General features: G+C 34.1%; 3 non-coding genes across 3 annotated transcripts; 2 read left to right on the top strand and 1 right to left on the bottom strand.

Moving 5' to 3' along the window:
- The first annotated feature begins 31,027 nt into the window (after positions 1 to 31,027).
- On the top strand, positions 31,028 to 31,119 carry Trnay-gua. The gene is given in 2 exon segments: positions 31,028 to 31,064; positions 31,084 to 31,119. It is a non-coding gene; the product is annotated as a tRNA-Tyr (tRNA).
- Positions 31,120 to 45,740: 14,621 nt separating this feature from the next.
- Trnah-gug lies at positions 45,741 to 45,812 on the top strand. The gene has a single exon. It is a non-coding gene; the product is annotated as a tRNA-His (tRNA).
- Positions 45,813 to 60,060: 14,248 nt separating this feature from the next.
- Positions 60,061 to 60,167, bottom strand: LOC115455999. The gene has a single exon (XR_003939842.1). It is a non-coding gene; the product is annotated as a U6 spliceosomal RNA (small nuclear RNA).
- Between the last annotated feature and the right edge of the window lie 11,922 nt (positions 60,168 to 72,089).

The following is a 72,089-nucleotide window of genomic DNA, read 5'->3' as shown; positions in this document are numbered from 1 at the left end:
TACGTTTCCGGGACGTACGTACAGTTAAATAAATAAAGTGGAAAAATCCAATAAAAGTATATGGCCTAATCTCTATCCAATATTTTCTTAGAGTTTCGATGGAGGTTTTCCTTTTGAATAAACTTGGAATATGGAGGATAAGATTAGGGTAAAGAATCAAAAATTTCGTCTTAAATATTGACATTTGTTTCCAGCTCTGTTAGCCTTTTTGATAACCAGTCTACAGGAACTGTTATTATGATTTTAATGATATTACAGCTGGTGTAGTTATCAGGCATTGTAATAAATGACATCTATTATCATAGGATGACAAGAAAGGTAAAACTTTAGCGGTATAATTTTAAATGTCTGTGTGGTGTTCGCACTGTTTATAGCATTCGTAATACTTTCCATATTAAGATGTATAAATCGCTCGGATTGGTTTTGCTACTGTTTGTAGATAGTCGCGAATCGTCACACCAAATAAGCAATATACTTATATTTTCAGTTGTATGAAAATATACTCCATTCCACTCTATTCTAGCGCTCACAAGCGTTTCTACCTAGCGCTTTTATCGCTTCCACGAGCGTTATTGTTAGTGATACCGCGCGGTTATCTCCACATTATTTAGGAGACGTTCTGTTCCCAATGAAATAAACACTCGCCACGAAATGTTTTCATCGTTTCAATATTTTCGTGAGTTTATTATTAGAGACGTATAAGATATGAAAGGTACGAAAATAAGTGAATTTTGCAGATCTTGTTTTAGTAAATTATTTTCTGAGTGAATTTCTAGGTTTCAGTTAAGGAAAGTGCGTTTGAAAATATTTTCTGTTAAATTTGTTACATTAGATAGCATTACAATTGTTTGATGACGCGTGGTGATACAATCCTGGCTAACACCTCTATAAAGTATCTCCTTTAACTTTATACTACAAAAAATTCATGATTACCCAGTTGTGCATTACCCCAAATTTTATTGTACAATAGGAATCTCGACTGTACCTTAGACAATCGTTTAATTGAGTGCATTGTAAATTGAAAAAAAATATAAAAATACTAAATATATAAAGAGCATTTGTACGTTACCCCAATATTGATGTAAATGGAAGCCGGGCCGTAACTTCAGAAATTTTATAGTGATGTGCACCATTATAATTGAAAATAAATATATAAATACTAAGAATATTTGTACATTACCCCAATATTAATTTAAATGGAAGCTGAACCGCGACTTCAGGAAGTTTATAATAATGTACACCATATTTCTGAAAGGAATTATATAAATACTAAAATATGATGATAATTTGTACAATACCCGAATACTGATAAAAAAAAACCGGAGGCTAGATCGCGACTTCAGAAAGTTTATTTTGATGTACACCATAATATTTGAAAAGAATTATATCATCGTTTTAAAACGAAATATATAAATACCAAAATATGCTGATGATTTGTCCATTACCCCAACATTGATACACAACGGAAGCTCGACCGCGGCCGTGGCGATCTTGTAGTGATGTGTGTCGTAAAATTTTACGATAACGCGGCACGCACGTGTAACGTCACTCGTCCCCCGTGATGGCACATCATATTTATGTTGTCCGAATATTTATTGCCTCTGTCCTATTCAGTTGTAAGTGAAGGACGGAGTTATTGCTTATCGATGTTTCGCGTTCTTTTTTTGAAATAGTATAAATGCCCAATACTTTAATAGCGATGAATGAAACTATTGCATAATAAAAATCTATATTCTTGAGATTTCCTGAGTCTGTCATTAAGTAGGAGTATGAACTTGAAAAGTGTGCTATATCTTATTATTTTTTTGTATTAATTTCTTTATTATAATTATTTTACCACATTAAACTTTTGTTTGAATGTTACAACTTCGATGAATTTTTGAATTTCGTATTCATATCGATAAATATCTACATCACTATGGCAAAAGTGACGAGACCCGATCACAATGAGGTTGTAAACGCGTACTTATTGTTTATTGCTAATAAATTGTGCAGTTTCTCCACCACGAATTAATTCATACATGTGCCCCTAATGAATGCCTGACTTTTATCACTCTTTCCGCTTATATCCATAATAAGAACCAATGGAGTCAAAATTACAAATTGTATTTGTAAAATATTACTTCACATTGTTCGACGGTCCTTACCCCATGAAATTTTAGATTATTATTTGGTATTCGTAGGATTTTAAATTTACATTAAATTGTGTGAAATATCGCTTGAAATTAAAAAATTTAGATTATGAATAGCATTTGTACGATTTAAATTTTGCATTACGTATACAAAATCAGTGATGAACATAAAATAGTAAAAAAAAAAAACATTTTTTGGGGTAAACGAAATAATTTAAGACTTCTTTTGGTTTGTATTATTTTTATCTAGATATATTCAGGCAGTAATTCCCTCAGCATAAGTAACTCCTATTCTTTTTCGACCTCTTGGCATAAACACTCCCTTTCCCATAACTATAGCCCGTCAAACGACATAATCCAATTTGGCAGTGAGTGTGGCAAATTGAACACCCTGTACACCATCTAATGGGTTAAGCTCGTAGTACCGGACCTTATAATTTGATTATCGCGACGTCTCTACCGTGAAATGTGTGGATAGTTATTATTGTAATTCTGAGTAGGTAGTTGTGGCTAGATACTTGTATGTGAGAATCGATCTAAATAAATTATGTAGCTATTAGTTCATCATCGGGCAATAATGATACTTATTACCAGGTATACCAGGATTAGGTTTGGCTTTGACTTGTACAAAAACTTTGAAGACGCTTTAAAATAAAACGCAATGAAATAATATTTATAATCTTTAAATTTTTCGTACAGTTTGAAACTAGGATAAAATAAAACGCGTTTGATTTTCTCACTAAGTATGAAAAGGCTGCTTTCGTACATCTTATGAACAAAAATATTATGATAAAAACCACACCTATGTTTTTATCATAATTTCTATTAGTTATCAAGTTCAAGTTTTAATACCTAACTTCGATACCGTCAATTAACTCTACGCTAAGCCGATTTTTGTCTAATTTCCGTTTAGTGAAAAGTTATTATTATTTTATCTTCTAAGCTTTCAAAATCTCTTTTATTCCATAAAATGAAGAGTTTTTGAATTCAACAAAATACTCATATTTTTCTCTTAAAACCTCTCTACTGTAAAGTTGACATTGTCGAGTTGGCGTAGTGTAAATGCTGGTATTGACTTATACTACTAACAGTGTTTTTACGACCAAAACTAATTTATCATAATTTTACACCATTGACAGGGAAACATATGCGCTTTACATTATCAGGTTCGATACAAATTAAGTGTTACACACGGCGCGATTTGTCACGAAATTATCTCTTAATTGCAGGGTTACGTGGCCATTTGCCGGGTCGGTAACCTCGTGGGTTATTTTCACATAAATTTACTAAAAATAATTATAAAAATTTCTAAAGATTTTATATCTTGAGGGCACATTAAAAATTTTATTCTCTTTGTAATTTCAAATAATATTATTTAACTATGAAGTGTAGAGTATTTCAATAATATGTTTCATCCGATGCATTAATTTTATGATTTCCTAATATTTATAATCAAAGCATAATATTCTTATTAAAAATAACACAGAAATCGACGCAATAAAAATTACCATATTTTTCTCTTTATTTAGTGAACAACCTTATTAGTAAATTAGGCTTTTGACTCTTAAAGTTTTGTATTTTGGTTTCTAAAATATATAATCACTAATGTGAAATAAGTATGGAGACAGACCATAGAACAAAATACATTATTAATAAAGGCACACAATTTGAACAAAAACGTTATAGACAAGGTTAAAAAAAAAACATATTTAAAGTAACCAAACCCATCATTACCTTCAATATTAAAATATTGGCACAAAATAAAATTAAACAAATTAAAAAGTAACGAAATCCATTCTCTTCCACTGAGGGTTGGGGTAATTGACATAATTGCGATTTCCTCAAGTTGATTGGCGGGATAAAAAAAAACACCCAATTTTTGGGGCCCTCTTATCTTTCACATCAAACGGGGGCGCCAATGTGTTTCGGTGACAAATATCTAATTAATTTATATTTTTTTTCTATTTTGCCCCATTTTTTTAGGTTATAATTAGGTGTCAATCAAGATCTTTTGTTGTAATATTTTTATATTTCATATAAAAATGGTATTTGATTCGTTTCAAATACGAGTTTATTTGATACGATACATCTTAATAACATCTCCGATATGAATATACAAAATTGCGTTGCGCCTGACATTACTTCACATTACACATCAATTGAAATAAGACTAATAGATTAAGTCCTATAACTTTACGAAGGTTAAATCAGTACAAAAAACACCATCAATATATATGTACTACTAATATATATGACTGGCAATATATATGACTCAACTGTACTACAATCCGTACAGCTGACTTTAGTATGATTTAAACATTGACAGCATGTGGTTATGTACGGAGTGACGCTCATAATATAAGAACTCGAGTCTAAGTGTAAATCTGGATGTGACTAAAAAATATTAGTGAAATAAATAAAATTATTTTTGTTCAAATGAATAAATAGGTTATAACAGTGATGTTTTGGTTCAGATTTTGAACAAATACTTTATATGGACGTTCATATCTATAGAATATTTTAATGGAAAACACCCTTTCAATAAAATAGGACAGAAACATTGAACAAAACAAATACCATCTCTATTAAGAGAAAGCGAGATACAATGAATTTAACCCGCAAACGCAGGCCACTTGTCCCCGCACTGACACCCCGTCATTACCCCACCCTTAATTGTGATCCCCAAGATGTTGTGGATAATCAAGCCAGATACCCTCGGTAAAAATACCGACGTCACGATATAATTCCACGTTAATCTTCTTTTTGTATTTGCACGGAATTCTTTTCGGGTCTTTCTGAACTCTTATTGTTTTCTCTAATTAGATTATTTGATTTAAAGTATGTTCTACGGTTTCTGATTATACTATGAGTTTAAGAAGTGATTAATTTATATTTTTTACACTAAAAGGGCATATAATATGCATCGGTATATATATACGAACTATGACGTTGACATATATTTTTATAGAAAGGTACTGTTAAAACTTAGGTACATTTTAAAGCTTTGCAACCATTAAATTACTTTTAAAACACAATAAAAACAATTCGAGACGCCAAATGCTATATTTGCCACAACATAAAGGAAATATAATGAAACATTAAATAAATAAAAACTTATATACAACAAGCCAACAAAGGGGTATGCGCAATGCAATTTTGATTTAACAATGCAACGGCGTGAAATTTTAAAGGGTTCGCAACATTTTAAGATAACCCTATCGACATATTGTCGAACTCTGATGCACAAAAGGATAGACGTTAATTTGACATACCATTAAAAATTATTGCATTCGAAGTTAGAGCAAGTCGCGTGGAAACTCGCAAATGTACTACTACCCCAATCAGTCAGTTGCGATAAAACTTAATATTTTACGATAGAATTTACGATCGAATTCCTAAAATAACTTTTAGCCAACCCTAATGAATTAATTAAGTTGGGGTATTTGCATGCATTTGCGCTAATGTACCCCATCGATCAGGAATATAAATTGTCATAATTTTTTCTAGGAAGGTGACACGCGTTTTTATTGATAATATGCTAATGTTGGTAAACATTAATTTGTAACGGTTGATTTGCTGATATACAATATGAATTTGCATAATCATCGCATGAAAGGAAAAGAGTTTGTGCCGTTAATGACGGGGATGACTTTTACTAGTATTTTGATGTATCGATCATAAAACTAAATGTCTGTCATAAAACGGGACAATGTCATTATGCGATGACTAAGATTGAAATGCATCTGCCTAAATTATTCAGTGTAACTTTAATCTGTACATATAAAATGAAAAAACCACAATGATTTAAAAATGGAATCTATTCCCACGATAATGGCAAAGGGCTAGTGTTCAAAGGGTTTAGTTTGACATGACAGTTTTAAAATCACGTCTTAATTGGTCACGGTAGGTAGCGGAAAGCATCCACTTTCAAATTGCGTCAAACGAATGACATTTGACGTCTGTGGAGAATTGAAACTCGTGCGAAAATGTTACAATTTTTAAACTTGTTTTTTTGCTTTGTTACCAACTTTTCCAGTCATTTGTTTATTCAACTTTAAATCTATTTAATTACAAAACAATTATTAAAATCACTAGTTAATATATTTTTAATCCAGTAAGTCGTGACTGTTAAATGGACGTGCAAAATTTTGAATACAATAATTAAATTGAGTTGTAATATTTTCTCGGTACAATTATATTGTTGCCAGTAATAAAGCAGGCAAAAGTCGTAAAAAATACAGCTGACTCTGGTTTCGTCGAAATGTCTACTAAAGAAAGGGTTTTATTGTTGTTTTGTGTAGAAATATTGCGTTGTAATTGGGGTATAATTTAATTATATTTTATTTCTTTGAGTATAAAATTTATATTACTTGCAAGTTTTTATCTACTGATTACACGGATACTAAGTATTTAGTCGTAAAAGAGCAAAAGATATTTAGCGACAAGGTATTTGCTACCTAGCATCAAGATTACACATATAAATGATTATTACAGGCATCAAAACGATAAAAAAACTACCATGGTAACGCATTTCCTTAAATCACACGTTTTATATCCAGCCAATATACATTGAATTCTGTGATCTAGATGGCCTTTCCATTTCATTTTCTGAAATTGGCGCGCTAATACTTTTATATACCAGCACTGGGCTAAGTCGATTTTTATAGGAAGCTAGATTACTCTTATGTGCTATACGCTTCTTTTATTCTGGAAAAATATTTATCTCTGAAAACGCTTTTCGGCAAAAAGTATCTAAAAAAATATTATTTCTTAAAAAAATATGTCATCCAAATCAGTAGTTCTGTAACCTTTCAAGCAACTTCGCTATACAGAGAAATCTGAGAAAATACACCAAAACTCATGTAAATATAGTTACAACTTCACCCCACATAGTCTATAAGAATTAACGGCACAACAGTGTCCTGCAGGATAGTAACTCCTTTTTATTTTGTTTTATTTGCCAAACATCGTCTGTGCAGGGAATTAAAGTTTATTTGCGAAACCGATGTTTTATTATTGATGTTTTAGTAATTAGGCCAGCATGTTGTTTTTGTCTTTCCGGTGTTTAACAAGATTCATGTCTTTATACTTATAGTTGTTTTAATAAAATTTCATCTTTCATTTGGTTTTAAATAAAATTTAATCTGGGTAATTGTCGTGGTTGTTTAAACCGTCAAGAAACAATATCCGAGAATATTGATATTCTTAATAGAAGATAATCGTTATATTATCTTATACTCTATTTTATGTTCGAATTTTAATCTACATTTAAATATCATAAGTGAAATTTCGTTTTCACACAATATTAGCCTTAATGATTTAAAACAAATTACTGCTTAAATTCTTAACCCAAGACGCTATCAGCTTTGAGTTTAACAGTGCCTTAATATACATAGAATATTGCATAAAAGTTAAGCATAATCTATATATATAAAAATGAATCTCTATTTCCCTTGGTCACGCCATCACGCGTGAACGGCTGGACCGATTTCACATTTTTTTTTTTGTTATGATTGTTATTGTCAGGAAGGTTCTTATGAAAGAAAAAAATAAGGCAGTTGAGCGGAACATTTGAAAATTTAAGAAAAGTTAATTTCAGCGATTGACAAAATGCGCGCTGCAAATTCATAGGTAAGACGAGACAACGTCTGTCAGGTAAACTAGTTAATTTATAAAAGAATTAAAACGTGGACCAAAAATTCCAACATGTCAGCATTTTCTCAACATTTCTAACAAAGTAATAACAAATACCAACTCATTCTTATATAAATAATAAAGCATATTATAACAGATACATCTCGCAAATAGTGTAAACACTCCGCACGTATGAGAGACAAACATTGGAGATGAAACCCAAATAACTAAGCAATGATGTTATTGATACAAGGAAAGAGGTTTTCCGGAAAAGCGCAACACTTGTAAGAGAATTTGTTTTATAATAATTATATTGTATTGTTTGAAAGGTACATGAAACGGTTTGTTGTTTATCTTTAGAATTATGTTAAGGAACATTTTATATTGTTAATTTTCGTAGGTTTTAAAAGTCTTGTACAAGATTATTTTTATATTTTTTTTTAACCAAATCTTTAGTCTTATTTTCCCATATGTCATTAAACTTTAATATTAATTTTGTAGACCAAAATGTTCAGTAATAATTTAACATTAATATATAATTTGCTGGTAAACATTCTTCAATTTTTTGAACTCTGACTTAGATACTCTAAATCTTAAACCCAACCCATATCTCTTAAACACCTTTTAGCAGCTAAAATTACAAAAATATGCAAATAGGCTCTTGGGTTACAAATGACCCGCATACTCACCGTCTCTCCACATCTTAGACTATGCAAATCGTGTCGAGTGACGCTTGAGTGCGCGCTCTCATACGGGATTCACGCACTTGACTGTTTCGGATATTATGGGTTAGAAAAATTGATCTTTGTTTACATCGCAAATATGGAATATCATTACTTTAATGTATTTTTAATGGTAAGATTTGTGTTTATTTTATATTTGCCTGCAGCTTCGCACGCATGATACAGTATTTTTTGGATAAATATTTTTTTGGGTTAAAAAGTAGCTTGTAGCACTCAAAAGTAGTGAAGCTTCCTATTGGTGAGAAAATCAACATGGTTTAATATTTACTCAGATTAGCGCGTTCAAACAAACTCGTCAGCTTTATATATTAGTATAGATTACAGCATGAATTAACCGGCTTGATTAGGGTACAATCACCATCTTACAAGAAATCAACCAGAGAAGAAAATTTCTGTTTAGTTTTCTTAGAAGACTGACAGGGCATCCATAAATGGAATTCTTATCAAAGCAGACGTATGTGACGTAATCGTCAGCATACGACAAAGCACATTAGATCATGAATTATAATAATATTTACTCACCACTTACCAGCAAGTAACTCGACTGATAATTTGAGTAATTTATAATAAAAAAATAGTAACGACGATGACTTGATAAAGACCTAGGAACACGTTGGATGTTGACCACTTTCGGTAGGTCCGTCTGAAAATATTTGGGGGAGGCCAATGTTTAGCAATAGGCTTTATGATGATGATGATGATTATAAAAAAAAATGCAGGTCGCATTTGCGAATTTCCATTAATAAAGAACTGATTAAATATTTTGCATGCGATGTCATTATGCATCATCATAATATGACCCACTTTAAAAAAGCTTCGGTAAGAAAAACAAGCTATTTTCAAGAAAGAATTGTAACTTCACGGCTCATCTTAATTCTTAGCATACAGCGAACTGTCGACGCTAAAACAAACGCAGAATTCAAACACATTATAAATTCCAATCGTTTCAATACACACTTCAAATATAACCGCCTTGAGATCAATATACTTTCAAAAATCGAGGGGACAGAATCAATCTACAGATTGTATGGGGGATATTTGACCTTAAAACATGAAGGTATATACAAAAGGGACCATTGATTCTTACTATACTTGACGTTTATTGAGTGTTTGGGGATTTGAATCTTTTAATAGAGAATTCGCGAAGACAAATTTATACTATTGTGCAGGTAATTGGTTTTGTCAATAGTATTTAATAGATTTTGCTCGCTGATCTGCGTGAAAATCTTCCTGGAGAATAAAATACTGTGAACATTTACAAGCTTTAGCTCGCTGATCTGCGTGAAAATTCTGTCAGAGAATAAAATTGTTACTATGAACTTTTCGAAAAAAGTTAGCTCCGATATTCAAGACGTAGTGTGTTATGGTAAAATCCGTTAATTAGTTCATGCATTCACTTATACAAAACATATTTACAAACCTACATTTTCCACATTGAAACAATAGTACTTTTTGAAAACATTCCCTATAGAAAGAATTTGGATACTGACAGATCAACTTAAAATTCCAAAACACGTGAAAGTGAGAATCGAGGTTCCAGCTGAAATTCTGTAAATCAAAGCCATAGAATTGAAAAATACAATTGAACAGACACGTCAATGGTACTGACTGCAAAACAAACGTACCCACTTATGCATACATTACAGATTCACAAAGCTTTGCACCCATGTCAGCTTGTCGCGACCTTTTACATATTCGGTTACTCTGGTTTTGGACAAAGATTATATAATAGATGAGACATTTTAGGATAGTGATTTAATTTTAGCGTATTTAAGTTTTTTTTCTTGCACCTCTATACCAGGTGGTTAATGGAGTGGGGTCCAGAGACAAAGGGTCCATATAACCCGATTCGTACCGGCTTCCCTTTGTGTGGAATTTGTGTAGAATCTAACTATCAATAGAACGATTTGAAGACCGTATTTATGCACAGTACCTATATGTTGTGTCGGGTCACCTTTCATAAAATTTCACGTTTCGTCACTGGTGGGGTCTTGATAGAATATTGACTGACGAGAGCCGTTTAAGTCTCGCCAATCGGCACCATTATGCCGGCTTGTTTTAAACCTGATATACATAGACTGATACGATGTTTATTTTTATGCTGATAATAATAGCTGATAATATTAGCTGATAATACGTGCAGTATAGACCAAACATTATGATTTCTTACGACACGATGTATCCGGCGATCATTATGAGAATTATGTCGGCCTCTTTTGTAACTGTTTCTTATAAGAGTCTGGCTGGGATCATCTGGTAGGTCAGATGATCCTAACGACCTGCTAGAACGGGCTATGACGGATTCTTCATATGTTTGGTGTACGTTATCCAGGCGAGAATATAATATTACCTTATGCCTGCAGCTTTATCCGCATGAAAAATATTACCGGGATAAATATTTTCCCGGGATAAAAAGAAGCAGGAATAATGTAGTTTCCTATTAGTGAAAAAAATACCAAAATCGGTTTAGTAGTTCCTGAGCTAGTGCGTTCAAGCAAACAAACTCTTCGGCTTTATATATTAGTATTGATTATATGTATACAGACGAAAAATGAACGTTCATAACGTAAACCACCAAATAGTAGAGATAAAAGCCAATACGTTAATTTAAGGTTTAATATACTGAGTGCCAAATTTCATTTAACGACAGGTTTCCATAAACGATCCCAATCTTAATCTACAATCGAATCTCGAGAAAACACCAATCGAAAAGCGTCTTTGCGATCATGTCAAAAAAAATCTAGTCGGTCCGTTATCATAATGGATTGAGTAAAGCGATTGAGAACCTATATTAAAAACAGCAGTAAATCCATTCAGCGGAATTCCCTATCTGTCACATATTTTACTCTATGCTCCTAGCCCATTCACACGTCCTTTTGAACCGGGAGCAATATTATCAACCACTGTGGGGCGTCAGAGCGTCAAAACCAATCTCACTTGTGCTCTCGTGGCCCTTTCGGATCGGCCCTTTGGCCGTGACTCGCCTCTTGCGACGTCATTGGGTTTGAAGTGCCTTTGGTCAGTTGAGTGGACAAAGGCGGCCATTTTGGGATTGATTTGATTAGATTTTGCGTGCTCGATAAGTGCTATGCTAATTTTTATCTATCCGTGGGAATTATTTTGATTGTAGGGTCAGTTTAAATTTGGCTGCAGCTTCTGATTTAGCTTTTGTTTGCTGGTGGTATATTTTATATCCGCTCGGATAACGACCACCGTACACAAGGTGTTAAAACCCGCCATAGTGTCCCATGTTAGTGTGTCGCATTCCGGGATCAGCCAGATGAACATCCGGTTCCAATAAGCCAGCATAATTATGTCGACTGTCGAGGGGTAATCATCTCACGTCAGTCGACATTCTATTGGACCCCACTTATCATCAGGTAGTAGGATCATTGTGCCATCCCCGTATAAAAAAAGCTTTAGAAAAAATCTTATCCCTGAATAATTATTTCCGCAATTGTAGTCAAAGTTAGATGCATCTATATCTAAGATTTATTGGTTCAATAAATTCTGATATTATCCACAATAAACACCCTAATATTACCTATAGACGAGGCTTATTCGTTCTGATTACTGATACCTAAAATCATCAAAAAAGCTTTTTTTTATTACGAAAACCATGAAATCGTAAAAAAAATATCTGTACAGCCAATTATATCCGCCCATCCACCTGGAGTCCAGTTACACCTCATCATAAATATAATTATCTATATGTAGTACGTAGAATTAATTGGCCCAGCATAAAGGGGTGAACTAATACCCGACAGGAAGCATCTAATAATAGTAATAGGGATTTGCAATCCCGTAAAATCCCGTAGCGACTGGCGCGTCTTAATTAGTTTCGGATTAACATGATCTTTGATTAATGATGCAGTATTTGCCTTTTGTACCTTAAATTTGGTAATTTGGGTTGAGAAACTTCATACCTACTGACATATTTTTATAGCAGAATAGCAAAATAGTTAAGGTTCTTCATGAGCCGTGGGTACTTACAGTATGAAAGAAACATTCGGTGCCTTGCTAGGCTATTAATGAGAAGAAAGAAATATTTTTTTAAGTCTATTTGTTCATTGGGATTATCATTCGAATAATCAGAACTGTTTTAAAAATATTATCATTGATAGATCATAGAACTATTTGAGAGTATTTATGGATATTTTCGTTAAGCAGTAATGTGCTCTGCTGTATTCCGGTTTGAAGGACATTGTAGCCGTCCTAATTACTGAGCATTATAATACTTAATAACTTGCCTAAGGATGACGAGCGCAGAGTGGCATGCAGTACTATGTAATTCAAAGTTCCGTATGGTGTTGCTACTGTTTAAGGAAGGTCGTATCGCTTACCGTCAGACGAGCTCGTCTCGTCATTCAACTGCAATAGAATAAAAATATTACAAAATATTTAGTTTACTTATTGCTGTCTACTAGTTAAAGAGTTCAAGTGAGATTACCTGCAAGTTCTAATATAATATCAGCTCTGTATTATATACTCGCCCACTGCTGAGCACGGGCCTCCTCTACTACTGAGAGGGATTAAGCCACTTTGTTCTAATACTTTCCAATAAAAACTAAAATCCACATGAACCACAGCTGGTTTTTTTTATGCGTCCACGGCAAAGTGCCCACTGCCCTGATGTTTAGTGGAGTGGGGTCCAATAAAATGTCGACTGACGAGAGATGATTACCCTTCGGCAGTCAATAAAATTATGCCGGCCTGTTGAAACCGGATATACACAGGCTGATCCCAGAACGCACATTTACGTGGGCCACTATGGCAAGTTTTAATACCTTGTGTACGGTGGTCACTATCCGGGCGGATATAAACTATATCCTGCCACCACTCCTATCGCTTACTGTTAATTATTAAAATAAAGGAATTAAAGCAGATATAGCTCAGTTAATTAGTCGAAATCGGATACGCGAACCACCCTATCTATATTTGTAAAGCAATTAATTTCTTGTTAATTAAAACTTTTGTTAAGTCGACTTACAGTTTATTGGGTTAATTACTCGTAAAATATTTCGTAGAATGCTTAGATATTTTTATAAAATGTTAAGAATATTTGATTCTCATGAGCCGTCGCCAGCCTTTTTTACGATCGTTAACACTAAGAAAAAACAAATGATGTATAGAAAAACATATGCTAACGATAAGTTTATCGCTATATCGTTGTATCGTATATGTCATTCTAGTACATAGTTTTCCTTTTCGAAAAAGAGTCTACCATATTAAGTCGAGGTTATGCCGAAATGCCGATTGGATTTGTACCTAAACCCTTCTGTAAATTTGATTCTCTTGATCTTTGTTTGAAGCACTGATACTTACATTATTGAGGATTTTAAATCATTTCCGTCATTTGCTCATCATGTCAGAATATCATTTTGGATGGTTCGCAATTTTCTGCTTACCCTCTTGATTCATTGCGTCAAATATTTAGTCTCCTTTTTAATTATACAGTCCATGACCAAACTAGCTGTTTATCGCAAACTAGCTCTTTATCAAAAATATTCAATATTTTTGGAAAAAGTTTGAAGGCGATTTGTGTGTTTGAATTTGTTCTACATTTATTGCTGACCGTACATAGGACAAAAAAATAACATTACCTTCACAACTTAACCAATCAAGACAAGTTAGAACTAAGTACCAAGTGTCCGCAGACAATGTCTAATCCTCACATTTCCTTATTTCATATTTACTCAAATTTCGCACTGTCCAAAATAGAAGTTTCGAGTAAAACGGGTTCCATGTTATAAACTAGATACATAAAGTTTATTCTGTAAATATTCTCCAGAGAGCGCTCTCGTGGCGAATGCTAAGGCGTCTACCCTACTATTTGTTTTAATAACATTAGTTTGATAATATTATTTTTTGCAAGTGAATTGGAGTTTCGATTTGAAGAGAAAATGTAAGTTTTTAAACGAAAGGAAAGGGAAAAAACGTAAAGAAGGAATCTGGTCGATGGGAAATATTATGATGGGCGCAAGTAGTTCCAAAATTTTATTTTCAACTTTAATTATAATCAATCAAAAAAATGATAAATCCTAAATTATGTATGTTTGTTAAAAGCGCACAAACAACTTTGAATGAAATTTGGTACGAAGATAGCCCACATACTGGATTAAAACATAAGCTACTTTTTATCCCTATAACTCGCTCCCATAGGATTTATTTTTATATGTATAGTGCAACAAATTGCTTCATCGTGTTTTAGGGACTTTTGAAACGGGAAAGGCTTTTAACGCGAAGCCGTGGGCAATACACCTGGTATTTTATAATCTGATCTAGTCATATTGAAACATCAGATCAGTCTCTTAAAGCTTAGAAATTAACTGACTGTTATTTAACTCGAAATATTATGACTATTCTTACATACTTGTTGGCACAAACGATTATTTATGTAATGAAATATATAGTAATAGGTACTTACAACATAGTTTCCAAAAGACTGTAGACTCCAAAACATAATGAATGTGCTTATAAACACAAAATTACTAATCAGTGGGAAGATTATATTACTTGTGTGTGTAGTTTGTTTTTTAACTGTTCCTTAAACATTTAGCGATATTTTTTCGACGTGAAAACGTCAATAATTGTATTTAACTATGTAAACGCGTATACTACTTAAATATTTTGATGTCATGCATAGCAACAAACATTATTCTATGTTAAATCTCGATAGCAATTCGAACCGAAACTATAACCAAGGTAAGGGCTAAACCAACCCTATTATCATACGTCCCGTAGTGCAACAACAAAACGTTTGTCTTTTTAGCACATTTGTTTAAGCGATAGTTGTATTTCTTCGTCGCATACATTACCGAGCGCAAAAAGGAGGTGATTTTAAAGAATTGCCTCGGCTCTTCGCTTCATATTCCCGGTATCTTGTTTATTCTAGACTGTTTTGTCTGTTAGTGGTTATGATTTTGAGTCATTTTCTTGAAAGTTGGTATAATTATTAAGGTTGGCATTTCTGATTAAAAAGAACTAAGAAGGTTGTGATCGGCGTTGTGCGATTTTTAAATTATATTTGTGTTGTTTGTATTTGTGTATTTCTGTTTAATTTATTCAATACAGAGGGTTGTAATAAAAAAAAAAATACTTTTTTTAAATTTTACTATGTCCACAGACTTTTAACAACATTGTAGCTAATGAATATAATTACCAATAATTGCCCAGGCAAAGTGAGACTTGAAATCTTATATCATAGGGCGACGAGAGCAGTGCACTGCCATGCAGTATTTTGCCTGTATTTTTCGGACAGTTTCCTTTACCAACAGCCAGTTTCTGCCAGCTGACATATGCTTTCCGACAACTACGAGTAAGGCATGTACTACAGCTATAGCTATTGTTAGATATTGAAATAAAGATATTTCTCAGATTTTTAGGGTTTTTATGTGACAATTTACCGCCAACCTTTCGAAGACTGCAGCCTTCATGATTATGGGGAGACCGCGATGAAACCCAAGATAGTATTTCAATTCCAAAATTAAACCTAGAAAATTAAAAATACCAAACATACTCTCATTCCCTGTTGGTCGAAATTAAAAAAATCCCGCGAATCAGCATCAATTACGCGCGTCGATTTGAGTCATAACATCTCAACGCTCGGACGCAATAAATGTGCCGCGTTGTGGGATAGGGCTGTTGTTACCGGTAAATATCATGTATTATGATTTCATATGTTTACACGAATGTTAGACATCGAAATACAACTAGTTTTCGAATTTTATCACGGTTATGTTTTTTATTTTTTTTTATTAGAGGGATAATTAAAATATAAAACCGCGGTAAACTCCGATAAATAGTTTTATTTCTAAATACCTATCATATTTTATGTTTTATTTATGTTGCATATATTGTACTCTAGTTGATGTAATAGGCAAATAAGGTAAATGCAAAAAATGGAATGATTGATATAAATAAGATGACAGAGTGTAACAATTTTTGAGTTAATAATGAATAGTGCTATTCAATGTTTGCTGTTTAATTGAAATATTGTTATGTACATATGCTTTTGTATTTAAAGCGTTATGGAATTATTACTACAATGACAATACAGAAATTATTTCTCAGTTTTCTGAAGAAAAAAAAATTGTATTGATTACAGAATACTTAATTATTCTTTATAATTTTTTCCGTTGTGAAGTTTAATACTCAATTTTACTAAACTTCGACAGCCCTACACCGACGCATATTTACGAGCCCGCGTGCCGGACACCCGGTTTATTATTATGTCCCTGTGTTGATTGAATGGCGGTACAGACGGCATAACTGCTTCGTAGATTGTATTGTTTGCTGTATTTATGGAATTACTACAAAATGCTTATTGTTTAGGCTTTACAGTCGGTTTTTAACTTTTTTTCTGTCTTTAATTATCTAGTTTGACTGGGTTGGTTAGCTTGGCGTTTAATTTGTTTTGACTGGTATGCTACCATTGACTTGAAAACAATTTTTTACTCAAGTGTCAGCAAATTATGTGTTTAAATACTAAATTAAACAGTTATCGGAACGTAATTTGAGAATATAACTTACCGGAATATTTCCGGTTATTCAAAAAAAAAATATTTTCCGGTATAATTTTTTCCGGTTGTTATTTGAACATTGAATTAATTCCATCATTAATAATACGAAAAATAAATACAATATTTAATATACGCAATTTGATGTCCGCAATGAACGAGCGTAGATAATGACGTCACGTGTCCGTTTCCGAAATATTTTTACGAATGCACAGTGCAACACTCGTAAACCGGTTTACGACTCACTAAACCAACGGCCACTGGGGTTTATTAATGATTTCTATATACCTCATTATGTATTTGTTGTAATGGACTATTAAATGGAATTAATGTTTGTGTCTTAATTTGCTGTTGGTAATACGAAAATCGGAATAAAATACACTTATAATCAAAGCCTTTTATTATTTTTTAATAAGATCTAATAGTGTTATATCAAGAAGTCTTTAAGTGGATATTTGAGTAAGTTTTTATAAAGAACTTAAAGATGAGATGAGCAAGCGTTTCGCTGCTAATAACGCAGTTATTAGATTTTAAGTCTTCATTGCAATGGATAGAATATAAATTAAACTGACAATGCTTGTTCGAGACTGCCTATTGACATCCGCCAATCTTTTATGAAAGTCGTCATTTTAGATTTTTTTTCCGGGCACGGCAGGCTGCTACACCTGATGATAACTAGAGTAGGATCTGAATAGTTGCCTTTTGACAAAATAATGCCGGCCTGTTTTAAACCGGATATACGTTGATCTATTGCGGGTTTTAACACTTTGTGTACAATGATCGTTATCCGGGCGAACATAAATATCCTACCACCACTCAGATTTCTAATATCATATATTTACCTACAGTGCGAAACACCTGCTCCGCGAATTTTTCAAGTAAAAGTTATTGAGACGTGCCTATTTTGGATTCATTCGAACACTTACTCCCTTATTCATAGACGTTTTTTATCTAAGGACGGAGTAAAGCTGTGATAACAAGTCTGTTTCTCAGTGCTGACGGCATGGCAGACTTCGCGGTGCGTAGACATAGGACCGTTGTGAATGGATAGTATTGAGATACAACAATATTTATCACAGCTTTACTCCGTCCTTAGATAAATAACGTCTATGAATAAAGGGTTTTAACCTTTACAAGCAAATTAAAGGTCCCTTAATAGAATTTGCTGCGGTCCCTGCGCTAGGTCAATCCGGCACTATCTATGGAATTCTTTGGCCTAAAATTAAAATTCCAGTGTACGAACATGGATCACTTGAAATAATTCTATTATCCTCAACAATTATATACGTGTTAATCAAACACGCTTGTGAATTTAATTAGTGAGTAATTGAAGACGGACAAATTCCCGATCCTATTATAATCTATTGGTTGACACGAAATTGGCGTAATATTCGCCCCGTATTGCTCCAATATGCGCGGTTAATGATACCAAACAAACATGGTCCAGTACAGGTCCGTTCATACTACACGATTAAATAAATATTTGCAATTTATAACTACATTAAAATTAAAGTATTTTACGGATTTAATCGCGGTTTTTATCTTTTAATTTTCTTCTGACGTTTCGAAGACTTTGCAGTCTTAGTAGACACGGGGGAGACTATAACATAATGCTTTAGGAAATGGGTGAAACTGCAAGCAATTTTCTGATGTTTTGACGGCTCATTACATATTGCATAAATCAAAAAAAAACTTGTCAATGGCGGGCGGTAAAACTAGAACATTGCAAATCTCGAACAAAGTAAATTTACTTATACAGTTTGCATATACGACCTATTTCAGTATGAAAGCATTAATTAATAAGTAACTGAATAATACGACTGGTTTGAATGAAAACATTAACAAATAACCTCTAATAAAATTAAATATATCACACGTGTACAGATTTATTACCAGATTTTAGACAACTATATTTATCACGAGAATATTATTTTGATTGTTTTAAATATCTGTTTACAAACTCCTTTCGTCGTAACCTATGAACAGCCCACAAAACCACTACCTCGCTTAATTAAGTGTAATTCAAAATGGTTGTATTCAAATTCGGTCGCAAATCAAAGTGCCCGTATCTTGCTATGGGAACGCGTCGGTCAATAGGCGATGATTACTATTTGGGGTCATTTGTGTCGGACAAAAGGTCTGGACCCCCGCCACCCCTTTATGAGGATACATGGAGTGGATTATGACGCGGATGCGAGTTGACCAGGAATACAAAATTATAAACAAACTGTAAAGAAATTTTAAATTAAATTCAGAGATAGGAGCAGTATACTATATAAGTATGATACACATGAAATACAATGCTAACGATTTACATAGGGCGTATTAATAAATTTAACTCCGTTTTGTTGTGAGGAAAGTGCGCTATCGCGGTCAGCCTCTTGAGATGCTCTGCTAAATTGAGATCTTAAGTCACAATATTTATGACAGATTTTCATAGCTAAATTTTATTTTTTTAACAGCGCCTACTCAATTGAGAACGATCCCTTAAATTACAGCTTAAGTTTTGTTTGTTTAATAGTGCAATACATTAAACATCTACTTGAGATTCTACTCAAGATGATTTATACGGCTCTTAGTTTACTTGGACTTATGTACTTAAGTATTAGATACCCACTCGGTATGTAGATATACTTAGTGTCACACCTGTAGTACATAAAATATATAGAAATACTTATTAATAAGGAATGGCTTCTACAACTCCTTACGTAAGTAATAATCATACCTACTTAGTGTGAGTTATACCAAACTGAGCTTCAATAAAAATTATGGTGTATGATTTCTGAAGCGAATTCATTCGCAGTTTTATTTTTCCTATTTTTAGTCAAACATTAAAATACCTAAAATCGTTCAATTTAATTACTCACTAGATATCCAATAACAGCTCCACACATTTTTCAAATTCCCTAAACATCTCGTGCGATTGAGTGGACAGTTTTTTCCTACACGCAATTGATATTCAGGCAGCAATTAAGGGCGGCCCACCATCCATGCTTCTTTTATTATGCAGATTAACGTATTGACTCTTTCACCATACATTAAATTCACTGGACTTCCATTTACATACTTATCTCTACCGCCAATATGGAAAAACTCTCACCAATTTACATGGTTAAAAAATTTCACGAACGGCAAATATAATTTTGTATTTATATTTTTATGAGCACCTATTTTGATCCTTGCGTCTTTGCTAATAGAATTCTATTAGGCGCAAGTTTTATTCAAGCTTCCGTAGGGAGATGTGATAACATTGTAGTGTATTCGGAGCACGTTTTTGTTAATGGCTCGGACGCGTATGAGGGCGGATTGTTCCTGTGTCCAGTGAATTTATGGGCAGTTTTTTAATTATCTGATCTAAATATGTCACCCCTTTTATTAAAAGGTTTAGCGTGAGGTATTTATACTCTTTGTTTATTATTAATTTTCCTGGCTTAAACAAGAACAGATCAGGAATTTTATTTTATAAAGTCAACAGTTTAATGCAGTCCTGGTTACTAAGCTAAATGCCTATGAATATTATACTTAAAATCTAAATATTTTAGACTCTTTGGATACTATGTACTAAGCACTGGACAATATTGAAAAGAAACGCATTTACTTGTTAGATCCCTATAACTTATTTATATGTTTTCAAAGTCCTCAAACTTTTATTAAGTTAGCGATATTAAATATTAAATTAGACTAATTCTTCTCATTCATAGATGCCTCTCCAGCTATGCGCAGCAACTGGTAATTTAACATGTTTTATGAAAAATCGCTTAAGTATTTACATATAAATATAATAATTTCTTACGTTTACGCGTATGTTGGTCATCAAAATAAAATTATTTTACGGATTTATCGCGGTTATTTATATTATAATTATTCCCGACGTTCCGAAGTCTCTGTGAACCGTATTTCAATGTAAAATAAATGTCAAATTGCATAAACAAGAAATAAGAAATAAAGACGTTTCATTTAATATTAACAAATACAAAGCGCAAATTAAATTCATTTTACAATTTCGTCACCTGTCCCCCACACACCTGTAGTCTTTATTCCCCCGCAATAAAGTTCAAGTTACGTCCAGGTGCATTCACGGTCGGTATACCACGGTGAGTCATCGCACGTGGCTTGACCTATAACGATTTCTTAACGGTGATAGTTTTTCTTTGACAGTTACAGTGTGCAATGCGCATGTTAATTAACGGTTGTAGGAAGCTACGAACTTTTTGCTTAAATAATGCATATTGTACGTTATTTGCTGATCCATTAATGGATTTTTTATACTGACTGGTTTAGAAAGTAATTTTTATAGTAACGATATGTTTTGAATTTGAATTGTAGTTAGAAATCATTTGCATTTTATTATTTATTTGTGCCCACCTGCATAGTAATTAGTACAAACTACAAGTAACTGATAAAATCACTCAATACCTAAAGTAGCTAAACAAATTAAAAACTTCATAACTGTGCTAAGGTCAGTCGGGGCAAGTGCGCCGACGGGGTAAGTGCACCTACCCTAAATAAATCGAAAACTATTGATGTTATACAATTACCGCAATCTTATATCGATGCTACTAACTGAAATACAGTTCCACTAAAAACATAAATGGCTATGTTCATTTTAATACGATTTATTCGCCATTTTATTTTAAGTGTCATTTAGACCTGTAAACAGAGATGACCCCGTGAAAGATAACATCAAATATTTCAAGATATTTAACATATTTCTGTAAACCAGTAAGGTGAATACATAGTTTAAACCTTTTATTTTAACTTCCTGCCTGAATTTTATTTATATATACTAAAATAAAGGACTTTTTAGCAATGCGAAAAATGTACCTAAAATTGTCGAGTAGGGCTAGTGCGCCACAGTTAATAGTTGTATGGTGCACTTGCCCCTGATCCATATATAACCACCCTTTTTTGCGAATAAGTTTTACTAATATGAATTATTATTATTAAAATGTTTTACTTAACAGCAGAATTTTTTGTACTCAAGGTATTTTGTTTTGAGCCGACTTAAATAAAAGGGCGTATTAGTTAATTCGTTTTTACAAAAGAAAAACTGAAATACCTTGGTCTAGAGTAACTTTACGTGAATAGGTTGCAACTGTTCGATCAGGCACGTTATCTGGATATAATGCAGCTAAAACATATCAAATGTCATAAGGCAAAATTCTAAGTAATTGAGTTATAACGCATTCAAAATTGTTAATTCCTACCATTTTTGTATGTTTTTTTAGTTTTTAGAAATAAAATGGATTTTTATATTAGGGCTACCATTTTTTTATTCCAACATATCCGCACACAAAACTCTAACATAGCAAAAAATTATATATCAAAAAAAATTCTAAAATGTTTTCAAGCCCTGATTTACATATATATGGCGCACTTACCCCGAATTTGATTTGACAGCCATAGTTTGTTATAATATTGAGTGATTAAAAATTATCCAAGAGCAATGCGAGTAAAACTTATTTCTCTATGGACTAAAGTGAGTCTTTTCTTTATAATGTTTCATATTGGCGTTTCTTTTTACACAGGCGCACTTACCCCATTTCCGGAGGCAAGTGCGCCTACTACCATTTTTTTTAATTTGAGCAAAATATTATTAATTTATGGTCCGATTTCCTTGAATGGCTATGGGTTGTTATCACAAAATACCGAATATTCTAGAATTAATAAAATTACATTCTTAAGTCAGCACAAAAAGAAATTATTTTGCATTGAATCCAGCTATGAAAATTTTATGGCGCACTTCCCCCGACTGACCTTACATATTAACAGAATTATTATTTTTTATTTAAAGTGAAGTAAGAACTTTAAGTTTATTTTAGTCAAGAAAAAACGATTGAACAAAAAAAATATTTAAATTTAAATTAAGTTTTTTACATTTTATTTTCTGTACATTTTATTATAATATTAATCATTACTTACTTCCATAGCTACTATGAAATTGTCATGATCAAATCAAGTGTTTTTAAAAATATTCCTTCATCCAAAGTCAATAGATTGTTGATTTCTATAATAATCTGAACGAGTCCATCATGATAATTAAAATGTATGACTGTATGAATAAAAGTTACTGCAAAACGTTCTAGATTAACTTAATAACATTATTTTAAGGTAACGTAACTTTTATTTCCAAATCAAATACACGCTAATTTTATTTATTAAAATCGAACGAGCTATTAGTAACTAAAAGCCGACAGGGAGCAGATGGATGTAGGCTGCACAAGATTCATGGATAGCGCTCACTTGGGGAAGCCTACGTTCAGAGGACGGCTATATGGTAATGGGAAATTAGTTCGCAACCATAAAACCACTAGGTATTCCTAAGGGGGTTGTGCACTCGTATTGAAATTTAAAATTAATTTATTCCTTATTTTGCGAGCATATAAATGAACTGGTAAACAACAATAAAAAAAAATGAATTTTTTTTTTCTTCTCTTTATCATGTACTGTTACCCCCTTATTCATAGACGTTTTTTTATCTAAGGACGGAGTAAAGCTGTGATAACAAGCCTGTTTCTCAGTGCTGACGGCATGGCAGCCTTCGCAGTGCGTAGACATAGGGCCGGGGTGATTGGCTAATATTGAGATACAACAATATCACAGCTTTGCTCCATACCTACCTTAAACTGATTTTGAAAAGAGCAACACCAGAGTTTCTTGCCCGTTCTTCTCTAGTGCGAACTTTCCGAACTGCTGGTAGAGTTAATATTTACGGAATCTAAATAATGTATAACATTTTCCGGGTTCAAATAAATCATTTCATTTCATTTCATATTCAATCCACCTACATCAAATTTTAATATGAGGACAACGCTACACTTTTTGAGTAAATTTGCAAATTTCAGCTGTCATTAACGGCGATAGCCTAGTGAAGCGGCGATATCCTAGTTGGTTGTGGAACGGACTGCCGAGACGAATGTCCGCAGGTTCAAATCCCAAGGGCACACACCTCTGATTTTTCTAATAAATTATGTGTGTATTCTTTGTGAATTATCGCTTGCTTTAACGGTGAAGGAAAACATCGTGAGGAAACCTGCATACCTGAGAAGTTCTCTATAGGAATTTCGAAGGTGTGTGAAGTCTACCAATCCGCACTAGGCCAGCGTGGTGGACTAAGGCCTAATCCCTCTCAGTAGTAGAGGAGGCCCGTGCTCAGCAGTGGGCAAGTATATAATACAGGGCTGATATTATTATTATTATTATTAACATATAACGGTCTCAAACACGTTTTCCATGGCACAATATGTAGAAATGTAGTAAAAACTAAATTATTGCAACGTGGTCTAGTAACTTTACTGTATTGCAAACATCTGCTTGACATTTAGCCACGCGCCACACCTTTACAGGGTGGACAGTAATTATGAGAAATATGCGGGCAAAAACAAGGCGGTTGCTCATATTGTGTAGTATATGTGAAATTAAACCGCATATTTGATAAATATAATTTTATAAATATAATATTTCCAACTCCTCCCTATCTTTCTATTTGATTAATTTCGTTGCGGGATAATGTCATATTAGTTTTCCCTGAGACTCGCCGAGCTTCACCGCTCGGTGTCATAATGCGTGCCACTGCTGATCCTGGCTTACAGGAGTTGTAGTGGTGGGTGTGAGGGCGGGAAAGTCTCGATAAAATATAATTTTAACAAAAAATTAAACCGCCTTAAAAAATTTCACATAACAGTTATATATTGGATACCAATTTTGGAGTCGGTGCCTAATTAAAATTGCTAGTTAAGCTAGATAAATTCATTAACAAATATACGAATATATGAAACTGTTTGATTAGAATGTGCGACGTGACTCAACGTTTCACTGTGATTGGTGGAGACTAACACGTGACGCATTGGTCTATCGATCAACAAACGTCAAAATTAAACATCGACTTACGAGTCGTGTTTCTTGAGGTATTCTATGGGAGCTGACTGGATTATTATGTGAAGACAAAGTACTACATACTTTATTCTAAAAATTACACAATACACAACCTTATGAGACATTTTTTTTATACTACCGATGATGGGATGAGTCTGTAGCTTCCCTAATGGTACCTTAATTAAAACAGTACATCCAAAATAATAAAAATACCAATCTATAGATTGAAAACAAAAATAATTCAGTCAACATTTACCATCAAACTTTGGTCTAATTGATCATTAATGACCGATTCCGTTATCGATTTAAATCAACTACGCAATTCGGTTTTAATGTTATTATTACTAACTTCCGCATAGAAAACATACCCCAATTTTGCATATACTATAAGTCTAGTTCATTCTAGTAATTAAATGAAGTCGTGTTAGCGCCAGATGCGCATTCGAAACCGTGACTAGAGATTTATGCGCAATGGTTTATTTAATGGACAATATTAATTACGTATCACGCTTGTATCCGAGGTGGATAGGCAGAATTGAAACTATTAGGTACTATACGGTGATTTCCATTCTGTGATGAACACCGGAAACTAAGAATATAAAACATAATATTATATCTGTTTGGTTTGAGCCGCACATCTTTTAAGAGTAAAAACAATATAGACTGCTTTGAATAATGATATATTGAGGTCACTGATGCTGATAAATGTGCGATACGAAAGCGGTTTGAAGATGTATGTGCGGTTACACTAGCTCAAGAAAAGAATGTAGTTCAAAATTCTAAAAGCAGTTTTATACTTCAGCCTAATAATTTATTGCACATATCACCCTATAATAATCCAAGTACACCAACCAAAGATAAGAAATTAAACTCTAGATGATACTTTAAAAAACAAAAAATAAAAAAAACACGTGAACATTATCCTATCGGCTTATAACTTTTTTTGTACACGTAAACTTTTTTGTAATACGCAACTGGCGTAACCATTCTATTTTTAAATTCATGTATCGCAATCCAACTTTAGCAAACTTTTTTATCGAAATAAACAAAGGCAGCTCCCCATTCAGCCAAGTTCGCGCAATCAGCACAGATCCCCGAGCACGAGATTAACCGCCCCGTACTCCCAAATTAAATCCATCCGCGAATTGTGACAAACGCCATCCGTCATCCGACCCCTCATTTTGCATGAGAAAAACTGTTGAAGAACAACTATTTATCAAATGGCGGAGGACTTCCGGCGGCCATGACAGTAGGCGCGACGCGTTTCCGCCCGCCATCTTTGGCTGAACGTCGAGCATCCGGTTGTTTGATGTTTTAGTTACTAGATGCGACATAATTAGGCCGTGTAATATTTAAAAAAAAATTACCAATATTCCAAACAATTCCCAATAATTGTTTCCACATAAGAGGAATGGTGATCTCTCGTTAGTCAACACTCTATCTAGACCCACTCCTCACATCAAACTCAGTGAAGTCACTTCGCAGTCTCATATTATAAAAAAAAAAAACATTCTCTGCCCGAGTCTTAGAATAAAACAACTTCTTGCCTCATCCGCAGCATCTACATCCGCGTCTCCGATCCGTTGATTGCGGAGTGATCTCCATTTAGATTTACTGGATCGTCCGAGATGAAATATACGCCGCATTCGGCACCGTCGCGTGATTCTCCTGATTTAGTTATCTTGATGCGCGCCATTCGTATCGCGGTGTTTACTGCAAACCTTAATGATTGTCATTTATTGATGTTTTTGCTTGTGTAGAAAGCTGTTTGTAATTTTTATTTATTTATGTATGTGGGAAACACATAATATTTTGACTCAACCAAATGTGATAACTAGTTTAAAATAAGGTTGGCTAATGTTATAAATTAATTTTTGTTCGTCATGTTATTTTTCGACATAAATCCATTTTGGGGTTTTAGTGATTACTGCCAATATCAAAACATTTGCACAAATACGTTTTTATGTTTGTGAGTATATAATAAAATTAACAAGAAGTTTACAAGTTAAGTATTTATTATGTAAATACAAGTAAAGAACTAGACCAAAATTATTAATTTAATTATAATAAAATATATCTTATATTATAATAAATGTGAAAATGGATATTTAGAAGTAAATGCAAGAGCCGAACGGATATGGGTAAAAGCATAAGATAGCATATTAGTTACCTGGAAGTATGCAATGAAAATTTTATCCCGAAAAAGGTTCATCATGCAGGCAGAGTCGCACCTTGTCAAAAATATAATATAAAAAATATAAATATATAGGATAGCCTTCTATGAAAGTTTTTTTTAAGGGTACGGTAAACTGAACCTTATGCCCCTGAGGTTAAGCGAAGGCCCAGATGGTTTCGACTGATGAGAAATAATAAACCCTCGCTAGTCGACATAATAATGTCGGCCTGTTTAAAACAGGATGTATAGAAAAGAAAACTCAGGTCTTAGCGCGAATTGCTATTTCACTTGTGAGTTTAAATTGAAAGTTCTCGATAATATTGTAATTTTATGGGAAAGTATTTTATCACGAAGTGAGTTATCAGTTAATTTTTATTATATCGATTACAAAATCTATTTTGTCGAATAGAATCAACATCTTTAACCACTTATCGTAAGGTGTAAAAACCAACAAAAAAAAAACAAAAAAAATGTAAGTATAATAAAGTATAAAATGTATGTACATAGATATACTTAGTAACATACACTTGCGGATGGCCAAGACCTGTCCCCCGAGACCATGAAGGCTGCAGTCTGAAACGTCGGGAGAAAATAATAATATAAATAACCGTGATAAAAATATTATAGTTTTATTTCAACACTTGTTCGAAATATTAAAAATACGTCATTGATATTTCCAGCTGTTTGTATTTAGTCATGAGCAAAGTAAATCAATACGAATTTTGGCTTATAAATATTAATAAATACTATCATTAAAATGTGAATGATGCAAGATTGCAGTATATTTTGATAATTTACATCAATTTCAATTTTAAATTGCTCGTACTTTCGCAACTGTGTTATAATAATAATAATAATAATAAATCAGTTTATTGTCTTATTACACAAGTTATAACATACATATTCTTACACTTATACTATAATAAAGACAAAAGGATGCGGCTCAGCTTGTGCTGACCGGGACAGTAGTTCCGAGCAGCGCTGGTTTTCAGCCTCTCCTAACTTCCTAGGATGTTATGCGGAAAGTGTATAGCGTTGGCCTTCCAAGCGACAAATAACATTTTATGTTTAAGTAAATTAAACTATGTGAAAAAAAAAACAATATCAAATGACTAAAAATTAAATAAAAAGCAATAATGACTTTAATAAGAACGGATCTCTAGTTTGTGCGTGTGTGTTTGTGTATTAGTATGTGTGTGTGTGTGTGTGTGTGTGTGTGTGTGAGTGAGTGTGTGTGTGTTAGTGTATGAATTTATTTGTGCATAACTAATTGAACAATATGGGTTATACATTAAAATAGTCACATAGGCGAGAAAATTGCCAGTAAGGGTGAGTCAAGTTTTCTGCTGCAAGCTGTCTTTTAAGTAAAGCATTTTTGTACTTCATTTTAAATGTCAGTAAACTTATCTTTTTTCTTAAAGGAGGGGGGAGGTCGTTCCAAATTCTTGCAGCAGTGAACTTGAAACACGTTCTGTACCGTGTGGAGCTGTGCACTGGAGTGATAAGAGAGTTATTACTAGCTGACCGAAGATTCCTATGAGTTATATCTTTTACCCAAGAGAGTTTTTCGAATAAATACTCTGGATTTTTATACCAAATTACTCTTTGAATTGTGCAAGCGTAATGTAATTCCCTTCTTGCAGACATGTTGAGAATTTTTTTCTTATTCAAATATGGTGTGATGAATTCTCTCCGAGGTATATTATAACAAAATCGTATACAGGCATTTTGTACTCTTTGGATACTTCTTTCTGTTTTGGAGTTTAACCTGGGCCCGAACACCGTACTGCAATAAATAAATTGAGACAGAACTAGTGACTCGGTTAGAAGAATCCGAAGGTTTTCGTTAATGTATGGTCTAATTTTGTATAGAGTTTTTAATTTAAAAAAGGCGTTTCTAATTTTACTGTTTATATGATCTACATATTTTTGTTCCCCATCTATTATAAGACCCAGATTACGTGCAGAGTTTACATGTTCAAGCACTGTGTCGTTAATTTTTACCTGCTCTCCACAATTAAGCGTATGTTTTATTTGATGTTTTGTTCCTAGCACTAGCATTTGAGATTTTGTCGGATTTAATAACAGGGAGTTTTTTGGACCAGTTGTAAATATTCGTCAAGTCATTATTTATTTTCTTGATAGCTGCTTCAGTGTCTTTACTAGGGAACGAGTAGTATAGTTGTGTATCGTCAGCGTATAAATGATATTTACAGGACTCTATGCATTTTGGTAAATCGGCTGTAAAGATACTAAACAGAATTGGACTTAATAATGAACCCTGGGGTACCCCTCTTTGTAATTGTTTAATTGCAGAATATTTTTTATCTCCGCCTTTGCTATCTGTAACAACGAACTGTTCCCGTCCCGTGAGAAAAGTCCGAAACCATCTGCAGGTATTAAGTGAAAACCCATAGCTTGCCAGTTTGGCTAACAAAAGTTCGGGATGTAAACAGTCAAAAGCGCGCGAGTAGTCAAGGAGCACCATAATACTACTCAGTCCCTTATCTGAAGCCTCCGTTAGGTCGTCTGTGACATGCAAAAGTGCAGTTTCAGTACCATGACCTCTGCGGAAGCCTGATTGAAATTTTGGTATAATGCTTTTACTGTCGAGGAATTTAAGTATTTGGTCTAGAGCCACTTTTTCAATTACTTTAGATAGAACCGGTAAAATTGAGATGGGACGGAGATCATTTAGTTGGCTAGCAGAATTTTTTTTGGGTAGGGGTCTAACTAATGCTCTTTTCCAATATGAAGGAAATGTATGTGTTTCAATAGATTTATTTACGATATTTGTTATAACTGGCAGGGTTACTTTTAATGTTGCTTTTATCATGTCTATATTTATACTATCGTATCCAGCTGCTTTCGTTTGTATGCTATATATAATTTTTTTAACTTCAGATTCAGTGGTGGGTTTTAGATCAAAAATATCATATGTTCGGTTTTTATTTTCGCATATTGGTATCTCTTCTATATTTATACTATTGTTTAATGGTAGATTAAGAAAGTGGTCATTTATAGCATCCGGGTTATTAAGGTGATCTGGAATTAAATTTGTGCAGGGCTTATCAAGTATTGTTGTATTTTTCAAACTTTTCCATAATAAAGCTGGGTATTTTAGGTTACTATTTATAAAAGTGTTAAAATACGCTTTTTTCTCTCGCTCTATAGTAGCTGTTACAAGATTCCTGAAACTACGATAGTAATCTTTTGAACTTTCCGTTTTATTTACTTGTGCTTTTATTAGGGCTTCATCTCGTAAGTCAATCATGAATTTTACCATGTCAGTGATCCATGGTTTAGGTTTATGCCTTACCGTTAATTTTTTAATGGGTGCATGTATATTAAATAATGTTAATATGTATTTATTAAAGGTATCGACCATTTGTTCTACACTTTCTAGAGCTGTAATGTTTGACCACGGCATCGAGATTAGATCTTGATTAAAAATTGTCTAAGTCAATATTATGTAGACATCGCTTAATTACTACTTGTTGTGGTAATTTAGGTTTTTTTACATCAAAGTCAACTAAAACCATTGCATGGTCACTAAGGCATCGATTATGGACAACCTCAACTCCTTGGTTTTTGAGCGTACTATCTACCATAACAATATCTAAAAGTGTTTCTGAATGATCAGTCACTCTCGTCGGTCCTCTAACCAATTGTTCTAAATTATGCTGATAACAGAAGGACATAAGATCATCTATTATTCTATCATGGTTATGTCTATTATATATCTAATATATCTATTATGGTTATCAGTCTATCTCCAATAAAAGTCATGAATACACTTAACCAAACAAACTTCAGTCTTCTCACAACGAAACAAAAATCAAAGTCGAAAAACACGCACACTTGGCACACATTACTTAATATTTTTGTAACATTCATAACAAATCATAGTTATAAAAAGTTGATCTGTAATTTCGAATGACGCATATACCTTCGATAGCTCAGTTGGTAGAGCGGTGGACTGTAGAGGTTAACAACACATTGATATCCATAGGTCGCTGGTTCAAATCCGGCTCGAAGGAACCCTTTTTATATTTTTTTATTTTGTTTCAAATTTTTATGATAAGGAAAACCAAGCCAATAATAATATTATTTTATTATTTATTGATAAAAACTTGTATCATAAAAATTTTGTACCACCGTAGAATGTGACATCGCTCGTCGGTTATTATTATATTTTTTTACTCTTTTTTATCCCCATTACATAGTCCCCTGGAAATGTACTACCACAAAATACAACTCTCAGTTCCTTGCAGTGCCAGGGTAAAAATATTGCACTCCAAATTTTAAATTAATTAAAAGTATTTTCATTTTTAAACTCGTAACTTCGTATAGCAGAGAATCTTTTTAAAAAAAATCACCAAATTCCATAATAGCTACCATCATTATTAAACCCACCAGACCAGAATAATACCTACAAAAGTACAATAAGACTCAAATTTTATTACCTTCCAAAATTCGCTTTAAAAGCCACAATCAAATTAGAAAATTCAATTCTGTCTCATTACAAAGAGTTAAACTTCACAATGCTGTGACTCTTGGAATGTGTTGAACTAATTAACATAGACCCTTATTATGCTTCGTGAAATTTAAAAAGGTAAAAATTATTAGGGATGTGTTTGGTTCGAATCGATATAAGAATTTTTTAATGGTATGTAGTCTATCAGCCAGTGGCGAAAGGTCCATATAACCCGATTCCTGCGGCTTCCCATTCGAGATTGGTATAAAATCTATTTAAGTATTTGTAGACTGCATTTATACATATTAGTACGTATAAGTTGGGTTCGTCTATAAGTCTATAAGTCTATACCTTGGCGAAGGGTCCATACAACCTCATTCCTGCCGGCTTCCCATTCGAGATTTATGTGAAATCTAATCAGTAGAACTATTTGCAGACTGCATTTATGCATAATATTCGTATTTATATGTTGTACCGGTTCTCTTTCAGAAAATTTCTTCCTTCGCTACTGCTGTCAGCCCACATTGAGCGGCGTAATTTGCGGAAGGTATACTCTCTCAGTAATGGAGCCCTGTACCCAACAGTGTGACAGATTCTAATGAGGGACTTTAGGCTTTATTATAATTTAAAGGTTTTTGAGTATTGTGTCTTTTACCATGATACGATTTTTTCATTGAATGGACGTAAAAAAATGAAAAAAACTTACGATAACCGCAGTGTAGGACCTGAAGGGTCATTTTCCCGTGCACGTATAAAAAAGCAGATTTTTTTACTTTTTTTCATATCTGAAGCGAGAAACCCCTACTAATATTTAAATCTATTTATTACGAAATTGATTTATGGAGAAAATCTTAGTAAGTGTCGGGAAAATTTAGAATTATTACAAAACTAATCATAAATCAAACAGCTGTTTACATACGCTATAAATAAAAATATATCGATACAAAATCACATCCCATCCCTAAAACACCGGTCCCACAACACCACCGACCAATTATACGCAAATGAAGATAACCCTTTCGTAGCTTTGTGGAACTTTTTAATTGCTGTTAAATTGAGAACTTTAAAAAACGGCTTTGTCCATCGCCTGTGTGGGTGGGATTGATTTCGTCACTATTGTGGTCTTTTTGATCCCCATGTCCGTTGTAGGGTTGACATAATACACTGGTATACAAAAGTGATTTTTTTGAAAGTCTTATAAAGAACGTATTTACGCGATTATGGTTATTTATAGATGTTCATTCTAAAGGCATCTTTCTTCGGTCGTTGCTAGAGACAATGTCTTAGTGAAAATTATGTTTATACCTTCATTTAAATATTACTGGCGTAATGTAGGTGTGATGAGACCTGCCATGAAGAGATTGGTTAGCCGCTACGTATCTCCTCAACATGAACTATGGGCTAGGATGCGCTCCGCGTAAATTCATAATTTTTCCGTCCTCCTTCGAGGGGATATTATTTTTGTTTTTTTGAGTATCCAGCAACCTTGAGGTATACACACTTAACTGTGTGCTTAGGGCCGCGATAAATGTCCCCCGAGTGCATAAGAATTGCCTCAGCAGAGGGTATGAGGAGACATCATAGATAGTGTCTGCTTAGTCTTGACTTCCTTTGCTAACTTCTCGTTGGTTCGGCTGTTTACCCACCCAACCAGAGGAAAAAAGCGTGATTCGATACGTGTACCTACTACACTAAACAGTTATTATGAGTATTTTGTAACAATGTTTAGAGGTTAAAGTATTTATTTATTTATTAGGTCTACAATCAATCATACACGGTTACATTGACTAAAAAATAAAAAAAAGAATCAGAAAAACTTAGACTAAGTACATGATTGTTAAAAAGTAGACACAGCATTCACTAATAATAATTACAAAGATAAGTAAGTTACGTTAAGTTACTAATATAATAATACTTACTATAATAACTATATACACAAAATTTAACAAAATTAAAAAAAAAGTATGAAGGTAACTCTTCAACTTCTGAAGGAGTTTGGCTGATATCCACAAAATAATATTATAATCCTGAATTAACAATATCAAATTTTGTAAGGGCCCGTTCAAGTATTACGTAACGCAATTTGAGGGGAAGGGAGTCTTGTAAAACGTTACGATGCGTTACAGGGGCGGGTCTCATACAAAGCGTTATGTAATATTGTTTTTTTTATTTTAAAAATAATAAGGTATTTTAGCGATTTTCCGTATATTTTTTTAATATTCCAAAAAAAATTGACACTTTAGAGTTACATAACTTTTGGAGGGGCGATGGCGTACAGGAAAATGTTACGGCGCGTAACATAGAGACGTCTGCAAAAATTGCGTTACGTAATACTTCAACGGGCCTTAACTAAATATCCAAGACTTTCCAAATAAAATCGAATGGTCGGAATCATCGGCTGAAGCTTTATATATTAGTATCACATTACTAAGCATAACTAATTGGCTCGGGATAGGTATTAGTTTTAGTAGAATCATTACGTAACCCCTTTTTGTCCAGTTCGCGTATTCGTTCGTTAATTAATGGCAACTTAACCCTTTGTCTGTGATGCGGAATAAATCTGGAAACGATTGTGGTTTTCAAAGTTGAAAAAATCAATTCAATATATTTAATTTATCTTTTCCATTATTATAGAAAAAAAAAAATAAAAAAAAATATATTTTTGTGTATTTTTTCCAAAAAAATTCTTTAAGTGTATTTTTTTTTTTTTCAAAAAAAGTTTTTGTGTATTTGAGACTAATTTTGCTATTAACACTTTCTATAGGAGTATGTGTAGCTTTCAAGTGTTGATATGATTTTTATCTGCAACTTTCTGAGATGGAACATAATGTCATAGCAAAAGTCATTTTAACAATAGGTAACAGTAGAAGCACACAATACAGGCACAGCTAAGTTATATTTCTCATAATATTATAACAGGAGCTCAAACTGTTCTCGCGTACACAGAAAATACTTTGTACTTAATAGAAATTCTTGATATTTTTGCGACTGTTAACGCAAACGTGACGCTGACCATAAAAAAATCTAATCGCTCGTCGCGAAATCACTCTAAAAAAATTAAGTCTAAATTAACAAACAAAAAAACATACATAAAAAAAGTCTAAAATAACACACAAAAAAAACCAAAAGTTAAAAAAAAAAGTTTGAGAACCCCATCGATTAACCCTTCTGGCACTGATTCATCTTCCCGTCAACGCGTGATGGATCAAGATACTAATACCGGCAGCGTGGCGAATCTGACCAAACGATAACCCTTCTATGCATATTTAATACTCGGCCTGATGGGCGTGAACTTTCTGCCTGTAATTGAAGGGTTAAGCGGCTTTGTATCGCGTTTTCATTTGAAATTGTGTCTTAAATTTGATTGATCGTGAGTGAATGAAAGACAACACAAACCCTGACCTCGTGCTAAAATATTTTATTTTGAAATTGGCAACTACTCCATTGTTACTGCCTTGGTGGCGTTAACACAAACCCTGGCCTCATGTTAAAATCATTTTATTTTGAAAGTAAGTACTACCTCGTTGACTTGGACTGCCGCGTGAACACAGTTGTATGCGGTACAACAACGCTTTGAGGTCCTGGGTTCGAAACCCGCGTCGGGGAAAGTGATGTTTGGGTTTTTCTGCTCAGTATCAGCCCGGAGTTTGAAATTTGTGCCCGATATGGCGATAGTCCTCCCCCCCCCCCCCATCACATCACGGGATAAGTGATGGAAAAAGTGGGTGCCGTAGTGGCGCCTTTGCATGCCCCTTCGGAGATTAGTGCCTGATGTGTGTGAGAAAGTAGCAACTACGCGGAATTTTCATCAAAGATAGAGAATATCGAAGAATTAGCGGAGGCTATTGCTCCCAGCTGCACCCGCATAATAATCCTTACCTATCCGAAGTAAAAGTTCCAATGTGGAGTTTTCCGAGATAAAATTTAAGATGATTGATCTATGTTATAAATTCTTGATAGTATTGCATTTTTCGGAAAACATACGCGCCTAACGGATTTATATTAGCAATCGTCATTTCGTCAACTTACATATTTTTTTGTTGTTACATGTTTTAACATTTGTAAATAATTAGGTACCTATATTAAAATATTATAATATACTAGCAAATGGGTCACCCAATGCTAGATAATTACTACCACATTTCGTAACACTGCACTGTGCTCGTCAACCTAAGACATATATTTTTTATTACATGATGGTAAGCGATATGACCGCTCATAAATAGTAACGCCACCATACAGAACTTTGAAATACATAATACTATTGCGTAGAACTCCACTTCTCTCGTCACTGAGAAAGGATGTTCCCATAATGCCCAGTAATTACGCTGGCTACAATGTCCAAACCGGAACAGAAGAGTGCATGCACACTGCTCCCTGATAATTCCATAAAAGAAATACCAGGGGTATTACATAGGAAGCTGTAAGTATTTCATAGAAAAAAGTTTTATAATAAAAATGTATGTGACACCAAAAATTATAATTATTATGTTATCTATCTAGTTAGGGTAAATGAACGTTTTATGAGTGAATATTTTTGCATATTATGATAATAATTGACCATGTAGTCTATTAAACATAATAAGCAGCCCGCATGGCTAAATTTGTATGGATTAGCTACCTACCTTCTGTACAGTCGCCGCTAAATAGAAAAAGGAAAATTAATAGCATTAATACGTATTAAAAAAATAGTTTTTATTATGGACTTCATTGAGTATGGTATAGAAAATCATTTTGTTATAATCTAACCTTAATTTTGAAAGTGAAAATAACTATAACTATAATTTCATTATATGCATGCCAATTGTTGTTTGATTTACAATTCAGCGTACTTGATATTACCCATACAATATATTGTCGCAAATCTCATGTGGGAGCTAATTGCAAAAATATTTCCAATTATCTCCTACTCTTGTGAGATACCACTAATCACAATAAATAACTTCGAATCCGAGTCCTCCCGTGACCACGAAGGCTCCAGTCTTCGAAACTTCGAGAGAAAATCATTATATAAAAAACCGCGATAACATCCGTAAAATAGTTTTTTTCAATGCCCAATAACGCGTAAACTTAAGAAATCATTTATTTATTTTATTTATTTATATTCTTGGTTGTAAAAAACAGAATAGATAATACAAAAAGACAAAAGGCACAAGTATAAATGGCGGTCTTATCACTCTAGGCATTGCCTCACCATCAATCATGAAATAACTTCTGTACCTACCAGTACAAGTTCGACGATTAAATAACCCTTGCTTATTAGGAGCAGGCGAATTAATATGCATATGAGATGAATTAGAGCTTTGATCGATTAGATGAGCCACAATACGCCCGCATGCGGCGTTGTATGTCCACCTAATGATACTTTCTGTGTAGAAGTTTGCACAAGATTTTAGAGCATACTAGCAGTCTTACTTATAAACTTGTTTTAGCGTTAAGAGGTGGTTAAGAATTGCTTAAATAGCTGTCAAAAACATCACGGGTTTCCTAGTTTAAACCTAATTAAGAGTCAAGACGGTGGATTTTGACTTACAGCTGATCGAATAAGAATTTTAACTAAACAGAGCTTGCAAAATTTATATAAGATTGAATGTGTTGAAATAAAATTTTAACGATTTTTATCACGATTTTTTGTATTATAATTTTCTGAGGTGATATTTTTTTAAGGTTGCGAACTTTTTGTAATAAAGGATCCAAATTTTTTGTAACGTCGGGAGAATGATTATCCCTCGACAGTCGATACAATTATGCCGGCCTGTTTGAACCGGATATACACAGACTGATCCCGGAACGTGACACACTTACGTGGGCTACTATGGCAGGTTTTAACACCTGGGGCCTTATTCTCTATCCCGCACGTTATTTTGACAGTGTGTAACAAGCACGTAACACAACGCATCATGTTTAGGACTATAGAAATTTGGGTTACAGAATACCGTTCCACGCAAATTTCTCGAAGATAACATGACACGGCCGCGTTACGCGTTTACACTATCATACAGAATAAGGGCCCTGTACGGTGGTCGCTTTCCAAGCGGATATAAAATATAAATAAATAAAATCTTTATTGTGAACCATAATATTTATAACTACAGTAACAAAAGTGAACGATAATAGCTACCGTTGTTAAAACTGCGTTACAGCTATCAACACCCTTCCTTCGGAGAAACTTTGGTTACACGAAACAGAAATTTAAAATATATTAATCAAATAAAGTTTTTAAATATGAACTATACAAAACAAAACAAAAGAAAGAAACAGAGGATATATACTACCGCTAGCATCACATTGTATACAAGAAAGAACAAATACGAAAGGAACTATCTCCTGACATACAGGTATTGGAACTAAGTAGTAGGAAACTAGGTAGTTCAAGAGGTTGTACCATACTACCATATTGTAATTTATTGGTGTTCAATAAAGGATTATTATTATTGTAATATGAATAACTTACCTATTCATATTGCATATAATAAGCTAATAATATTTAACGACATAATAAACATAAATTATAACATTCAGCACGTAATTACATAGCGATACGGATCAGATAATTAGCTTTAGATAATGTGTATGATTGAATACTGTTAAATAGGTTACATGTAGTTGATTAGATTATAACGCTCTGGTTAATGGATATAATAAACAGGAATTAAGAGTAATGTATAATTGTTAGTATCATTTTGAGAGATAAACGGCTTCAGCGGCAACAGCATACATGGACCGCCGAGCCGAATGTCCGCAGGTTCAAAATCCTACAGCAAGCACACCTGAATTTTCTAGTTATGTAAGTATTCTTTGTGAATTGTCAGATGTCTGCATAACTGAGAATTTCTCTATAACAATTTTGAGGGTAAGTGAAGTCTGCCAATCTGAACTAAGCCAGCATGGCAGACTAAAGTATAATCTCTCTCAGAAGTAGAGAAGGCCCGTGCCCAACAGTGAGACAGCATGTAATACAGGGCTGATGTTATTATATATAAATATTTTTAATGATTCTACTTAGCTTAAATGGACACGACAAGTCACAGGAACATGCTTGTTTAGAAAACTGCATTTGCAACCTTATCTTTATGGAGATAAAGGTGTTATTTATATCTTGACCTAGCTAGTCAAGGGTTAATGTGTATAATTTGCGACAATTTAACAAATTCCTTATTTTTTCTGTCTGTAAAAATCTGCAGTGTATCAAGTGTTTTTGGCTGTAAGTATGTTTATAGGTTATCTATTTACAATTTTGGATAAACAAATCAAATGTGTTTCCATAATTTATCTTACCAAAAATAAGGTTCAGAATTAAATGAAAATTCGATACGCAACGTCCAAATGTTTATCATATAACTAATAGGAAATAATCACAGCGTAATTCCATTTACTGACAAATTCGATTGTCGGGGCTCACGTTATTGGGGTTGACAATTTTCGAATTGGAAACCGTAATATATTCACCCCAGTTGAGGGTCGAGGTTCGATATTGACGTAGGAAGGCGGATGAGGTTAGACCTCTAATACTACTTAAAAAATAATAAATTATTATTAAGTAGGTATTATATACGGATGCAGGGCCCTTATTCTGTATGGTAGTGTAAACGCGTAACGCGGCCGTGTCATGTTATCTTCGAGAAATGTGTGTGGAATGGTATTCTGTAAGCCAAATTTCTATAGTCCTAAACATGATGCGTTGTGTTACGTGCTTGTTACGCACTGTTAAAATAACGTGCGGGATAGAGAATAAGGCCCCAGGAAGGCGTTTAAGTTCAGACCATGTAATCAGTAAAAATAAAGATAAAAAAATAATTGGTTTTATGCAAAAAGAAATCATTATTTAAAAATAATTTACAGTGTGAATTTTTTTTTTCTACTGTAACCGCAAATACAGTTTAGATTATAGACATATATCCAACCAGTTATATCCAGAGAGTAAAAATAAAAAAGCAGCAAATACCAAATAGTACACAAAGACTATATCAACGGTCAAAAGACTGAATGACATGAGCGATTATTTTTTTACACAAAAAAAAAAAGAAAACGTGTAAATTATTGTACTGATTCCAAATACGGATAAAACTCAATACCCAAAAAATAATTGTCAATTAGCCTATCCACCGTCGATATGGAGTCTCAGCAACTCAAATTAGACTTTATTAACTCATATAAAAATACAATTTCGGTTTATGACTATAAGCTATCTAACGTCATTGTACCGTGTATGTGTCAGTACACATGGCATTGTTTGCCGACAGATTCAAGATAAAACCGATACCTCAAATTTCAGTTGGGGATTAGAAAAAATGTACCAGATTTTGGTATTAATTCGGACTTTGACAATACAAGTGGTATATTTTGTTACTGATTAAATTTGTAGTAATTTGTTGCATTAGCTGTTATGTTGTGCAATATATGTATTTTATTTTACTACTACTATTGATTTTTGGATATTTGGTACTTAATATTTTGTTTACAATATCTTCTGCTTGCTGTTTTGCCTAAAAGATATTTCTCCGTTATGTGTATATCATTTCCTGACCTTTTCTAAATTAAGTATTTTCTTGTTAGTGTAGCAATTTAAAGTGTTTCTTTTCTATTATCAAAGACACCTTTGTCCAAAATTAAACACCAACTATAATATAATGCACCACTTAGACAATTTTTTTACACCTCATTTTCAATGAAATTACGTCAGACTTACTATAATATTTTTTTACATAGAAAAACAGATAATGAAATACACGAAGGCCACAATATTATATCCGACATAGCCAAGCCCCAGAAAAATTCTCGACTGGAAACCACGCCAGCAAGCGGAGAGATACGACATCCACCTGTAAGGTGGACAGATAAACGTCGGAGCAACATCCTGGATGCAGGCCGCTTTTAACAAGTCCATCTAGAAATCTTTATAGGTTAATTTTCAGTAGTGTTTGTGAAGCTAATTATGAAGGTAATTTATTTATAGTTTTAAACCCCACAAGAAACCCTCAACCAGCAATGAATTAGTACACAGGTCTAATAATATAAAGTAATCATTTTTAGAGCTAAGGCCAGGAAAAGGCACTCAGGCCTGGCACAACGGCAATTTATACACCAGATAAATTACAAAACTCCAAACACATACATTAATCGTCAGAGATTACCCCACAGATATTAATATTCAGTCAACTAGCCAAAGAAGGGGTGAATAATAACAGCGACAAAGTGTCGCGTCGGAATCAGCAACGCGTTAACAACTCCGTAATTAATATTGTATGGCATCTCGAGCAAAAAAATCTTATAACCCTTTATGTTTGGAAGGTTTGAAGGGATTTCTGAGTTTACGGATTTACTTTTGGTATCTCTTGGATTTTAAACTCATTGTAATTGCGTTTTAAGGTTGAATTTATTTAATGTTAACTGACTGGAAAAAATTGAGTTTTCATACAAGATCATATTACTCGCAACATGCCTTACTAATATATTTTTCTTCTAATAAGATTTATTTTTTGCTTGTTTATACTTCAACTGTTGAAGCCATTGTTCCTACCTTCGAATAAGCGATATCTTTTTAAATATCTCCACCCCAGCGTAAGTTAATTCCAGAAGCTACACCCATTAATACCTCAAATAAAATAAAACAGACACCAAAAATATTTATGGCAGCCGTCACAAGCATTGTAATCAAATAAAACCACATCATCAGATCTTCAATATTCATGAAGGCATAACCGCAAGTTATTGTTGCGTATGTCGCTGCTATATTTTTCTCAATCACCATTAGTCCCGTATCTGCGTACCTACTGGGCTTTTCACTGAGCGATAGGAAGCTGCCCTCTGCAAGCCAAATCCTCACAAATAGATCTTCAAATGTTGATTAATTATCATCTTTAGGACATGAAGTTTAAGGTACATTATCAAGTTTTACGCCGTCGTCGTTTAAGTCAATATGATTTGCAGTAATATGGCAGTAGAATTCGGAATATGTCGGCACTTCGCTTTTATTGTATCAAATAATAGGGGCCCTCTTATAGCCATTATCACGTGTTTGATCTAAAATGATACTTGGTACGGAATGCACTCTGAGGGGTGTATTTTCTCTCTATTTATTGGGGACTTTGACAGGTATAGATTGAATCTATGTAGAGCATCATATTTAAAAAGTTACCAAAAAATATTTTACAAATTAAATTGGTGAAATAATACATGGAATTTGGCTCATTTGTATAATGCATGGTAGTGGTCATCCATAGCATATACAGAGGTTCCCTAAGAGTGCGCCACGGGGCCTTGGTGCGCCGTAGAAATTAAAGAGGGGCTCCGTGAGTCGATCTTCTAATTATTGGACATCTCAAATATTGGCGTCAATTTTATATTGTGGTATTTTAATTTTCGTTTCGATCAACCTAACCTTACTACTATTAATGTAGGTACCTATTTCATACGACTTTCTTCTTCAAATAGTTAGCTAGGACAGGGCGCCGTGAAAAAATACTAAACTTGTAACTGCGCCGCGGGTTACAAAAGATTGGGAACCCCTGGCATATACCATAAATACTAAATTGATTTACTCATTAGAAAATGGAGACATCAAAATTCTTGCCATCGCTAGCTAAAATGAAACTTTGTAAATGAGCTAGAACTGCGCCGAAGTTTAAAAATAATGATCGTTGGTTATTCAATGATTATAACAATAGCAGCGATTAGAATTTATATATAAATAAAAAGAAGCCTGATACCTTATAGTTATTAAGGAGGATTATTTTTAAACATTTTTTGCTCGTATCCTAAAATTGTATTTCTTTTCATTATTTTAGCTAGCGGACGGTATATTAGTAACCACATAACTTCTCTTGTGGTTACTAATTAAGTCCATATATTATAATGTCTTTTTGGCTCTACATAAATATAGCCTGACAAGGAAAAGAAATCTGTCTTGAGGGCGCCACTTTTGCTTTTTCGTTTCCATATTTTACCATCATCAACCAATATACAATATCTATGCCAATACGTCTACCTATTTTTGCTTACAGACAATATAGAAATTTTCGAATACCAAAAACCAATAAAGCAAGCATAGCGGTAACTACCTGCCATTTGGAGATTCAAGTCGCCAAAACCGTCTCCAGACATAACCATTTCCTATCCCATACAACACTCATCCGTCCTGAAGCCATTCTGACGTCTGCAATCAAAATACAATGCGTTATAGATGCCCACATTACACCTTTACCAACCTCCTTTCTGCTTTTCAAATATATGTTATAGGAAAGTAGGTTTTATACCGTAGTTAATAAGGTGGTAGAGCTGGTTGGTGAATTGGAAGTTTAAGATTGCTGATGGTTGTTCTTGACTCCTCAACTTTGCCTCCCGCTGCGATACGTCGAGGTATTGCTTTTGATAAATTTTGTCCGTTTGTTTGTATTGTGCTCCTTCATATATAGATAACGGTTGTCATTAATAAAACGATACTAGTTTACGAGTTCATACTTTAAAAGTAAGTCAGTAAAATTTTTAAATTGTAAATGCAAAAATTTGTGGAAATTTATTAGAAGTAAATGAATAACTACTGAAAGGATTTAGATGAAGTTTAGCAAAAACATCTACATCATATCCTAGGGTAATCTAAGATTATTATTAGTACTAATACTGGGTTTATCGACGATTATTGGTGTATTAAAATGCCTTAAAACCGTCATCCGATCATGGGAATATGCAGAGCCCTCACTTTATCTATGTTTTTTACAAACTTGGTAATTCGGTGCCCACGAGAACTTTGGAGGCGTACATTATGGATATTGTTCCGAAACTATTTTTTTTTATTCACTTGCATGGAAGCTTGAGAGTCAATTTGAAGGAATTGTTGCCATACACGGGATATACCTAAGATGTTTTAATTTTAATTGTAAAATGTATGTTTTTATTGTAAAACGTCATTGGGATATACTATATTGACTTATAACACATTGTGGAAGGCGAACAGCAGTTTCCTAGCTTTGAAAATATTAGTCGCTTGCAAACAATTTATGCAACTACTAACCACCACGTGACAAAACTTATTAAAACAAAAACATGACATTAAAACTTATACACTGATATGTAAAATATACACTAGTGCAAAAGCCATGCAATCACTGCATTACGAGTCATAAAGAAATTTTAGATACTACTTCGATCTCAAAAAAGGACATAACATTTTATTTCCAAGATACATCAGAGCCAAAAAACCTAAACTACATCAAACGAAAACACAATAAAAACAACAATCAAAGCAATTACTTGCTCCAATCGTCGTTGCCCTCAATAATAAATTAGTACACAATCGACGCGTGTCTGTTGTCAAATACGGAAAATTACGAAAATACTGGTGCGTTATTTTATATCTTTAGTCTATTATTGACCGTCGGGACATATTTGAGTCCAATTAGAATAATTGATCCTTAGAAGAATATGATTTAACTGAATGAAGTATTAAAAGTAGAATCTTTGTATGTTACTATAAAGTTGTTAATTGTATAAAATGCTTTTAACGATGCCTTAAAATGTAATAATAATATCAGCTCTGTATTATATATTATCGCAGTTTTCGGCACGGGTCTCCACTACTACTGAGAGAGATAAGTTAGGCCTTATAAAGTCCACAAGGCCGGCCTAGTGTGGATTACAAAGGGAAAACATAGAAAAACCGGCACACCTAAGAAGTTCTCTATAGGAATTTTGAGAGAGTGTGAAGTCTACCAAAGATGAATAGTGATGTGATGGACTAAGGCCTAATCCCTCTCAGTAGTAGAGAAGGCCTGTGCCCAATATTGGGACAAAATATTATACAGGGCTGATATTATAGATTTAATATGCATATATTTTATAATCTATAAAAACGTTCAGTCACAAAATCTAGAAACAGGAATTATCTGGACAAGTAACTATTTTATGTAAAGTTTGTAGTTCATTTTGTCAACACAATCAATTTAAATATATTCTTTTGCTATGCGCAATGTGACGAGTGTGCGAAGGCCCCAACCTTATTTTATATCTATTACGGAACGAAATAACTATAAAATACATAATCATTATAAAATCCAAAAACAAAGCTACCAAAAAGCATTAACCGTTTCGTGTCGCGAGGACAAAGTTCGCCCAAAATTATCTAAACAAGCTCATTCATTAAAACCATTCCCTTGTTACATAGTGGTCACAGTAATCGGTGTCTATCGCTTAAAGTGTGAATAAATAAATATGGGGGTAATTTTGGCCCCCGTGCCTGTTAAACGGTTAGACAAAGGCTGTTAATGTAATGAGGTTTGTTATGAAAATGGAAATATTATTTTGAGTATTTCCAATAGATTTCTCTTTAAGAAATTAATGTTATGATTTTTATAGCACAGAGTAAACTAACAATTATATCACCAGTTATGAAGTTGCTGAACACTCTGAGGAAGGCTCCAATTACCATTATCTGCGACTAGATCAAGGCAAAAATCCTTGCCAAAGAACACGGATTCCTGTCTAGGATGATTCGCGAGGCTATTTAATTAAAAAACATCCGAATTTCAATAGAGAAGATCCTGTTCTACATTTGATTAAACCGGAACCCAAAAGACCGGCCACCAGACTTCAAAACACTGCGAACTCATTCTGCATAAATCGGGCCGCCAACAGCTAAAACAATAAAGAAAGAATCTATAATAATTGTAAAATATAGGTAGAAAACTTTAACTTTTCGGATGACCAACACCTTAATCCTTCCTGTGACCATGAAGGCTGTAAAGTCTACGAAACGTTGGAAGAAAAGTATAATATAAAATACCGCGAAAAATTCCGAAATTTATTTCAGTCCGTTTTATTTTAGTGATCTCTACCATTAAACACTATACAAAAAAAAAACATGCAAGCACTGCCTTTTATGATACTATCTGACACAACTTTTTTTACTATATTATATCAAGCAAAAACATAATATATTATTTACTAATCACGTTTTTTTATCATCAAGAATTGAACGCGCGATCTCTACATTTCCCAATTAGAAAGTTACTCGTCACGCTACTGAACAAGTCGAACAGCGTAAAATCATAATTGAAAAATAATTGATACAATGTAATTCAGTAACTGACGTATTCTTGCCTCAGCTGCAAAAAAATGTTACATTGTTGATAAGTGACTCTATTGTCGGAAGCAATTACTAATTTCGCCACCTCTACTATCGCTCTGACAGCCGTGATCGTCTAGTGGTTAGGACCCTACGTTGTGGCCGTAGTAACCCAGGTTCGAATCCTGGTCACGGCAGTGTACTCACTGTCACGGCAGAGCATTTCTTTTTTGTTTTTTTTTTAATATATTTTACTTTTAAGGGTTTTAGAATAATTATTATTGTTAATTTTTTTATTGTTATAAACAAAATCGAAAAATATTTCAACATGCTCGTTAACTTCATGACGTAGTTTGAAGTAGCGAAATATAATGAACTAAACTTTAATTTTTTTTTGCGAAATATATTATCAATTAATATAAAAAGAATATTAAAATAAAAATAGGATTTTTTTAACATATCAAAATGGTATTTTAAATCATATTTTATTCAATACTCAAGCATCTTGTTTGATTAAGTATTACATAATATTATTATTATAATCGTATAACATCTCTTCATCATCTCTTGGCAGTCAACATTCTATTGGACCCTACTACACTTACCATCAGGTGCAGTAGGATGATTTTCCTGTGCACTTATAAAAAAAAAATAGAATAATCCGTGTATTATTTAAAATAATATATAAAAATTATTGTCATAGTAAAAAAATATTTGAATCCGTGCAATAAAATTAATCGCCATGTTTATGAAATAAAAAACACAGCAAAGACATATATACTTCATTACTGAATGTTAAAACTTAATTTAAATCATAATCACCATTAGATACGGTGCAAAGTTAAAATTAACCGATTTGTAAAAGTAATGAAACGTCACAACACAATGTAACACAATCAATTAAATTTTAGATACGTCTCTGCTCGCCCCCTATTGTTTGAATTAACGAGCGACATTATAACGCAAAACTGTTTATGGTTTGTTATGTTTTGTGTTGGATTTGATTCTTGCATAAAGTTGTTAGAGAATGTAGAGATAAATATAATTAATGTTTTGTCTCTTAGCAATGCTGTGAAATAAATATTACTTTCAGTTAATAAACATCGTGGAATAGTTTTAAGTAATAATAAATGTTAGGCAACTTATAAATAATTTGAAATTTTCTTTCTTTTCGCCATCTTTACAAATTATAAAACAAAGTCCCCTTTTCTGTCTGTCTGTATGTTATCGATTTTCTCAAAATCTACTGAACGGATTTTTATGAAATTTGGTGTGGAAATAGTTTAAGACTATGGGAAGGTTATAGTCTACTTTTTATCCCGGGAAAATGTAAAACGGGACTTTTATCTCGGAAAACTTCTTCATGCAGCCCAAGCCGCGAGCAAAAGCTAGTTCCAATATATATTGTCAATGTCTTGTTGTGGATGACGCTGTCAAACTATTAAAAATACCAAATAATCAAAATGTCCGACACAATTTCCTAACAATCACTCATAAACAACATACCATAAACAATTCTTAATTAACACAATACCGTAATTGCAAAACGTCCCTTGGGGTCAAGTTTCAATAGCCAAAAACCAGTAACGCTACCCACAGGAGCTCTTTGCATGAAGAGTTTAACGCATAAAATCTTACGACACCTTTCGACCAACGTAAAAGACCTCTGAAAATTTTAATCAAGCAATTTTGAACTCTATCCCGTTGTAATAAAGGTCATATTGTTGAGATAGTATGTAAAGCAAATTTGGTAGGGGCTAGTAAAATCATTACTGTGTACGGCCGAAATTTCCCGTTGAAATTAAACGCAGGACAGCGGTCAGTGGATTCTAAACCGAGTTTAACTGTCTTGATCCTAAGTTATGTGCGGATTAGCCGTATCTTAATATCTTCTAACATTAACAAGGGTTAGCCGGCCGGTTACTAGCTCGAATGACTGAATGTTGTTGGTTAGATTGAAATGAGACAGTTTGGGAAATGTCCAGATTGTTTAGATCTTTTTGACATAAATAAAAAAAATGATTTTATTTATTATTATAAAATATGGCTAGGTTATGTGTGTGGATTTTTTTAATATGTAGTTTTTTACGACATTGAGCCTACAGCACATGATGGGAAGTACAGTTTAGTAAAAATAAAATTTCATTGAGCAATATTTGACAATTAATAATTATTGGCACAATTATGCTGTACTGCTTAGTAATTGCATCTTCCCTTAAATATTAAAGATAACATATAGTATTTTACCGTTTAATTTATTTATTTTTAAATTCTATACACATTAATGATAATATTTCTCATTTAACAAACTATTAGAATCTAACATCACTTAATTTATGTTCCAAACCTTACTATTTTATTTCACCTGCCTTATTCAACTCTAATATGGCTTTAACGTAATATTTTTTAACATATTTCAAAATTGACTTATTTATTACGCCTGCCAGTCTAACATCAATTATATCTCCAAACTTTATACTAATCTCCCTAAATCTTACACACACAGTAACATATTCATATCGCGTAATGACCGGAGACGCAGTGATTGCGAGCAGGATTATTGGACCATTGACTATTGACGACCCTCGGGCAAGGGGCGAAGGGCGAGGGGGCAAAGACCACTGATTGTGTACGCCAATTTATCACCTTCAATAAACGTCTATGGAACTGAAATGGCAATGTCACTGTTTGGTAATTGCTAAGAGGAATTGAACAGGCGTTTAGACTTGTTTAGATGATATTTTGTATACACGATCCCCGATCACCATACAGATGGTCTAACATCAAATCAGGAAAACTTGTATATCTTCCCTTCTTTTTTTCTTGGTTGCTTTGAATGACGAGACGAGCTTGCTGTTCGCCTGATGGTAAGCGATACGACCGCGCATAAACAATAGAAACACCATCCTAAACCTTGAATTACAGAATATTGTTTGGTATTCTACTGCGCTCGCCATCCTGAGACATGAGATGTAAAGTCTTATTATATGCAGTAGTTACACTGGCTACAATGTCCTTCAAACTCGGAAACTTAACAGTGACTACACATTGCTGCTTGGCGGCAGAAATAGATATTGCGATGATACCTACCCAGGCGGACTCTCACATATGAGAGATCTGCCACCAGTATATATCTCATTGGTAAGCATTGGAATTCTGACCTAAAATGCACATAACATCAGCTCCTTTACTTCGCCATCCAAAAAATTTAATATGGGCGATGGAATAACACAATAATAATATTTAACAATCGCTATACAACTACTTATTGCCATACATATTTTGAAAGGAGTTCCACTACTACAAACTTCTTTCTGTCTTTATAAGTAGATAGTTATTAATAATTTATATAATATTATGCTCAGCAATAGTAGGTAACAAGCTTAAATAAGGTAATTACATAGATTTCCCCATTCGCCTGATTCCCAATATTATTTCGTAAACATCTTCACAACTATTGAAACAATGTTTAACAATTTAATTTCTAGTGGGTTCAAAATTTGAACGCACAATTTTTTTTATTATTTTCCCGCTTTTATTAATAATATTTATATGCAAAAACAATCTTATCTACACCATTCCGTAATTTATAGCTACACAATACACAAAAGGGGCTACCGACGCCAAATATAACAGCAAACATATCTTTGCAGCCAAACAAAACGTAATAAATGCTAGCAATTCATAATCTATTGTACAGAAATGTCGACGTGAGCGATAGTATGCGAATTTAATAGACTTTATAACAAGTTCGCTTTGGATTTTCTTTGATTAATTGCCATATTTCGCTTCTGAATAGAGTTTAGGGCGACTTACGAGGGGAATCCGAGTTGAGTGATAATGAGATTGACCTATTTAGCTTTTTTTTAGTTTTAATTTCATGTACGTGCTTTTATGCAGCTTGAGAGTTTAAAAAAATGTAAGATGAATTAGACCAGTGAAACTAAATACAAAACTTATTCTTGAGTCTAACAATTAAAAAAAATAATTGATAAACAAAAAAAGCCGTACAAAATGGTCTTATCGCTCTAGACCGTACCTACCTATACCGTTTGGTTGTCTGAAACCAAAATTTATTTGATTACCTTAGTAGCAGTCCTGGATTTGTAAATAGGCTGTATAGGCCGCGATCTATGGGCGGTAGCTTCTTAGGGGCGGCAGATTTCAGAGGACGCTCACTCGATTTAATTAATCATTCGTTTATTTAACTTTAGTGCCTTCCATAATACAAAAAAAATAGAAAATTATTAAGAATTTTAGAAATCTACATGGGGCGGCGTAAATAGTGGCCTTCATTAACAAAAAATATAAATTCGGCACTGCTTAGTAGGCAATCGAGCAAACAGTCCACCTGATGATAAGCAGCATCCGCTGCACATGGACTGAAGCAATGCCAGAGGTACAGCCAAGCTGTTGACTACGGACCATCTTCTTTTATATTATAGAAAAATATTTTGACATCTTAATCTATCACTAAATTAGCTGTTTAACGAGTTAGTCGGACATTTCAAAGTACGACAGAACAGTTGTATAAGAGGGCATAATAAAAAAGATATCTTTAAAAACAAAAAAAATCTGATGTAGTACAATTACTTTAAGCGGCGATAGCCTAGTTGGGTGTGGAACTGACTGCCAAGATGAATGTCCGCAGGTTCAAATCCCAAGGGCACACACCTCTGACTTTTCTAAAATCATGTGTGTATTCTTTGTGAATTTATCGTTCGCTTTAACGGTGAAGGAAAACATCGTGAGGAAACCTGCACATCTGAGAAGTTCTCTATAGAAATTTCGAAGGTGTGTGAAGTCTACCAATCCGCACTAGGCCAGCGTGGTGGATTAAGGCCTAATCCTTATCAGTAGTAGAGGAGGCCCGTGCTCAGCAGTGGGCAAGTATATAATACAGGGCTGATATTATTTACAATTACTTTTATCAAAATTTATCTTGAAACCCCGATGTGGTCCGAGAAATTAGAATAAAAAAATATCCAAAACAGTAAAAATATGATTTAGTACAATTAATTTTATCAAAATCCAAACAGCCAAAATCGTATTTTCCAAAAGACATTTCGTAAAGTTGGCAAAGTAACAGAGCGTAATGAGAGAAGTCCCGCGGGAGACTGAGTATTAATTATAACCTACAATATGCAGAGTGGAATTTCAATCGGACTAAATAGGAGGAATTAGGGCGCCATATTTAATCTTCGCACCCTCATGATTCTGAGGGACTCAGCTATTTGTTAGTAGTTTTATGATGGGTTTTAAGAAACGGCTTTGTTTTTTTCATTTCGTTTAAGATTTGTGTCAATTTTATCCAACTACGACAAAGCGAAGTTAGATGCTTTGGTTCGATTAATGAATTTATACGTGTTGTTAATAAGCTGGTGTCTAGCAGTCGGACTTATAAACTTGCTTTAGCCTTAAGAGGTGGTTAAGAATTGCTTAAATATCTATCAAAGACATCACCAGTTCCTAGTTTAAACCTTATTAAAAGGCAAGATGGCGGGTTTTGACTTACAGCTGATCGAGTAAATTTGTGTTTTAACTAAGCATAGCTTTGCGAAATTGTTATAAGTAAGATTGATAGTTTATTCAATGTATTACCGTTTCTTGTATTAAGGTTTATGACACATATTTAAATGTAATAATGCAGGTTTTTAAAGATTTTTATACCTCCAAAAATATTTTAATAATATTTTTCTAATAAATAATTTATAATCAATTTGATGATGACTTAAGATAGTGGCGAAGTAATATTTTTCTAATAAATAATTTGTAATCAATTTGATGATATCGTCTTATGATAGTGGCGAAGAGTGAAGTTTTCTGAAAGGTATTTCGACATAACATATAGGTACTAAAATGCATAAATACGGTCAAAATCGTTCTGATGATAATTCGATTTTACAAAAGTTACGAAAGGGAAGCCGACAGTAATCGGGATATATGGACCTTATGCTACTGATTGTAGATATATTATTTTGAATTTTGCATTGTGATTTGTTAATCATAATATTAAAAGTATGAAAAAATTTATAACTTTTTATATATTTTCAGCCAGACATGCATTTTTGGCTAATTAATATGGATAAAAGTGCACAGAAATACCAAATATACCGCATGAAAATTCCAAAAAACTCTTTTATGCAGGCAAAGGTTCAAATAAAACACTCATTCTAATTACAATGCAAGCCATGAAATACCATATTTTAATTATAAACCGCAGTTAAAGATTATTTTGTTGATTAAACCGTCAGTTAATCTCCGAGGTGGATTCATCCCACTGGGTGACAAATGTTGTTAATAAGAAACCTGTCGTGGGATTAGGCGGTGTTAATTGCTGTTATTTTGGCGCCGCGAAGCCGCGGATTCATGGAGATGGCGTTTGGACGATGTGCATATCGATAATATATCAAAATATTAATAAACTAGCTTTTGCTAGCGAATTCACGTTTTGCAATTACGGTATTGTGTTAATTAAGAATTGTTTATGGTATGTTGTTTATGAGTGATTGTTAGGATATTGTGTCGGACATTTTGATTGTTATTTGGTATTTTTTATTGTTTGACATGGACAACAAGACAATTGACAATGTATATTGTAACCAACTTTTACTCGCGAATTCACCTGCGTGAAGGAGTTTTCCGGGATAAGAGTCCAGTTATATATTTTCCTGGAATAGAAAGTAGCTTATAACCTTCCCAGGGTCTTAAACTATCTCCATACCAAATTTCTTAAAAATCCTTTCAGTACATTTTGAGAAAATCAATAACATGCAGACATACAGAGAAGGGGACTTTGTTTTATAATATGTATAGATATTGTCGATCATGGCTTGCAAAAGTTATAATAAGGAAGGGTACTTCTAAGTGATAAAGCCTCATGTAAAAATATCTGAACAAAATATGATGTTTTTAATATGTTAAACGATACCCAAGTAAATGTACAGACAGTAAAAAATTAAAACATAAAATAATATAAGGTAAGGGATAATGTATTCACACGGATGAAGTGATAGACAAAATTGCGGTTTTTTATTGTATTTATGGGTAATCGTAACGATTGTAAAACTCCCGTTTCGTATAACAGCAATAGCGATATCGATAGAAAGGCCTGCCCATCACTAGCAACATCACCACAAAGCAGTAAGCGGATTAGTGTTCAAAATTGAAAGTGCCATTCTATAATTAAAATGTGTCATAATAGGGGACCAGAGACCCTTATAGTTATTAAAGATTTTAATTTCAAAATCGGCTTGATGTTATGAATACCAGCTTTGATGTGTTGGTACAGTCTTGACTGCCTGAAGTTTTAATAAATCATATTTTTATGTGTATCTCAGAGAAGACTTTCGTTACCTAATAATAATGTATAACAATATCAGCCCTGCATTATATTATACTCTCTCATTGTTGGGCACGGGCCTCTACTACTGAGAGGGATTAGGCCTTAGTCCACCACGCTGGAATAGTGCGAATTGGGTAGACTTAACACACCTTCAAAATTCCTATAGAGAACTTCTCAGGTGTGCATGTTTCCTCACGATGTTTTCTTTCACGATTAAAGCAAGCGATAATTCACAAAGAATACACACATAATTTTAGAAAAGTCAGAGGTCCCCTTGGGTTTTGAACCTGTAGATATTCGTCTAGGCAGTCCGTTCCTCAACCAACTAGACGATCGCCACTTTTTTACCTTAGAATAAAGATTATTTCCTATAGTTTAGAATCAACACTTAAATTTTGTCTGAAGGAGTAAGGTAGATATTGCACCTAATCTATCTTCACGTACACGTGCTGTGCCTCATTGGCTAACATAATATGACAGATACCGCATTTAAAAAATACTCTTATATCATGTTTTCGATATGTACCCTCCTAGCCGAATTTCGATCACGCCGGCCAATCCCAACGGAGATCAGCCACGCAGGAGATATTATAGTGCACAAGTGTATGCGCAAAACACAAGCACTCTCTGTTTCTTCACTCTCATAGTCCGGTGAGACGGCAATCCGACATGATCGGAGAGAGATCAGGCGCAGGACCAACGGGTTTACGTGCTCTCCGAGGCTCGGTGGTATCACACCGTCGACTTTCCAACTCCGAGCTAGGCAAAGGCAAAATTATTTTTAGCCCGAGTTAGGGTTCAAATCCCGGCCGAACCATCGCAACTATGTCCACATCAACCATAAAATGAAATAATTTTATAAACATTAACTTACAACATAACACTATTTATAGCTCCTTGTTTAATTTCGAGAAATAGCAACGACCGAACCCTTCTGAATTAAATCTTCCCAAACATCCAAGCGAAAACCACCCTTATATCTCTATCATAACAACTATGATAAACTTAACAATGCAGATGACAAATTGACATCAATCTTCTGTATTATGATTGAACGTGGTCCGGTTAGATAAATGTATGACATTTGAACCGCATTATAGGCGATTTGTATCGGTCAGTGAGATATAGGGTGCTATTAGTTTGATATGTAGAGTAGAACATACTGTATATTGCTAATTTAGCTAACGGATAGTTTATAGTGTGACAAGAAAAACCTACTTTGAAGGCGCCTGTTCATATAAGTCAGTGAGATTGATAACTCCAAAGTAATCTATCGAATCTAAAATAGTTCACTTTTTCACGTTTCGTTATCTAGATGCTGTTTACTACCAAACCCAATAAAAAAACTTAGTAAATATTTTTCAAGAAGTTTCTTTTTCGTTTATTATTTTTTTAATTAGATAGGTGTGGTAGTAAATAGTGCCTTGTTAACGAAACGCTAAAATGTGAATATCGCTATTTTTCCAAATACGATAGTTTACTTAGGAGCCATCGAGATATAGGGTGCTATTAGTTTGATATGTAGAGTAGGACATGCTATATATATTGCTAATTTACCTAAAATATATTATAGTCTGAATAGGAGAATGGAAAACCTGCTTTGAAGACACTTAATATTTTTTTTTGTTAGTGTATAAAACGAGTATTGATCGAGGAGACAAAAATTTGAAGGCGATTTGAAATTAATTTATTAGGCTACTTTGTAACTGATTGCACATAGAGCACGTCTTTTTTATCTGAATTACGAGATATGAATAATGAAACAGTCATTTATCTGATGGTTGAGGACACGGCCGCCTAAATACGGCAACACTATCATCCAGACCTTTGAAGTTTGAACTACATTCTAGAGATAGGATAGTTTATTTAATTTTTATCCACGGTCGGAGAATGTACTGTGCTGAGATCATCCTATACATATCCGGCTTCGAAGACGAACAAAAATATTTTGCTTTTAATCATTCCACATCAATAGACGGTCTATCTAGATACCAATCCACTTATAAAGTGCAGTGGAGTCACTGTACCTTCAAATAAAGTAATACATTTCATACATATTTTTTGTGCTTTGAATAACGAGACGAGCTTGCCATTCGCCTGATGGTAAACAATACGACCGCCCATAAACCGTATAAACACCATCCAACAACTTGAAACACAATGTATTGTTTGGTATTCCAGTGCTGCGCGCTTAAGTATCATTATGTCCAGTAGCTACACTGGCTACAATGACCTTCACACCGGAACACAACAGTGACTACACACTGCTGCTTGGCGGCAGAAGTAGACATTGCAACGGTACTTACCCAGGCGGACTCTCACATATGAGAGACCTACCACCTAATTCTGATAATACATCCCAAAAATATGACCCAAATTTATCACAAGAAAGGCTTACAAAAGCGCGAACCCGCACCTTCGTTAATGACTTGTCCGTGAGCAGGGTCCAACAAACAAACTCCCGTTTTCAATACACTATGGACCCAAACAAAACGGTTTAAGAATGAAAAATGAAATGAAGTGGACATGTTGGCTAGGTGACTACGGAAACTGTGAACTTGAATCTTATGTAGTGCGTATTAGGTATTTAAGTGGTGTTTTTATATAATCTCGTGACGTCATTTGTTCTATTAAAGTGTCTGATATATAAAATTATATATTGATTTGTTATTGAAATTGAATTTATTTTACTTAAGTAGAATATTCGTTAGTAAACCCATCGTCACTTGGGATTAACAAATATTACTTATTTTATTGATTTTTTATACGAAATATTTTTTATACGTACTACGTAAAAATATAATTAGTAGTAGTCGCTTCATTGAATTAATATGTTAATTTATGAGATAAAAATCATAATATAACATCTATTGAGACAGAAATAAACTAGAGACGCTTATTTCTTTCTAAGCTCAACTAATTCAATTCTAGAAAAGGAAATTTCACCCCAATACCTTGAGAAAAGCAAATACGTAGTCTTTTGTTACGTAAAGTTTTCTTCAACAAAAAAAAAACAAATATCTAGTTTTCAGTCAAGTATAATCCTGTGACCTTTCCCTACTTAGTGATTTCACCACACCTGGGCCCTTATTCTGTATGATAGTGTAAACGCTTAACGCGGCCGTGTTATGTTATCTTCGAGAAATGTGCGTGGAATGGTATTCTGTAAGCCAAATTTCTATAGTCCTAAACATGACGCGTTGTGTTACGTGCTTGTTAAGCACTGTCAAAATAACGTGCGGGATAGAAAATAAGGCTCCTGTATTCTATATTCGCATTTTGTCAACAAAAAAAAAAACAAATAAGTACATAGTCTTCAGCTAACTATAATTTTGTAACCTCTTTTCCTATCTTCGTGATTTCATCAAACTTTTTTATATATTCACATTTTGTCCCATCTCCCCACTTTTCGTGTATCACTAGCGCTTGACCATTTATCAGCGGCACTTAGCCGAATTTACATAAAATCCAGCGAGTGATTAATGTACATACGTGATACTCTATGTTTATTTATCGTGATATTGATAAATTACGTTTTATTTGGGACGAGGGTCTCATGCCAAAATTTGAGTGTATTAAAATTAACGCAGTTTTTAATACAAACAAATAAAAACTTTTTAATAAAGGCACAGGAAAGTGACCCCACTGGACCTGATGGTAAGTGAACTCGACAATAGTGTGTGGACTGACGACAGATGATTACCTACCCTTCGACAGTCGACATACTTATACTGGCCCATTTTATCAGTTGTACTGATAAAATAAGTCGATGGTTAAATTTTCTGTTCAGTCTGGTAACATTTATTTGATAAAATATAGCTTGTTTGACGATACAAAAATCAGCACCAGTACGTAATAGGTATTATATATTTTTGGACTAGTCCGAAGTTTGTAACATTACCGTCCATTGGCAACTATTATTCTAGTCTCTGATAATAATGACATCTATCTAGACCAATTTCTAATCCAATCCAATATAATCATAATTATAATTCATTAAAATTTGTATACATCTTATTAGTTATTTATACTGTTGTATTTGCTTACCGCAACAGATTTCTTCGATGCACCTACCTTGTTCATCTCTGCTCCACCCTAAGGATGACTGGGAGAGAATGCCTATGGCATTAATTCCGGCTATGTACAAATTTTATTGTATCTGAAATGCAAATAAATAATCCAATTAATTTTGCTTGGCTGTCATGTTTATACGACAATTCTGCCAATATCAAGTTTAAACCAATTTCTAAAACCATAGCATTCATATACGTACATATTTTACGAAGTTCTGAAATATTTGCCAAACAAATAACGACCAATACAACATATTATTTATCTGCACAGAAAGGCTTAAATCCGGGTCATGTTTAAACGCGTGCGTAATGAACGAATGAGAGAAAAAATTTAAAACAAATCAGAAGTTACTACGAAAACTCGAATAAATGACGCGATGCGTCGTCGAACGGAAACGGTAAATCTAACGCTAAGCCTTCCTAAATAATAGATGAGTCCCGTGTAAAAATCCTCCAGGAATTATGAAGACGTGCCATTATTCATTCCGAATTTGAAATACTGAGTGCTCAGCCGGTATGGTAATGTATCGTTCGAAAACAAAGAAAAAGGTAATGCCGTCTGTATGTTACATTTTGATTTATACGTTTGTTACTGTTTTTATTGGTGAAAATTCTATGATTATAAGCTTTATGTACTTTAACTATTGAACTATTTACAAAAGATAAAAAAAGTAAGTTTTTGTGATAGTAAAAAGTTTCGACATTTTGGTATAGTTTGTTATAAATTATATAATATAGATAGTTGTGAAGTTTTTGCGGGAGATTACTTAACAACTGACAAGTTATGCATACATATTTATATTAATAAATTTTTGCTGAGCCGAATACATCATTTAATATAACTGAATCATTAGTTCGTACCCCTAAACGTAAAATCTGTGAAGTGATAATGTAATACAAAATGTATCTTAGTTTTGTGAATTCTCTCAAAAATATGCTATCGATAAACAAGAGGCACGATTTCTACGGACAACTATCTTAAATTGAATTTAAGATATAATGAAATTGAAAAAGATAGATATCATTTAACTTCCATCTTAGATGACCAAAACAATAAAATTAAAATGGAACACCTTTTTAAATACCGTCTACAGAAACGTAATAGCCACAAAACAAACCACAATCACAGTCCTTATCATCCAGACGTTGCTGCAAAACAAATGTAGCGAAACCTAATAGCCTTACATCGCACAAGTCGCCAAACAGATGACGTTCGTTTTTCCCGCATCCGTTCTCTCGTATTCAAATTTGACAATGACAAATCCTCGGCCGTTTCCGGCTGCGGTTCGGAACGGTTCGGATGTTCATGTCATTTATATTCATTCGAGATTTGCTTTTGTTCGAGGTCTAATCGAGAACTTGACTGATGGTAGGCGCGAATTAAAATTAAGTTGTATATGGGGCATGAATGTTCTATTTTCAAATGAAAAATTAGAACAGTGACAGATATTATTCGCAGCCTCACTTTTATCCTGGAATGGGTAGGCACAGACGCAATTAGTCCATCGACTTTTCGCCATAACATTTATTCCTTCTTATGATGTGATAGAGAGCGTTTCTAGCACTATATCGGGCAATAATTCCAGGCTACGAGATGATACTAAGCAAAAGCCCAATATAATTTTACCCACCCTGGACGTCGAACCGAGACTTCAGCACGGCAGATACATATAACTATGCCATAAAGGCTTTCAGTGAAAGATATTAAAATCAGCTTTATAAATAATTCGTAAATTTTTAACTCTAGGTTTGTACGTGAAATTCCTATTATAACTTCACCGGGAAAATAATAAACCTAGCCGTTATGGCAAACTACGAAACTAATTTCTTGTACTGACAACATTAACTTTAAAACGAAAAAAAAGTGGCGCCCTCAAAACAAATTTATTTTACTGGTCAAACTATACTAGAAGACTGCCTCGGTGGCGTAGTTGTACTGCATGCGCGGTAGTACAGCACTCTGAGGTCCTGGGTTCGAATCCCGGGTCGGACAGTGATATTTGGGTTTTTCTGCTCAGTATCAGCCCGGAGTCTGGAATTTGTGCCCGAAATGGCGATAGGCTCGCCCCCTATCACATCATGGGACGGAACACACTTGGCGAAAAGTGGGTGCCCTGATTGCGCCTCTGCATACCCCTTGGGGATAAATGCGTGATATTGTGTGTGTGTGTGTCAGATAGGAATTTGCACATTAAAGGCAAACAAACCTCTTAACTTATATGCTGTACAGTTTAACCAAAGAAGAAGAAAAGATAGAGTTTTGCAAGTGCCCTAACCGATCGACAAAATAATATGTTTTCGCATCATTACGTAGTCAAAAACCTCACTATACCTTCGACATTGGATATCATAGGTAATTTGACCAGGATCGCAAGGTCACTTTAGCTTCCTCATCTCCAGCCCTTCGTATAACATTCAGAAAATTCTATGTAAATTCCAAAAAGCAATGCGAACACATTAGCATTAAGCGACCCGTTCCAAAATCACCCTTACTGACTCAAAGGTCCGTATTCAAATGTTATCGTAAATTTATTGTTATTATACGCCTTCGCTAAGTGATATTCGAGATTTCCTAGCTGTGAGAATTTTCCTTATTTTATGGAATATGCGACCAGAATTACAAGATCTTGCAGCGTTTTATGTTGCTTATAAATTAAATATGGAAGAGGGGTCAGGTTATAGTGGACGTTGTTGTCGATATAAGTTGATATTTCCAGTCAACGCTACCCCGTTCAATTTGCAAATTGAAGTTAATATTGTAAATGTTATACGAACGATGCGAGTTTAATTGTCAGCTACTGTTGCAGAAATACAATAAAATAATTCGTTAATTTGTTTGTGCATAACGTAGTGATTTTGATACAAGATTCATAATTACTATGTGATAAAAACAACTGAATCTATATTATCACCTATATTATATAAAATATGGTAAGCTATTTATAATCTAAAAAACATCTGGCATTCGACCAAAGTACTACAAAAATTCAATAAAATTTTCAAATGAATTGAAAATGAATATCTTCAAAAAATGTGGAACGCTTCACGATTTTGCGTGTCATCCTTGCGCAGGGGCCATGCTAATCTTCTCTGTATCGTTCCAATTTTAGTATATGTACTGCCGAAGCAAGTACGCTTGGTATGCTGTTCGCTCAGTATATATACTTACTGCGCGGAAAATGTTACTAGCGCGATTCAGGTTTCGACTCTACATTTTTTGTTTGTGATAACATTACACGCTTTTTTGGTACATAAAAGTAACAAAATTGATATTCTAGTATGAATAATAATAAACAATGTTATATTTACTTAAATATGTGCGTAACACCATAATAATAGTATATCCGTGTTGCGAAATTTATGTCAATGTGTACAGCGCCATCTATCGAACAGTAACTCAACCTCTGTAGAGTACCGGGCGAGACGGGCGAAAACATAACGTATGTTCGAGTCCTAAAAATAAAATATTTTTATATAATAATAATTCTAATTTATATATATTCTAATTTTATTTTCATTACTTCTACCTACCTCGCTATCCCAATGTAGGGTCGGCACGGCGCGACACTTTCTCACGCATTTTACAAAAAAAAAAAATTATAGTGTGACGATTCACATAGCCAGAATATTTCTGGGGAATTCGATCTTGGACAAATCATGTGACAAAAAAATCACACAGCATCACAACTCGTTTTAACAATTAGAATCTAGAACTTTCCAACCAGAAACGGGTAGAAACTGCCAATAACAAAGGAATTAATTATTAAACAATTCACTTACAAATTTCCACGAGTTTAACACTTCCAAAAAGCAATTTTAAGATATTCGTCGCAAATTGCAAATAAAATGTGCGTATTGCTATCAAAACGGCGGCATCAATAAATTAAAGGCAATATACATGTTAATGTTATAAGAAAACACTTCCCCTTCGCTCGCAGGATTTGAATGCATGGAACTAAGAAACAAATTGGATAAGGTTGTATTATTAAATAAATTCATTTTATTTCAACCGATATGCAGTAAGATATTTAAACGTTGCTTATCTATAATAACAATGCAAACACACAGGTTGTAAACATAAACAGCTATAAAGAAGACGTTAAAACAATATTTAGTTCTAAATCATTCACGCTCAATGAAAGCTGCCATGAAAAATGTGTAACAAATATCCAAATTATTACCTTTTCTTCATTTCAAATATTCTAAGCATATTGTTTCGAAAAACAACAACACCGCTATGAATATTGTATTGTCTTGTCGAACATTCTTAGTAAGTACTTATAATTTTTCGAAAAACAAAACCGCGATGGTGCATAAATACAAATGAAACAAGAACTAACGCATCCAAGCATTTTCGTAGATGAAAGTAGATTCGTTGCACATTGAAGTAGCGGCGACCGCTGGCGTGAGACTAAAAGCATTGTAAATTCTGTTCTATAGACGACATTATGCAACCGTGATCTAGTGCCCCCGGAGTTTAACGTATATTGTGTGATATTTCAAGACCGTTCTGGGAATTTTTGAATTAAGAATAAATACATACGTTTTCGTCTTACAGGTGTAGGTAGAGACTATGGATTGTCAGTTTGCTCTGTTACACTTTCGCTTCCTCAAATTTTAGCAATCATTTAACGTTCTTTTGGACCCTACTTCAGTTACCATCAGATGCAGTGTGCAGTATAAAAGAAATCCTCAGTGTACGAAGGACTAGTAATCTCATATTATAGATGCCGGTACTACAGTGACACCACTGCAACTGATAAGTGAAACATATAAATAGTGTTGACTGACAAGATATGATAACTCCTCACCGGTCAATACAATCATGCCTGTTTCGAATCATAGACAGAGTGATTCCAGAACGACACACTTCATGGTCCTATGGGCTTTCCATTTTCGTCGCTATTCGAACGGATTTCCTACCACCAGCTAAAGCAAAACTTAGAGCTCAGTTCACCCTTTAATAATCATGATCATTTCAGCCGGGAATCATCCACTGCTGGACATAGGGCTCCTCCATTGAACGCCACAGGGACCGGTTCTGGGCCGCCCTCATCCATCGGACTTCGGTGACCCTCACCAGATCGTCGGTCCATCTCGTGGGGGGCCTGCCTACGTTGCGTCTCTCGGTTCGTGGTCGCTACTCCATAACTTTTCCGTCCCAACGGCCATCAGTTCTACGAGCTATGTGCCCTGCCCACTGCCACTTGAGTTTCGCAACCCTTCAATGATCCAACAAAAACCTTCTCTAGCTATTGAATTATGAAATCTACGTAATGGCAAACATTATAAACATAATTTAACAGCAAATGGTTTAAAGGCGAGGGTACATTAGCATAAACTTTTGATTGGCGCGTCACAGTAATGTACACTCAGCTTTATAACGCTTTTATCGGTTTGTTTACTTACAAGTTTATTTCTTAGAATATTTTAAGGAAAATCAAAGAGTTACAAGATTATATAGTGGACATTGGTAAGTTTGTCATCCTTAATTTTGCATTTATGCGATGGTTACTCAATCTACAGTGAAATAGCAAAACACCAACGTAAAATACTTCAGATTTTTTCAATATCGTGATTTGCAAGTGTTTAGTGTTCATATTAGCATATTTTCTGTAAATAATTTTGTTTTAATATGTAAGGAAACTATGACGTCTCATCATATGGATATTTCAAATAAGACAACGACTTATTACCAATAGGAAATAACTTTTGGAGCACGAATTTTGTCCCGAAGTCCGGTCAATGACTAACTATACTGTTTTATTTCTTTGGGAAAAACAAATGTTAAGATATGTTAACGTTATGTCTTGCTAGCGACGATAGCCTAGTTGGGTGTGGAACGGACTGCCGAGACGAATGTCCGCAGGTTCAAATCCCAAGGGCACACACCTCTGACTTTTCTAAAAAATCATGTGTGTATTCTTTGTGAATTTATCGTTCGCTTTAACGGTGAAGGAAAACATCGTGAGGAAACCTGCACATCTGAGAAGTTCTCTATACGAATTTCGAAGGTATGTGAAGTCTACCAATCCGCACTAGGCCAGCGTGGTGGACTAAGGCCTAATCCCTCTCAGTAGTAGAGGAGGCCCGTGCTCAGCAGTGGGCAAGTATATAATACAGGGCTGATATTATTATGTCTTGCTAAGAAAGTGTGGAAACAGTAATTTGTAAATAACAGTTGCACCCCTGCCTATCCTTTAAAGATAAAAAGTGAGTGTACAAATAGTAAACTTTTTGTTTTATAGATGCTTTAATAAAAACATTTTTTATAGTTACACATCTAAATAAATTATCTTATAATAATAATGTCAGCTCATTCTTATATACTGACCTAGAGCTGGTCAAGGGCCTCTTCCACTACTGAGAGGGATTAGGTCTTAGTCCACTATGCCGGCATAGCGCAGATCGGCAGTCTTCCCATATCCTCAAACTTCTTATAGACCAATTCTTAGGTCCCTTTTTATTATTATATTATACCGACACCCCATAGTGACCTCACTGCACCTGATGGTAGATAGATTAGTGTTCAATAGCGTATCTACTGACGAGAGATGATTACCCCTCGACAGTCGTCACAATTATGCCGGCCTGTTTGAACCGGAGACACGCAGGTTTCCTCACGATATTTTCCTTCACCGTCAAAACCAATAATTCACAAAGAATACACACAACTTATAAAAGTTTGAGGTGCGTGCCCTTGGGCTTTGAACCTGCGGACATTCATCTCGGCAGCTACACACCCAACTAGGCTATCGCCTCCTATTCGAGTTCTCTGGCGCCTCGAGTTTAATCGCGCTAAGTGAGTGTGTATTTATCGCTCAGCCCGAATCAGCTAATAGCGTGTGCTTAGTTACAACACGTGGTAACCAAATTATCAATATGAGATTATTTAGAGAGGTGCTGGTTATCGAATGCGATATTTTTATCGATTTAGATACCAAATTATTTGTGTTGAATTTTCTTCAATGATAATGAAATTAAATGGTTTATTTAAAATTAAAATAATGTTTTCAAATATTATCTATACTTACTATTATATAAAGCTGAAGAGTTTGTATGTTTGTTTGTTTGTTTGAACGCGCTAATCTCAGGAACTACTGGATCAAACTGAAAATTTCTTTTTGTGTTGGATAGCCCTTTGTTCGTGAAGTGCTATAGACTATATATCATCACGCTATGAGCAATAGGAGCGGAGCAGTAATGGCTAATCTCAGGAACTATCGGTTCGAATTGAAAAATTCTTTTTGTGCTGGATAGCCCTTTGTTTTTGAAGTGCTATAGGCTATATATTATTACGCTATTACCAATAGGAGCGGAGCAGTGATGGCTAATCTCAGGAACTATCGGTTCGAATTGAAAAATTATTTTTGTGCTGGATAGCCCTTTGTTCATGGAGTGCTATAGGCTATATATCATCACGCTATTACCAATAGGAGCGGAGCAGTAATTAAATATGTTGCAAAAACGGGCAAAATTTATTAGTTTTAAGAGCTTCTGTTGCGTGCGCTGCGTAAACGGTTAAAGTTATGCAACAATAATGTATGACGGGATTGTTACTATTAAAAAGTTCTACAAAAATATATCATAAAACAAAGTCCGCCGCTGCATCGGTCTGCCCGAACGTGTTAAACTCAGAAACTATCCAACATATTAGAATAAAATTTGGTATGGAGACAGTTTGAGACCCTGGAAAGAACATAGGCTCCCGGGAAAATATATAGCGTGACTTTTATAACAGAAAACCTTAGCCCGAAAAACTTTATAACGCGGGCGGAGCCGCGGGCAAAAGCTAGTTATTTATAATTACATCAATTAGAAAGTAATTACCTAATATATTGTACAATAATTTTTTGACGCGTTTTCTATATTTATTTCATTAGCTAAATTAAAAATAATTACATACAGCAAAAAAGACATTACCTGGTTCTCTACTAATTACTGAATGATGCACAATGATAATTGCAGATCTTTGTGTAGAAAACATTGTAGAGCCTTTAGAAAATTATCGATATTATATTAAGATCATCTCTAGATTTATCCAATAATAATTAGTCAAATATTTCTATTGTTTTGTCTGCCGATTACTATTCATATAGATTAACTAGCATTTGCTCGCTTCGCCTACGTGAAGGAGTTTTCTGGGATAATTTTTTTCCGGCTCACTTGATATGTATCGTTATATTATGACCAAATTACACAAAATCATTATAAATTGTAGCCTATGTGCTATTCTGATATATAACCAATATTACTGTAAAATTTCATCCAAACCCCTTCAGTAGTTTTTTCGTTAAAGAGGAACAAACATTCACACATCCTCTCAAACTTTCACATTTATAATATTAGAATGATTTTGCCTGCGATTTTTGCTTACGATTACAGTTAGTGGCAGTAATCATATAGCTTAATTTTATGCTGAATAAATCTTAGTTCTATTATTCTACAAACATAGCTACCACAAAACACCTCCGGCTACCCAAGACAGTGTAAACGCAACTAATTGCACCTTTCGACGTCACCGATGCGTTACGCGCGCAGATGTCAGTAATTAGAGTGCGTGTGACGTCACCAGGCATTCCGATCAAATTGGACACAGCGGCCCTAATGTATTTAATTAGTATCGTCTATGGGGCGATTTATTGGAATGAGTTATGTTGATTTGTTGACAATGGTTTTGGAATTCTATATTTAAAATGGATTTATTTGAAATTAAACTAATTTTTCGGATTCTATCGCGGTTTTTTGTTTTTTATTTTTCTCCCGACGTTTCGAAGACTTTGCAGCCTTCATGGTCACGGGGGGGACTGAGGTGTTGTTCATCCGCAAAGTCAAAGTTACAATATCTACCTACATTTTACAATTATACAACTTTTTTTTAAATTTTTAGCTGTTGGTGGTCCGATCTACGCAGAATGAGCTCACAGTGTCTTGAAGTCTGGCAGCCGGTCTTTTGGGTTCCGATTTAATTAAATGTAGAACTGGATCCCAGGCTTGTGCAAGCTTCCAACCATCTTCCCTATTGAAATTAGGATGTTTTTTAATTTCAATAGCCTCGCGAATCATCCTGGGCAGGAATCGGTGTTCTTTGGCGAGGATTTGTGGCTTGTCTAGTCGCAGATAATGATCGACGCCTCCTTCAGAGTGTTCAGCGACTGCAGACTTCGTCGAGCGTCGGTGTTTCACGTCAGCTATATGTAAAAAATACGTAAAAATATTCAATTGACAATAAATAAAAATACTGTACTACCTACTTATAAATACGAAAATATGACATCTGCACATTTAAATGCTTGGGTATTTCTTAAAAGTAAATACGGAAACATCGCTTGGATGAAATGCATATAGATAAACCATTTCTTGACATATATAAATTTTTTATTCCAATATCACTTTCATTGTAAATATAATTATTACAAACCACTGGAGTGGCAAAAATAACAAATCAAACAGATCTGTCTAATTATGCAATATTGGTAATGAGAATACAATAACAAGCGCCAGGTGGGTAGGTAGATATGTATGTAAACGCACGCTGTCGGCACGTGTCACAAACTACTAATGAGATCAGTATAATTGCACTACGGATATTGTGCGTTGGGGAACTATGCAATATACATACATAGTACCTATACATTTATTTATTTTATTTACATTTGTTAAAATATATACAGCTTTCTTCTAATACAATTCTAAACTTAGTGAGTTTTTTCGACCATAATATCATTGACAATAATTATATAAATTTTAACCGACTTCAAAAAAGGGAGGAGGTTTTCAATCCGACTGTATTTTTTTTATGACCTCAAAAATTTTTATGATCCTTGTATGCAGGGTAGATGACAATAATTTACATATGATATTGTATATTACATAAAAAAGGATAGAATCCGTCGGTATATGTTAAAATTACAAGTTGTTCAGTATAGTAACAATAAAAAGAAAGAATTTTGCGTAAACAGCATCAAAATTAGTTGGAAAATAACTAAGAAATTCTTGTTTAAAATATTGCAATCAACAACAGTGGGCTAATAGTGGGAATATCTCTCCATCTCTTTCTTGTGCCTGCATCATTAAGACTATTTAAGACCGGTGACGTCACGCCAGTCTACGCGCATTTCTTTTCTATTTTTGACAGTTACCATTGCCAACTGTTTCCAGACGTCTATAACATATATTTTTGAGTCCATTTTTATTAATGACTAGCTGACCCGACAGACGTTGTCTTGTCTTAACTATGTATGCATGCGCGCATTCTGTCAATCGCTGAACTTAACTTTTCTCAAATATTCTAACGTTCCGCTCAACTTCCTTAATTTTTTCTTTCATAAGATCCTTCTCCTGACAATAACAAACACAACAAAAAAATAGTGAAATCGGTCCAGCCGTTCACGCGTGATGGCGGGACCCAGGGAAAAAAGGATTCATTTTTATATATATAGATTTCTGTGCTATCATTTACTACACTATTGTAAATTACTGATACAAAAATATCAAAACGGCTAGTCCGCAGGTTTAAATCAGACAGCACGCACTTCTGACTTTTTTAATATTATGTGTTTATTCTTTGTCAATCGCTTGCTTTAACGGTAAAAGAAAACATCGTGAGGAAACCTGCATACCTGAGAAGTTTTTTATAGAATTTTTGAGGGCATGTGAAGTCTGCCAATCTGCACTAGGCCAGCATGGCGGATTGAAGCCTAATCCCTTTCATTAGAAGAAGAGGCCAGTACCCAGTAGTGGGACAATGTTTAATACAGGGCCGATATTATACTTTATTATATAAGTACAGATAGTCTAATCAACAAAAACATAAAAAAAAAACTAAATCCAACACTAAATCCACTAGAGCATAATGAATCCCCCAAAATCCTCAATAAAAGTAGATTAACACTAGTCCATTTGGTCAAATTGTGTATTAATATTTAACGTGTGGGCTCCGGCGAGCCTATAAACCTGTCATCGGGAGACAAACTGCGCTTCTTACGGGTGATTTAGGATCGGGATTATGGACTGACTGGATAGTTTTGTAGTAGTATGTTTGGTGGAAGTCACTTAGGCAAACAAAAAAGAGTCCTGCAAACCTTAGGAGTAGAAGTCACTTAGATAAACAAAAAACAGTAGTGAAAAGGTCAAGAAAAATTGACCATTTTGATTGAACATATTTGTTTCAATTGATTAAGTTTAAAAACAATATTGCTGAACTGATTTTGGAAGTGATGGGACCAGTCTAGGAGTATATTTTTTGAAATAAAAAAGGAGTTTTCTAAATCGGTTAATAAATGACTGAGTTCTAAAGTAACAAACAAAAAATATATACGTCGAATTGAGTTAAAAATACAAGTACTATTACATAAAAAAACGTAAAAATCTTAGTTGGAATCGCGCACCTAGAGATCCTATTATAAAGGTAAGGTATCTAAGTATATAAGTACATATTTAGGATTTTCAGATTTTTCCTTTACATATGCTACATGTGACGAAATTTCATAATTCTAGGTCAACGGGAAGTAGCCTATAGTTATGATTTTCCTGTAAAACGCAAAAAATCAGAAAACTAAAGCGGACTTGGCGAAAATATTCCTTATTTACGGATAATTTTTGCCACGGTACAAAGTCTAGCATCTTCTTTCATTTATCAATATCGACTAGGCCCTATACATACCAAGGAATTCAAATGTCGATTAATAGTACTACAATACCCAGCAATCTAAGCACATTACACAAATATGGAGGCTGGTCGGAGCGTTTAATTAACCCAATCGCCTTTGGCGCACTTCTGTACTCGCTGCATTGTGATTGACGGCGAATACCTATGCTTGGACTTTGTAGTGCTGTTCGATGTAGGACATGTTTTGTTCGTGGCTCTACTCGTGAAGTTTTTTCCTGAAAATAACAGTCGAATTGTGTAAATATACATATTATAAAACAACCCTTTTCTGGCTGTATGTATGTTATCGATTTTCTCAAAATCTACTGAACGGATTTTTATGAAATTTTGTATGAATGTAGTTTAAGAACCTGGGAAGGTTATAGGCTACTTTCTATGCTGGGGAAATATATTACGGGACTTTATCCAAGTAAACTCCTTCACGTGGGCGAAACCGCGAGCAAAAGCTAGTTTCGAATAAGAAAACATATTTTGGATGTTTTTTCTCCTTTCAGAGATAAGCAGAGGAATTAAACCTGCATTTTGCCAGATATACTAGGTATAATAGGTGGCGAGTCCATTTAACTTTGGGACCTAAAGCACATGTTCGTTAAGGCTTTGTCTATCAGTGTGCCATTTTTTTTTAAATATATGCAATGATTGCGGCCTTTACTTTCGGTGAAAATGCAAATTCCTTTGAAAACTTTCGTGTTCATAAGATTGCGTAGGATTTATATTTTTTAAAATGTTTGCTTAACGAAACCGTTACAATAACTAAAATAATCTATATAAGTATGTCAGCCCTAATTTGCTTCATCGATATCACAAAACCATCGACACTAGCCCAACACTAATCAGACTTTAATACGCATATACAACTATCAGATGTCACCATCTCATATACGGAAACCACATTCTGCTTCTATTCCGGCTATAATATTCCGGCCGATTCCCCTTACATCTGGTTCGAAGGACCAAACCAATGTAACATGACCTCTCATTACCTAATTTAATTATGGGTATAAAGGTCTACAATTCCTGGTCGTCATGCCGCCCCAAGCTAAATGGACAATGGCCAACGCGGCATTTCCGAAGGCCAAAGGCCGGTAAAGGCTCATCTTTGTTTCACAGACGGGCAAAGCTTTATTAGATACGTGCAGTGCGAATTAGTGGAATCTGTATGCAGAGATGGAATTTCGCCTTTGTTTATTTGCGAAACGGAATTAATTAAAATTATATTGGAATGGCAGTGGTTTTGAGAAATGTCTGTTGTGACTAATTAGGAAGAGACCGTGTTTATTTTGACCATATTTTGTTGAGTATCATAGCTAATATCAGACAAGAAGTCAATCAGTCTAAATAACATTGGAACAAACCATAGATTTTATAACACAATCACACGTTTAAGAAACAACAGTCACTAAAGTACTCTATCCAACAGCCAAAATTTTACAAAGGTCCACAACTTAAGACCAAACCATATTCAATACGATGTTAACTATTTTCTCAAACAAAAGTGATAGAGTCCCCGAAGCGGGCACAATCAGGCTCGATTTGCATCTGGAAGCAGTTAACGCGGCCATTATTGAAATTTTATGAGAGTATAATTATTATTCAGTAGACCGCTATTAGTGGAGTGGACACGGGATTACTGGGATGCTGTTGTGTGGAGATGGATTTGTTTAAACTAGTTATTTACTTCCACATGCTCCAAGACAAGGATAATAACCAAAATACGGTCTTCTTCGTAAAGGAAAACTTAGTCAAACATAAAGCTGATGTCGTGTTCAAGGCACCTTTCTACAATATTCGACACTAAAAGAAAATGTATGTACGGGAACAATACATCTTAGCGACAAACTTATCGTTAGCGGTTAAGTTATAATATTACTTTTTTTTATTGCTTTGAATGACGACACAAACTAATAGTTCGCCAGATGGTAAGCTATACGACCGCCCCTAGACAGTAAAAACATCATCCAACACCTTGAATTACAAAGTATTGTTTGGTATTCCACTGCGCTCGCCATCCTGAGACATGAGATATTAAGTCTTATTATGTCCAGTAGTTACACTGGCTACAATGTTACAATACAATTTAGTCAATTATCTGTCATAATATTCTTTTCAAATACCTTACTGAGTTTCAGGCTATTCACTAGTAAAAACAGCATCCTTGCATTATTGATTTCTTCGATTTTAAGAGTGTCTATGACGATTTACGATCGCTTATTATCAGTTTACTTACTTATTTATCTGCTATCTACATTAAAATATTCCTAGACACCAAACATTCAATTTATCTTCAAAATGAATGGCAAATAAACAAAATATCTATCGCACAAATTTGTTCTAGACTTCTTAGCGTTCCATATTAACTTACCCTACCTTAAGCGAATAGACATCGCTGAGTTATGTAATGGAAACCTGGTAATTGCTTTCAAAGTGCCAACATACATAATTTATTTGAATTATATACACACACTACGACTTCCGTGCGTATTGCATGCATCAATGATTCGATAGTCTTGTTATATTACTATATTAGTGTCTGTTATTACAGCTGTAATTCATACGATAATTATATTGTTGGAAATCAATCTTAAGCATCAGAAGTAGATACAGTACATACATATAAAGTATGCACATGGGATTATTTAAAAAGAATTCTTACACACACACACCTTTTAAGAATGTTTATGTTCATTTTGTAAAATTTTGCACAACGCCATTATCCAGAGTAGAAATAAATGTGGGTGGTTAAAATAAATCGTCTTCTTACAAACTAATTCTGTTATAGCCTAAGGTCCGATATAACATCGACCTTCACCGATCTTTTTAATGGACAAAAATTATTCGATAGGTAATTTAGCTTATTAAAAATGATAAAAAACATGGGTTGCCTGATAAAAACGTGGCCAGGCTATATTTAATAAAAAATTGAAAAATGATTTTTTTTTTTTAATTTTCACCATTGAGTTTAACGAAAAATTTTAACACTAACGGTAAGTACACAGCCTTTACGATATACAAACGGAGGGTTGCCTATTCTTAATTATTATTTATTAGTAATTGTATTACTAATAAGGATGTTTATAAATTACGTTAATGTTATATTTTTCTTTATTATTGCTTTGAATGACGAGACAAGCTCATCGTTTCCCTGATAGTAAGCGATACGACCGCCCATATGCAGTAGAAACACCATCCAACAACTTGAATTACAAAGTATTGTTCGGTATTCCACAGCGCTCGCCATCCTGAGACATGAGATGTTAAGTCTTATGTCCAGTATTTACACTGACTACAATTTTTCAAACCGGAACAACAGAGACTACACATTGCAACTTGGCAACAGAAATAGACATTGCGGTGGCACCTACCCAGGCGGACTCTCACATATGAG

This window comes from Manduca sexta, chromosome 6, assembly GCF_014839805.1.
Source record: "Manduca sexta isolate Smith_Timp_Sample1 chromosome 6, JHU_Msex_v1.0, whole genome shotgun sequence".
NCBI classification, from domain to species: domain Eukaryota; kingdom Metazoa; phylum Arthropoda; class Insecta; order Lepidoptera; family Sphingidae; genus Manduca; species Manduca sexta.
Note: the sequence above shows the minus strand (reverse complement) of the source record. Positions and strands in the feature narration are given on the sequence as shown.